Source organism: Lactuca saligna, chromosome 5 (assembly GCF_052625555.1).
Source record: "Lactuca saligna cultivar CGN05327 chromosome 5, ASM5262555v1, whole genome shotgun sequence".
Taxonomy (NCBI): Eukaryota; Viridiplantae; Streptophyta; class Magnoliopsida; order Asterales; family Asteraceae; genus Lactuca; species Lactuca saligna.
Genome location: NC_136421.1, coordinates 230658039 through 230730127, shown reverse-complemented (window position 1 = coordinate 230730127; position 72089 = coordinate 230658039). Strand labels below are relative to the sequence as shown.

Genomic DNA, 72089 nt, shown 5'->3' with positions numbered 1-72089 from the left:
AAGTCTGGTGAGTTATACATAACATACAATACAACATTAATCATACTTTACCCATCCCCCCTCCACCACCAAAAGTTCCACCCCACGACACTTCCACTCCACCACCACACCACACCACGTCCCATCTCTATCCCCCACTCCCACCTATTCTAATGATTCTGATAGCGGTAAAGTGACTCTGAGTGTGATCTAGTGGTCTCAATGGTGGTCCAAGTTCAAATGAGATAGAGAGAAAGAGGATAGCAACCCAAATTTTACTATTGGTAGAGTAGGTGGGGGTGGGGGTGGGAGGTTGGAGCTTTTTATTTGTCAAATTAATAAAAATAATAAGTTTTTTAATAAACTTTTATATCTTCAAGATTTAAGATTAGTGGCTCATATTTGTTCTCGCGTTCTCGATTATATAATTATTCTCATTTGAACCTAATTATGATAATTTTTGTAAAATTTTTTATTATTTAAATTAAAAGAGTTTTTAATAGCTTTAAGCGTCAGATAATATGTATGAATAGGATATGTATGAGACAAATCTACTTAATTTATGCATATTTAACTTATTTTTATACATTTTCATTGTTATATTTAATAATATAAAAAATGATTCATAAACTAGCTTTTCAACAAATGATTGATATTAATTTACAAAGGGATTGGAATTAAAGATTATATGGTTGGTTTCAGAATTTCTATATGTATTCAAACATCTAAGTGTGTAAATGATATTCTAGTCATAAATTAATTATAATTTGTATGTTTAACATGAAAGATTACTTGACCCTAATGTGATTATAAGGATTGTTAACACATTAGATATGAGAGTTTAAAACTTGAATGTAGTGAGAATGGAATTTATAGTTGAATGATGGATTTTACGTAATTATTTGACCAATAGGAGTAGAAGATGTTCACAAATACTTAATTGATACTGAGTGATGAATTAGATGCTAAACATGAAGAATTACTTGATTCATAGGTGATCTCATGAATTCATAAGGGAATTTTAGGAACTATAAATTGAATTGGTAATTCCATAGTTACATTAAGAGCCTATAAAATTTTAGAAGGTGTTTGGGCATGATATTATGCACTTAGAAGCATTCGTTTGGACATTAAATGATTTTAGAAAAATAATATTGATTTTATTATGTTATACGCCAATTTAAGCTCGTAAAATTTCCATTCAAGTTTGAAGAATACTATAAACTTATGATCTTTGATGAGGACTTAATGGAATAAGTTAAATGTTTTCACATGATAAAACATCATCTAAACTTGCTTGAGATTTCACATAATTGGTACAAAATGTTTGGCCATATCATATTTTTGTCCTCATGTCATCTTTGAACAAGAGGGAAGGGAGGATCGAGAAGAAAAAGCCCAAATGAAGTAGAAGGAATGATTGACTTTAGGTTTAGATCTCTATAACATATACATATTTAATACTTGATTATTTCATTCTCAATACATTAACACATACAAATTCGTAGCCTTATATATGGAAATTAAATATCTATATAAATTTACAAGATTTGTAAAACATATAAATTATAATTGACAATTTATATTAATTAGTTACGTATCTATATTTATATGATTAATTTAGTTGCATTATTTACTTTTGTTCAAATTATATATATATATATATATATATATATATATATATATATATATATATATATATATATATATATATATATAATTGTGACCATAAGTTAATGTTCATCAAAGGCTTTTACTATCTTGATTCATTAAGATGCATTTTTTTTTTTCTTGAACAAATGTTTTGTAAGGGTCATGGTTAAGTTAAGCTCAATGTGTCTAAAACTTGATATTTTAGTTCACTCATTGTCATGTTCTTCGTGAACAAGTCATGGATCATTCAGTTGAACCATCAAATCATCCTTATTTTAGGATTTTATTATAAAGTATCTCATAATAACAAACTTTCATATATAATGATCATTAGTTTTAAAATTATAATTTTCTCATTAAAATAGATTACATAACTTTTTGGCATGAATCTGTGAACATTTTATATTTGTTTTAATGATTTTTTTTAATATTACTACTTCGTAGGTTTGAGATTTATCAAATGCGAAATTCTAAAATTGATCCAAATATATCAAAAAATAAACATAAACTGCATTATTGATTCATAAATAGATTCGACCATTGGGCCAAATGGTCAATTTTAGGTCAATGGTTCAACCATTTATTTGGTAAACCTGACCGTTTCAATCTGGTCCGCCTCGTTATTTTGAATTTGTTGAACGAGTTAATCTAAATTTACATAAATGACCCCTATATTTTTTCTTTTATTCACAAATCTTTCAAGTTACAAAAAATAATCACTCTGACTCTTTTTCTTAGAGGAACCATCCTACACTTTTTTTTTTTTTTTTTTTTGCTTTTTAAATTTTTTTTTTTGTGTTTTTACAGCCCATTATCATACAACATTTTCCTATTAATATATATGATTTTGTATTTGGGTGGTTTTAATGTATAATATTCGAAACCCACTAACTTCAAGTTTTTAGGGAAAATAACTCTTGAGTTTAAGGAACTGTTTCGTTTGTTTTCATTTGATCCCTTTCTTTTTTTGGTACTCAATATACCATCGAACTTGTTGTTTGTGTTCACCATAACCCTTTTGACATGTGATAGCCGGTCAAAGGGTTATCGTGAACACAAAAAACAAGTGGTACAAAAAAAAAAGGAAAGGGACCACATGAGAACAAACACAACAGTTGGTTACCCTCCTGAGTCATTTTCCCTAAAAAGTTAATTGAAATTAAAGTTGCAAAATTATCAAAGACTTCAACATTCTTTGGCCATAACTTATATGAAGAACGTTTCGAAAGGGTAACTTTGTTAAAACATGGTCTATGGTATGCTTATTATGGTTAGTTGTCAACACCTCTCTGCAAAAGGATATGACTGTGTATGAGAGGTATACTTATGTTACCTTATCAGCATAAACGTTTACCTCAAGGTATATTATGGTGATGTGTCTGCAAAAGTTGCATGATATTGTACATATTGATGTTATATCTTATCCCATGCATTCGATCTTAAAGCTAAGTAAATTAAAAATCATAGCACTTGCGATTCCACTCATTTGTAGACTTGTCTAGAATCCATGAAACGATAAATCATTTGATTGAAAATGTAACAGTAGTCATGAAATGCACCTGCTTAGACAAGATTTCCCTAATAAATATTCAAGTGCATTAAAAAGTTGTACGTGTATGAATAATGTTCTTTCGTGGGTTATGTTTTGAAGAGAAGCAAGAATGAATCTCATAAAGTCATTAATATCAGCAGGAGATGGTGTGGGCTTTACTGTACATGAGTAAATCGAAAATGAATCAGGAGGGTAACTAAATGTTGCATTTGTTCTCATTTGGTCCCTTTCCTTTTTTTTTGTACTCAATATACCATCGAACTTATTGTTTGTGTTCACCATAACCCTTTGACCGGCTATCACAGGTCAAAGGGTTATGGTGAACTCAAACAACAAGTTCGATGGTATATTAAGTACAAAAAAAGGAAAGGGACCAAATGAGAACAAACGCAACAATTAGTTACCTTTAAGAGTCATTTTCCTAAATCTTTATCCTTTTTTTAGTTTCAGGCCAAAGCACCCGTCCAAAGTTGTCCTAAATCCAAATGTAAACAAACTTTTGTTTTTATAGTTTTTACACAAAGTATTTTGTCAGTGTTTTTTTCTTCAAACACTCACCTTTATTATTATTATTATTATTATTATTATTATTATTATTATTATTATTATTTTCATTATTATTATCAGAAAAACAGCATCATATATTAAAAAAAACCTCTAGCAAGGAGCTAGAGAAAAGAACAAATTAAGGCTGGATTGGATTTGTAACCACATCATCCAGTTAACCCGAGCCTTAGAATTTCAAAACAAAAACCACCGAAAAGAAAGATCCACAACAGAATCAAAGAGCCTATATTTTCTAGGCTTATTACTACTAAAAAGTAAAGAATTACGAAACGTCCGAAGCACTCATATGACCACCATGAACACTGCCTCAACAATCGAGCGCTCCATATGAAGGGTCGATCTAGAATCCACCCAATCCACCACGTCATAGATATATGAAAACACAGGAAAGTCTAACTGAAGTCGCTGCCCAACTCGACTCCAAACCTGATCAGCAACCGAACATTGTTGCAACAAATGGTTCACACTTTCTTGAGAATTATGGCACATGGGACACATTAAGGAATCTATCACCACCCCCTCTTTCCACCAATTTAGTTCTAACCGGAATGTGATCCAAAAGCACACTCCATAAGAAAATGTTAATTTTAATAGGGAGAAAAGGGTTCCACCGAGTAGGCGTACTACCCATAGGAAGCGTCATATCATCTACCCAGTGCCTTGCTGATTTAATAGTAAAAATACCTAATGGGTCAAGCTCCCAATACCACTTATTTGGCATCTCCCCTATACAAATAGGATATAAAATCTCCACAAGATCATCAAATTGGGTCGATTCAACACCTCCTCTAATTCCCTGACGCCAATGAAAATTCCAGCCCCCCGAATCCTAATAGTCACTAACCCGAGCATCTTGATTAAAGGCCAAAGTAAAGAGCATCCCGAACCACTTCTTAAGAGGAATATCCAAGCACCAAACATCCTTCCAGAATCTCGTTTGGGTCCCATTCCCCACCACTCTATGCATGAAATTAGGAGGGATACAACCATTCTCATGAATATGATTAATGGATCTTACAATCTTTTACCAAACACCCCCTCCACTTCCAATTCTCGAATCATCTGAAAAGCCACCACCTTTCCCATGAAAAAATATGACAGTTTTAATTCAAAGAGATCCTTTGTCATTAAGAAACTACCACTTCCATTTATAAAGAAGACCAAGGTTAAAAGCATCCAAAATACCAACCCCAAGACCTCCATGAGAATATGAGTTCATGATCAACTTCCAATTAACCCAATGAATACGATGTTGACAATCATCCACTCCCCAAGAAACCCGAGCCCTTGGAGCCTCTAGAGAGTAACAAACAGTTGTAGGAAGACGAAACAGAGAGAAGAAGTAAATACCCTAACTCCCATGGACCGACTTAATAAGAGTCAGACGGCCTCCAACGGATGATGATAATCTGCCAACCTTTAAGACGAACCATAGATTCTCCAACCGGAATACCAAGATAAACAAACGGAAGAGTTCCAGCTGAACAACCGGTATAAGAAGCTAAAGTAGCAATCTCCACTGGGTTAACCCCTACCCCCATAAAGATTTGATTTATTAAGATTGAGATTAAGGCCCGACACCAAATAAAAGCACCTCAAAAAATGAGTCAAGTTTTGAATATTAGAGACATCCCACTCCCCTAGAAAAATCGTGTCATCTACATAAAACAAATGAGAAATGTGGACCTCATCAGAACCCATAGGAGCACCCCGAAACACCCATTCAACAATCACATCCTCTAAGGCAATATGAAGCCCTTCCATAGCTATGCTAAATAAAAAAGGAGAAAGGGGATCTCCTTGTTTAAGACCTCTAAAAATATGAAACTCATCAGTGTGGCTCCCATTGATCAACACCAAAGATCTAGCATTAGAGCACAAGCCATGAATCCAGGATCTCCATTTCTCACAAAAACCAAGAAACCCCATGACCTTATCTAAATACTCCCAGCTCACAGAATCACAAGCTTTTTCAAAATCAACTTTAAGCATCATAAGATTTTCTTTTTCTTTTTAAACCACCTCACCAGCTCATTAACCATCAACGACCCATCGAGAATTTGATGGGACTTAAGAAAAAGCCGATTGCTCTAACCCAATAATATCATGAAGAACAAGAGCCAACCTATTAGTCAAAATTTTTTATATAATCTTAAATAGCAACCCAATAAGACTAATAGGGTGATAATCCTTGATACAAAGAGGGTTATCGGATTTGGGGATCAAAGTAATAAAGGATGAATTACACCCCTTCGGAAAACCGGTTTGGCAAAAAACTCTTGCACAAAAGCAATAACATTGTCTACAAGGATGTCCCAGAAGTGTCTGAGAAAACAAAATGTAAAACCATCCAGACTAGGGGAATGATCTACACCATAATCCCCAGATTTCATTCTTAATCTCTTCAGCCGTGAACCCCACCTCAATAGAAGAAGCAACCCTAGGATCAAACGACTTGAATCTAGGACTTTGACGATCGAAACTAACACCAAGAAAAGGCTGAAACTTACCTGCATAAAAATCGAAAAAAGCCGTCTTAATACTAGCAGGCTCCGAAATCCACTCCCCGTCAATAGTAACCCCTCTAATCATCAACTGCCTTCTGTTTTTTTTTTCAGTAATGCATGAAAGAACGCATAATTTTCATCTCCCTCGACAACCCAAGTAGATTTAACCTTTTGAGCAACATCCAGAGATCTGACTTTCTCTAAATTCACCAAATTTCCAAGAATTCCTCTTCTTTCACAAATAAGGTCATCACTAGATTGACCATCATCAATAAAGTTGCCAATCTATACTAATTCCCCAATAACTGAGTTGAAGAAAGATGTGCAGCTAATTCCAAGACCGAATCCTATCTTTAATAAACTTAAGCTTGTTTTTTAAAACAACAAACTTACTCTAAGGCGGGTCACTAATAAAATCAGCCACATCTCCCTTAGCCACATCTTCAAAAACCCTCCAAAGAAAGCCAATAATTGAAGAATTTAAAAGGAGAAGGGCCAAAATCAATAGTATTAGAATGAAGTAGGATAGGGCAATGATCGGAGAATTTCCTATCCAACACCGAGACCTGAAGATGATCAAAGTAATCATAAACCACATCTGAGACCAAGAATCGATCAAGCTTGCTAAGTTTAGTACTTATGGAATCAACTCTAGTAGACCGCTTTCCAACCATAGGCACATCAATAAGACCAACATCTTCAATGAACTCGTTAAAGTACTGAGCAAAAGTAGAGCAAAAAACAGAACCAAACCTTTCACTCGCCACCCTAACAACATTAAAATCACCAAAAAAGACATCGTTCCTCCATTCCTTCTCACGAACGCCGAAAGATACCCCCAAAGATGTTATTTTCCCACTACATCGTGAGGAGCATAAATATTAACCACAAAACAGTTAATATTAAATGGAATCCACACGCCTCCCATAATAGCCACATTACTAGTGCAAGTGAAACTGCTTTTAGTAAACACATTCGGGTCCTACATAGAAAAGAATACCAACCGATCAACCCCGAGCACTACTACTAGCAAAATCGAATCTATAAGTACCCCCACATACTTCGGATCTTGAAGAGATCAACTTGCATCATTATCGTTTCTTGCAAACCCAAAAAAGAAACTCCAGACTGCAAACAAAGTGCCTTAACCTAATTTATTTTAAAAAAAGAACGGGTACCACATATATCTAAAGAAAGGCACTTCATTGATCCACCTTGACCACACCAATACTAGATCAAATATTTTTAATCCATTCCTTATTAGTCTCCATATCATACCTGAGGAGGCCATCCATTTAAAAATACTGCTTCAACACTGCAACGCCTGTAGATCCGGGCTAGTCAATTTAGAGACGATAGGCGTCAAAAATGAATTTTTGATGAAATATTATTTAGAATGAATAATCTTAACTAAGTTATACTATATGTTACAAGGTTTCCGTGCATATAAAGAACGTCAAAATCCGAGTTATAACGAAGAAGTTATGACCTGTCGAAGTTTCACGGCAGAACCGGCACGACGCTGAATGACGTAAAAAAATTGAATTTACATTAGAGTGATATTTAGCCTTAGAAATCTAAATGAAAGTCGTAGATTTCGTTAAACCATGAGCGTGCATAAAAAGAACGTCCAAATCTGACTTCGTATGAGGAAGTTATGATTTTTCTAAGTTTCGACTTAGCGGTATGCAGCCCGAATACTCGATTTGAGATCGAGCGGTTTTTAATCGAAACAATCTAAATGAGAATCGAAGATCTCATTAATTTTAGTAAAACGATAAAAAGATAGGCGAAAACGGACGTCAGATGAAGAAGGTATGATTTTATAACGGAGTTTTCTTGTCCCGGCCTACTAAAAATAAATAATAAAAATAAATTCAAAATTAGCCGATGGAGTCTAAACGAAAGTTTTAGAGCGTAGTCTTACCTACGTGGGGATATAAAGAACGTCAAAAACGGAGTTCGTATGAGGAAGATATGAATTTTTGAAGTTTATTAAATATTTTCGATATTTAATTTAAATATAAATTCGGTATTATCCGGAAGGGGGGGGGGGGGGGAGTCAGCGTTCTTATCCCCATTACGCCCAACGTAATTTAGAATTACGCCCAGTGTAATTCGTGTTTCAGCCCCCTATAAAAGGGTGTCGAGGGCAACCGACTTCTTTGCTCATTTCTTCCCTTTTTCTCGCGTTTTTGCATCGTTTTTCGTGCAAGAAATATCCCGAAGCCCCGGTATCATTCCCGAGGCCCCGAAGATCCCGAGAAGTGTGATTCCCGAGCCGAAGCTCTGCCCGCGAGGAGCCCGGTTTTTGTGAAGATTTTCCAGATCTACCGAAGAATACTACTTCTACAAGTCGTAGTGTTGTCCGATCATCTTCTAATCAAGTGAGTGTGTGGTTACTTTCTTCTAACGCATAATTATTAAGTATTTAATATAAAATACGTTTTATGTGTATATTTTGTTGTTACATGCATGAATGTATATTCACTTTCTTCTATCTCATAGATCTGATTTATTCTCTATGAAATACGTGTTATGTGGGTGTGCCTCATCTATTATGTGGAATAGGTATTCAATGAGAATGTTATACAGGTTTTAAACTATGTATAAAAATATATATTTTTATCTACTAATATGTTGGGTAGAACATGGGTAGATAGTTGATGTGTGATAAACAGATGAGAGGCCCCGATGTTGTTGTTGTTGATCTAGTTATTCAGCGGAGTATAGATTAGACCAAGAGGTTAGTTTTAGATCCGGGAGTATGGATCAGGTAAAGAGATAAAACTTGTTATTAGTCCGGGAGTATGGATTAAGACTAAGTTAATTGTCCCTAGTCCGGGAGTATGGATTGGGCACAGTTATTGATTCGGGAGTATGGATCAGATCATGATTAGGGTATAGTTAATTGTCCTTATTCCGGGAGTATGGATTGAGTACAATTATTGATCCGGGAGTATGGATCAGATAAGGAGGTTAGTTTTAGATCCGTGAGTATGGATCAGGTAGTTTTAGATCCGTGAGTATGGATCAGGTGAAAAAGGTTAGTTTTAGATGCGTGAGTAGGGATCATGTGACATCCCCAAAATCACGGCCAGAAAAGACCGATTTTGTTTATGCTTTATAAAAATCAGAGTACTTCATTTTATAAAAAGGTTGCAGAATTTGTTCCCAGGAAAACACGATAAATACGTTATCAAAACATTTTCGAAGAAACGTATTTTTATTCATCTTAAAACGTTTGGGATGTCATCGTTAATACAGAAACATAAGCATAAACAGAACTTACATTTATTTACACTAGTGATCTACATCTCTTTAAATCTCTCAGTGTAAAGTGACTTCATATCAACACCTGTGATATACATAAACTGAGTGGGTCAGGTTGGGAAACCTGGTGAGTACATAGGGTTTTCAACCAACAATAATATAATTGTTATGTTTAATCATCAAACAATTAACCCCATTACCCATCCCCTGTTATCTTCTTTACTCTTAAGGATTTAACCTAAGAGTCGTCTATCCTGCATTTGTTTATTGTTAAGTCCCTTACTTCCAGGGTTATAGGACTGGCACTAAATTCATAGCTGCCGATGTTAGTTCGTAAAGGACTAATTCCATAGCTGCTATATCCTACTCATCGGGTACTAAATCCATAGCTACCAGCGTTCAACAGGTACTAAGTCCATAGCTACCAATTCCTACAGGTACTAAATCCATAGCTACCAGTGTCTAACTAATAGGTACTAAGTCCATAGCTACCAATTTCTAACAGGTACTAAATCCATAGCTACCAACATCTGACATGTACTAAGTCCATAGCTACCGGTGTTTGTCCCATAGGCACTAAGTCTATAGCTGCCAATGTATACTCACGTCATCTTCTATCTCTCATCATCTATCTACCCATCATCATACCCCACATATTCGTATATATAAAATATGTATACAGTTTAAATCCTTTAAAACATGTATAAAATGTTCATCCAACATAGACAGCAAGTATTCAGATAATATGCACACCTAGCACGTAGTTTATATTAAATACTTCATATCTATGTGTAAGATGAAAGGGACTATGCACTCACCTGATTAGGTGGTGATTCCGAACTCAGACAGCACTTCGTTATCTCAAAACAATTTTCCTCGACAAAACCTAGTATCAATACCACTAGGGTTTAGTTTTTAACGTTAACCACGACTAATTAATAGTCTAGCTATTATTACTATTATATAAGCGTTAAATAACACTCAATATAACTCATAATAATAGCCCAAATAATTATTTTAAGGTCCTAATAATGTTACTATAATTAAATAAAATCTATATTAAATATAGTATAGGCGTAGCTCACTTACAGCGAGTTTTTATTAAAAACCGGGCTTCGCTGGAGCAGCGTTTCCAAGCCGAAAGCTTTTCTTCTCGGAGCCGTCGGGCGCTCCAGGGCTTTCTTCTCGTGCTAGGGAGGTTCCGTAGACTTGGGAGGGGTTTAGGGAGGCTAGAGAGAAGTTAGAGAGAGAAAGAGAGGCTTATGGTGTGAAGAAAATATGAGGAGTTCACCCTTGTATTTATAAGAGTTTTATAGTAAAGTAGCCTCCAAGCTTCGTCCGTAACTTTTGCATACGAGCTCCGTTTTTGTCTGTCTTTTTACCGTTGAGATCCTATTAATGAGATCTTCAACTTTCGTTTAGACCTCGTTAGCTAATTCTCATTCTATCTCGGATTTACAAAACTGTATCGAATTCGCCGCGCTCGAAAAGTAAGGACTAAGCTTCGTCCATAACTTTCGCATACGAGCTCCATTTTTGTCTGTCTTTTTACTGTTGAGTTCCTATTAATGAGATCTTCAACTCTCATTTAGACCTCGTTGGCTAATTCTCATTCTATTTCGGATTTACAAAACTGTATCGAATTCGCCGCGCTCGAAAAGTAGCGACTAAGCTTCGTCTATATCTATCTCATACTATCTCCGTTTTAGACGTTCTTTATATCCATGCGTAGGTAAAAATAATATCTACAACTTTCATTTTGGCTCCGTCGGCTAATTCTCGACCGATCATAAATTTAACAGTAGGAGGCGTTTAAACTGTTAAATGACCGCGAAGAATTCGTAACTCTTTCATACGAACTCCGTTTTCGTCCATCTTTTTACTGTTGAGTTCCTATTATTGATATCTTTAACTCTCATTTAGGCCGCGTAAGCCAAAAACCGCTCGAACTAAAATTCGAGTTTCGGGCTGTACACTACTAAGCTGAAACTTTGAAAAATCATAACTTCCTCATACGAAGTCAGATTTGGGCGTTCTTTTTATGGATTTTCTCATTTTAACATACTCTACGACTTTGGTTTAGTCAACTAAGGCTAAAAAGTCTTCTATCATAAATTCACTTTTTACGCTTCCCGGTGCCGTGCCGGTTTTGCCGTAAAACTTCGACGGATCATAACTTCTTCGTTATAACTCAGATTTCGACGTTCTTTATATGTACGGAAACCTTGTGATATATACTATAACTTGGTTAAAATTATTTATTCTAAATAATCTTTTGCCAAAAAGTCGTTTTCGACCCATATTGCCTCTAAATTGACTTGCCCGGATCTACGGGCATTACAGATCAGGTAAAGAGGAAAATTTTAGATACGAGAGTTTAGATCGTGTCGTTGTGAGGATTGATGGGGTGGGATAAGAGTTGCCTTTATATGGTGAAATTGTACAAGTTTGAATGTTCTATATTTATAAATATATGATATAACATTGTGGGATGAAAACCCTATATGCTCACCAGGCTCCCAAGCCTGACCCACTCAGTTTTCTTTGTATCACAGGTATTAATACGAAGACATATTTCATAGAGAGATTTAAAGGAGATATAAATCAATTGTGTAATTAAATGTAAGTTCTGTTTATACTTATATGTCTGTATCGGAACATGACATCCCAAGGTTTTATTATTAAATGAAAATACATTCTCTTCGAGAAATGTTTTGATAAGTTATTATCATATCGTGTTTTGGGAACAAATTCCGCAACTGTTTTCTTTAAAAGAGTACTCTGATTTTAAAAACAAGCATAAACAAATCGGTCTTTTCTGGCCGTGAAATTGGGGATGTCACGGTTGGTATCAGAGCATTAGTTTAAGCGAACTAGGAATTTGTAGGAAATTTCTAGACTTAAACTTAGAATGCTAAGTAATGATTGTGAGCAATGTGGCTAAAATATGTTAGGTAGTACACCTAAATTGACACAAGCACTAGTTTATTTTAGGAATGATGCCTAAAATGCTTTTATGTGCTAAATGTTTTGTGTGATAGCTATATTGGTGCTATTATTTGTTCGGATCTATGGTCTGTTGCCCACCGGATCTGGAAACCTTATGTGTTTAGGATTCTAAGTGTATGTCTACGATATTAGAACTAGCATGTAAATGTTTCGGAGTGATAAGGATGATTTGAATATATATCATGAATAAGGATCTAATTTCACCTTATTCGGTGTATAGATCAAAAATGGTGAGAACAAGAAGTGGAGTTGGAAATGCTGATGAAAACAGGAATCAACCACCAGTGATTGAGCAAATACCTGTCATAGCAGCAGCACCTGAGCCGATAACAATGGCCGGTGTACAATTGATGATTCAGACGATGTTGGATCGTCAGATGGATGAAACAAGACGTCTGCTTCAACAGAATCTTGAAGAACTGTTAATTCAAGTGGAAGAGCCCGAAGTGAATGAAGGGCACTCGGAAGGTGGAAACTTTAGTGGATCTGTTGGTCAAGCCAACCCACCGATAGTTAGGCAAAACAACCAGAATGGAAGGAATGATGGAATGAGATGCAAGTATAAGGATTTTCTGACTTGCAAACCATCGACCTTCACTGGAAAGGAAGATCCGATCGGACTTATGGATTAGATATTGGAAATGGAGCTAGCCTTCATGACTTGTGGCTGCAGAGGCAGGTTACAGACTATCTATGTAGTGCGTCAGTTCCGAGGTGGAGCCGTTCGATGGTGGAACACTCTAGGGAAGATCCTAAGCCCTAACAAGCCATTGCAACTGTCTTGGGTAGAGTTCTTGGTGCAATTCAAGCGCAAGTTCTGCTCGGCCCAAAACCTGCTAGAGTTGGAGAACAAATTTCTGATATTGAAAAAAGGCAGCATGTCAGTGGATGAATACACTAATGCCTTCACAGACAATATGGAGTTTGCTTTGCGCATCATCCTAGACGAACTGACAAAAGTCAACTGGTACGCAAAGGGACTCCCTTGGGAGTATGCGGTGCCAATACGTCAGGCACCTACTCTAGAGGCAGCTATTTGGGCTACCAAGTCTGTTGAGAATATGATCAAGGGGAGGATTGACAGTAAGGTTGAAGTTGGCGAGAAGAGAAAGTTAAAAGGAACTTCAGGTTCTAATGAGAAAAGAAAATTTTCGAAGTCTGATTCGAAGAAGCTCGAAGAAGGAGCACAATGGTGTGACAAGTGCAAAAGGAAGCACATTGGGGAATGCTCTAAAGAAATGACCTGCTTCAAATGCGGGAAGACTGGTCATTACGCCAGCAAATGCCCAAACAAAAGAGAAGCCTGCTTTAAGTGTGGTGAAGAAGGACACTTCAAGCAAAACTGCCCAAGAAGAGAAGAGGCTATAAAGCCAAATGCACCACCAAAGCCAAGAGCATTCCACATGCTCGACGAAGCAGAAAACAAGGCGAGGATTCAAGGATGAAGACTTCATGTCAATATATAAAGTATGTATCAGGAAGTGTAGCCTACTGGAGGAGTAGTATAGGGTGAACTTGAGCCTTTGTGTAATCATTTCAAGGAATTAATATAAACCCTAGTTTCGCTAACTGATGTGTTGAATGATTGTCTGATTTTCTTGTATGGTGACTTGGTCGACTACGGGACAATACTTGGGACGAGTATGAGTAGGTACGAAAGGTAGAAGATGCATATACTACCGGAAGCACAGGACTCGCACTTGGATCAGGGAAAGTCACAAGGTTACCAAGAAGCTAGTAATTGATTCCACTTTATTCTGGTATGTCATTACCATTGTTTCGGTAATGACTAGTAATATGGTTCTTGTTCCGACCCTAGTGGTCATATTTAAATTTGAGTTCGACTACGAGGAGTATGTTACGTGGTCTAGAGGACCAAGTTAGATGTAACATCTGACTTAAGTCAGAAGGTTGAAGTTAATGCGATTGATAGTGTCGCGCTCGTTGTTAAAAGAGGTTTGCAGGTAGAAATGCTACATGCTGAAATAGAGCACGATCGACCCATCGGTTTGTTACAATAGATAAATGAAAGTAATTATCCTGAGAAGAAGAAGGAGTCCACAATAAGGACTTATTTGGTAACTTGAAGGTTACTATTGAAAGTACAACATAGTACGATAAGCAGATGCAAGATTGGGCATCTTCTGCGGTCAAGAAAGCCATAGAGTTAAATACTCTTTCGAGGAAACATAGAAATTACGGTTATTACCTAGGATGAAGAGATAGCGTATAGAATCATTATACAAGTTCTATTTTCGTTGATGATTCTGGGACATAATCATCCTAAGGGGGAGATAATTGTAACGCCCGTAGATCCGGGCTAGTCAATTTAGAGACGATAGGCGTCAAAAATGAATTTTTGATGAAATATTATTTAGAATGAATAATCTATACTACTTATACTATATGTTACAAGGTTTCCGTGCATATAAAGAACGCCAAAATTCGAGTTATAACGAAGAAGTTATGACCTGTCGAAGTTTCACGGCAGAACCGGCACGACGCTGAATGACGTAAAAAAATTGAATTTACATTAGAGTGATATTTAGCCTTAGAAATCTAAATGAAAGTCATAGAGTTCGTTAAACCATGAGCGTGCATAAAAAGAACGTCCAAATCTGACTTCGTATGAAGAAGTTATGATTTTTCTAAGTTTCGACTTAGCGGCATGCAGCCCGAATACTCGATTTAAGATCGAGCGGTTTTTAATCGAAACAATCTAAATGAGAATCGAAGATCTCATTAATTTTAGTAAAACGATAAAAAGATAGGCGAAAACGGACGTCAGATGAAGAAGGTATGATTTTATAACGGAGTTTTCTTGTCCCGGCCTACTAAAAATAAATAATAAAAATAAATTCAAAATTAGCCGACGGAGTCTAAACAAAAGTTGTAGAGCGTAGTCTCACCTACGCGGGGATATAAAGAACGTTGAAAACGGAGTTTGTATGAGGAATATATGAATTTTTGAAGTTTATTAAATATTTTCGATATTTAATTTAAATATAAATTCGATATTATCCGGAAAGGGGGGGTGCAGTCAGCGTTCTTATCCCCATTACGTACAGCATAATTTAGAATTACGCCCAGCGTAATTCGTGTTTCAGCCCCCTATAAAAGGGTGTCGAGGGCAACCGACTTCTTTGCTCATTTCTTCCCTTTTTCTTGCTTTTTTGCATCGTTTTTCGTGCAAGAAATATCCCGAAGCCCCGGTATCATTCCCGAGCCCCAAAGCAAGTCAAGAGACCCCGAAGATCCCGAGAAGTGTGATTCCCGAGTCGAAGCTCTGCCCGCAAGGAGCCCGGTTTTTGTGAAGATCTTCCAAATCTATCGAAGAATACTACTTCTACAAGTCGTAGTGTTGTCTGATCATCTTCTAATCAAGTGAGTGTGTGGTTACTTTCTTCTAACGCATAATTATTAAGTATTTAATATAAAATACGTTTTATGTGTATATTTTGTTGTTACATGCGTGAATGTATATTCACTTTCTTCTATCTCATAGATCTGATTTATTCTCTATGAAATACGTGTTATGTGGGTGTGCCTCATCTATTATGTGGAATAGGTATTCAATGAGAATGCTATACAGGTTTTAAACTATGTATAAAAATATATATTTTTATCTACTAATATGTTGGGTAGAACATGGGTAGATAGTTGATGTGTGATAAACAGATGAGAGGCCCCGATGTTGTTGTTGTTGATCTAGTTATTCAGCGGAGTATAGATTAGACCAAGAGGTTAGTTTTAGATCCGGGAGTATGGATTAGGTAAAGAGATAAAACTTGTTATTAGTCCGGGAGTATGGATTAAGACTAAGTTAACTGTCCCTAGTCCGGGAGTATGGATTGGGCACAGTTATTGATCCGGGAGTATGGATCAGATCATGATTAGGGTATAGTTAATTGTCCTTATTCCGGGAGTATGGATTGGGTAGAATTATTGATTCAGGAGTATGGATCAGATCAGGAGGTTAGTTTTAGATCCGTGAGTATGGATCAGGTAGTTTTAGATCCGTGAGTATGGATCAGGTGAAAAAGGTTAGTTTTAGATCCGTGAGTAGGGATCAGGTAAAGAGGAAAATTTTAGATACGAGAGTTTATATCGTGTCGTTGTGAGGATCGATGGGGTGGGATAAGAGTTGCCTTTATATGGTGAAATTGTACAAGTTTGAATGTTTTATATTTATAAATATATGATATAACATTGTGGGATGAAAACCATATATATGCTCACCAGACTCCCAAGCCTGACACACTCAGTTTTCTTTGTATCACAAGTATTAATACGAAGACATATTTCACAGAGAGATTTAAAGGAGATATAAATCAATTGTGTAATTAAATGTAAGTTCTGTTTATACTTATATGTCTGTATCGGAACATGACATCCCGATGTTTTATTATTAAATGAAAATACATTCTCTTTGAGAAATGTTTTGATAAGTTATTATCATATCTTGTTTTGGGAACAAATTCCGCAACTGTTTTATTTAAAAGAGTACTCTGATTTTAAAAACAAGCATAAACAAATAGGTCTTTTCTGGCTGTGAAATTGGGGATGTCACAAACACATCTTCTATATCATCAACAACTACCGAGACTTTCTTTTTAAAAATCTTAGAAGATCCCTAAGACATATAAGATTGATCTCTTCTATAACCGGGAGGTTGTGATGGTGATTTGGCTGCCCCCTCCCCCTCCATATTAGCTACCAAATGGGTCGAATCACCCTGCAGGTCACAACCATCCTCCATAACTGGAGAAGGCACCACCGAGTTACAATTATTTTCAACGACACCTCTCATGACAACAACATTAGGCATAAAAGACCCCTCATCCATAGCTCCATCACCTTTTGTTTGATCATTTGTTTGGAAAAATCTTCCTTTTCTATCAACAAATCCATCTCCTCTAACACCATTAATAGGTGTATTATCCATGTTAAAATAGTTATCTTGCCTCTCATCAACCTTATCGCCATTCTACATCAATAAAATCATTCACATCGTCCTCGAAACAAGCATCTTCTTCCTCTCCCCCTGACAGGTCTGGAATGTCCGACCCTATTTCTCCATCCTCCATAATATTTGGTTCCCAATTTGAAATTTCATGCACCACCACTCCATACTCAACATCTTGAGCAACCACTTTAATCATATCTTGTATAAAAAAAGGTTCCGCAGCCTTAATACACACACATTTAACCACCAAACGAGCATCACCATCCTCTTCAATAAAACAAACCTCACCCCCACATAAAAGCCAACTTTTTAACCGTAACATCATTCCAAACATAACATGGTAAACCCACCAGCTCCAACCAAATAGCACGTTCTTTAACAAAAAAAACATTAACAACCAGTATAAAAACTGAGAATGAAGCCTTAATTGCCTCAGATTTCTTAGACCGTGTACAAGCAACTTCTGATACAAAAGAAATATAGATCCAACCACTAGCAACATACTTAACGATAATTTCCGGAAAACCTTCTTCTTTCAAGAGAATACACAACTTAGGAATCAATATAATATCCTATAGCTTGCCAAAAACTAATACTTTCAATGACAACTAGTTATCGATCTCATATCCTTGTAAAATACATTCAAGAACTGAGCCTTTATTAGTTTTCACAACCCCCTGACCCTTTAAGACATTTGCATACGAATTAGAATTTCTAACAGCATGTACATTCAGCTTCTTCACCTGCTTAACAGTATTATGCTCAACAGAATTATGAGAGGCAACCTTCTCCTTTTTATTATTTTAATCAAAATTCTAAAAAAAATCTATAATTTTTCCACAACTTTTAACAAAACAACTTTAAAACTTTGTTTTTTTCAAAGTTTTTTTTACAACTTATTGTTTTACAGACCAAGTTTGCCACATATCCAAATCCGACCAAAATTTTGTTTTATTATAATTTTCAGCAAAATATGATTTTTTTTTTTCGTTTTTGTGTACAAACATTCACATTTTCCCCCAATTTAAAAAATTATGATGCTTTTGTCCAAGCTTTATACAAAAGCTTTCTAGAACTTAGTTTTTTTTAATAGGGCTAATGACCTAGGAGGGTAACGAACTTTGGTGTTTGATCACATTTAGGTAACCGTATTTTTTTCGTACATGTTTGACCATAAAACTTGTTTGACTTGTTCAAAATAGGGTAATATAACTGGTAATGTTGGTCATATTACCTTATTATGAACATGGAAAACAAGTTTATTGGCCAAATGTGTACGAAGAAAACATGGTTACCTAAATCGAAACAAAAACCAAAGCTCCTTACCCGTTTTGGTAATATTAGGTTTTTTATGCTAAGTGAAAATAATCATAAGACACACTGATATGACGTGGAATCGAGACATCATGTCTTTAGTGTCAGATCTGGATTGTAGATTTAAAGTAGATGTCGTTAATGAGTTTCCGACTTGATTCCTAGATGTCATTAGAGAACAAAACCATTAGACCACCTCTAGGACTGTAACCCAGGAGCAAGTTTTGACAATCAAGTTAGATCAACGTGTATCAGGAGATGGTCGGATCTTGGGTCAGCTCAGTTAGGCCAACTAGTCAGTGGATAAGTTGTAGGAGCTTAAGGGGCTAGGTTGTATGTGCTTTAAAGGCCTAATATCACCGCCTAGCCCACAACTAGTTGGGCTTGAACTGGGTTGGCCCAAACCTAACCTAATTATCCATTGACCTAGATCTATAACCCACTAACAATATTTTTTTGTACACATTTGACCAGTAAACTTGTTTATTACCCAATTTTGAACAACCAAACAAGTTTAATGGTTATTTACGGAAAAAAAAAAAAAAAAAAAACATGGTTATCTAAATGTGAATAAATACTAAAGTTTTTTACATTCCTAGGTCATCAACCGTTTTTAATACTTCTTACATCTTATTGTTTTATGGTTTTTTAGTTTTTTTTTTTTTATAAATTATATATTACAACCTTTGTATGTTTTCTATTAGCAGATATACCATATAGGCAACAACAATATCACAATCTCACGGCAAACATATACCCTAGTAATAAGGTTAATATACATTAGGGTTTGGGCCAGTAGGGTTAGCCTTTAGGACACCAACAGCCCAAAACCAAAATGCGAATGGATGAGTGATGATGACGATTGACGATATTGACCGCCCCAAAAAGGCGTGGCTGACGGGGCGGCATACTTTTCTATACGGTTATTATAGTAAATTCACACCGAACACCCTTCTCTTCCCAAACAAATACAGTTCATTCATGTCGCATAGGCACTGTAAGGAGTCCACGAGGCTGCAAAAACTAGAAACTTCTTCACCAAATCTCCAAATTCGGTTCCTCGATTAGCAGCCAGGTTTGATTTCTACTGCCTACCTTCATCAATTAAACGCCGATCAATGTTTCAAATATTTTAATTACTCAAATACATAGCATTCGTCTTAATTAGGTTTTGTTTGGTGATGTTTAGATTCTCTTTGACATGATCCGTTGATCTATGATTAAGTTTTCTCTTGGCGTGCTAAAAGTTCAAAATTCAAAAAATTTAAATATGATTATGAAAAGGTGTTTTTCTGATATTGCTTGAACAATCGTTTAACTAGGTTTTTGGTTCATGAAACCCTAATCTTCTGTTTTGCGACTCTGTTTCCACGGCGTTGAGTTGGAATTTAAGCGAAATCGGCTCAAAATTTCAACTTGTTAAGCTCAAAAATCCCAAATTCGAACCTTAAATTCCATGCTTCAAATACGTACAGTTGGAATCACATAAGTTACCTTATTGTACGACTGATTCTGATGTGCAGTTATCGCCGTCTAATTTGTGCGCATGGATTTGTTTTGCAATCATTACTTTTTTCATAAAAGAAAAGAATTGGAATCCGATACCATTCCCAATGAGTTTATGATATTTTTGTATAACCAAATTCATATAATCAGTTACTGATCAGATCAATTACTTACATTTTTTCTCTCTCTCCATTCTTCATAACCAGAAACTCCTAGAAGCTTCAAGATGCCCAAGGATCGAAGATCTTCATCTCTTGATAGGTTTAGAGCATCACCATATCCACCTTGCTACAAGAAAGCTGATAAAACAAAACCCAAATCCCCTTCTCCACCAATTGGAAACGAGAAAGAATGGGAAGAAGCTAGATGCCCTATTTGCATAGATCACCCTCACAATGCAGTCCTTCTTCTTTGTTCTTCTCGTGAAAAAGGATGTCGCCCATACATGTGTGACACAAGCTCACGCCACTCAAACTGCTTTGACCAGTTTCGAAAGTCAACCATGAACATGAACCCTAATTCCTTACAACAACAACAACAATCAAAGCTTGTTTGCCCTCTATGCAGAGGTCAGATCAATGGCTGGATTGTAGTTGACCCTGCACGCCATTTCATGAACAAGAAAACAAGAACTTGTTCATCAGGAACTTGTGATTTCACTGGAAACTATTCAGAATTGAGGAAACACGCGAGGCGTGATCACCCGTGTGTGCGACCCACAGAAGTGGACCCTGATAAGGAACTTGAGTGGAGGATTTTAAGGGAAGATATGGAACATCGTGACATTTTCAATATGCAATTTGAGTTTGATGATAATGAAGAGCCAATTGATCAAGTTTTGGAAGGTTTGAGTGAACTCGCGAGTCCAATGTGGGATATTGATTTGGATTTTATGAGCTTCTTGACTAATTTTGAAACCGAATTTGATAATATTTTTCCTGAAATTGATGGGAATTTGGTGATGGATGATTGGGAGAATATGTTTGGGTTTTTAGCTTCTTCACATGAGCCAGAGATTAGGTCAAGAGGAGGAGGTCAAAACAGGTCAAGGGAGATTGGTTTGACTACTAGAAGAAGAAGCAGTAGAAATGGAAGACAAAGGGCAAATCGGTCAAATCAACGTTCGGATACTCAACAGGCACAGATGATGACTCCTTGGGTTGATTTTCTTGACATCGACTCCAATCTTCCTTAAAATGCTTGCTATTAGTTTCTCATAGTACTTCTTTGGGATATCAGGTTCAATTTCAAAAAAAGATTAAAAAAAAAAAATGGTATTTGGATTATCTGTTTTTTATTTATTACTTTTGGTGTCTATTATATTTGTATTTCTGATTTACGTTATGATCTGTAGAAGTGGTAGTAGTTTATGGATTGATTTTTCTTTTGCTTTATGGAAAGTGTTGAAACTTTGTCCTTTTGTTTTCTTTCTTCCTTCTTCTTGTTGGTGAATTATACTGACTATTAATATGCATCTAACAATGCAAAAGATGTGAATCTCGTCATGAAAAATAGTTTTAGAAAATTTATTCATTCATGTCACTTTATATGCTATTTCTACTCCAATTTTTACATGGTCGTGTAAACTTTCATGAGTAAATTTACTTGGGTTGTGTAATCTTTTGTGTAGTCATTGATCTTTAGAAATACAAATGCGTAAGGCCCGGGAATTGATCTTGGTTTCTTGACTTTCTTCCATGACCTCCAAGCTCTATGAATAAAAACATAATGTCTTTATGATGAAAAGTATAAAGTTCATGATGTCTTTATGTAAAATGGAAAATCTAAAACGAATAAAAACATGCTAAAGGATGTATGAATATGCATCTAACAATTCCGAAAAGGGGGATAAATGTAATTACGGACAAATGAAACTTTCTTCCGCCCAACAAAACTAATGAGTTGGATTATAGACCGAATACCTTCTTTGTTTTGTTTTTATCTGAAAAATATAAATCTAAATATCATCATTTCTAGTTTGAAAATTGGAAAAAATGACAAGTTTGTTGGATTTGAACAAAATTGGACCAAATCACGAACCAATTTGAATCGAAATAAGATTGATTTAGATCAATTTTGTTTTTTTTGGTATAACAACAATCCCCAAATCACATAAGGTATAAACCAATATGCGGTAATGGAGAGATTAGATGTAAATAGTCTTACCTCCCTTGGAAGGGTAGATAAGTTTCCATAGGAGACTTTCAGCAAATAGAAAAAACAAAAGTGAATAAAAAGAGGAGGATTAAAAAAACTATGATGCTAACAATATAACTACAAGTAAAATATGTAATTATAATGTTATAACAAGTCATAAATGTAAAATTAATGCTTACATTAGATCAAATTAGTAAATACTAAATCAGATAATTGAAACTATAATAACAATAAAAATTCAAGTAAAGAAACGAAACCTACCATCGCAACTATCTTTGAGAGGTTAAGACACCGACTTCATGTCAACCAATGTTGATTCAAGTCTAGTCTCATAAGATATGTGTTTTCAGTTCAATTCATTGAACTGTTATCGATGAGAACCATTTGCACCACCAATGAGCCCCCATTCTTCTATACATAGAGGTGATGAAAGTTCTGCCCCTAATCCCCTCCAAACATCGTTGATGAACCCTTCGCCTCTATTTCCGTCACACTAACATTTAGGGACATGTGAGAATATAAAATATCATGTCTATCTGATCTTTTACCGTATTAATTTTAATTTTTTTATTTATTAACTCGCACATATTAATTTAAAAAATCTCATATTTTTTTATTTAACTTGCATTATATAATAATAATAATAATAATAATAATAATAATAATAACAATAATAAATTATAAATTTAGAAAAAAATACATATATTTCATTAAACATCAATGTTTGTTATTTAAAATAGACCAAATTGTAATAAAGTCATTATATTACCACAAAATTTTGATTTTAAGGTTGATTTTTTTAAAATTATATCACTATATTTACTATTTTGCTATAATATCAACCAAATGACTGGTTCTCTGTATTCTCCAGAGAATCACTTTCCCGAATTGCAATAACGTCATTAAGTTTATCAAAATTTCAATTTTGACACCAAATTTTAAATTGCAAGAATGTCATTATATTACCCCTACAAGGTCGTACCAGGAGATGCTTAGTGAGTTTGAACCACTAAATCAACCTTATATGGTCTTCATTTATTTGTTGTACAAATCAAGCTTCTAATCCACAATAACATCTCTTGAAATGGTGACTGTGCTCTTTTGCTGACTTGTAAGTGAGTTTGAACCATTTGACCGATCTTCATTTATTTGTTGTGCAATTCAAGCTTCTAACTCGAGCTTCTAAACCATAATAATATCTCCTAAATCGGTCAGTTGGTTAACATTGCAACAAAATTGTAAATGTAATGACATAATTGAGAAAAGAAAAATTCGATGTCAAAATCGAAATTTTGTGGTAATATAGTGACTTTCTTGAATTTTGAAACTGGGTGTCAATATCGAAATTTTGGTAAACTTAGTAGTTGTATTGCAATTTGGGAAAAGTGGTTACCGAGAAAACAAAGAGAACCGATCATTTTGTTGATATTGCAACAAAATTATAAATATAGTGACATAATTAAGAAAAAAATAGCTTAATGTCAAAATCAAAATTTTATGGCAATATAGTGACTTACTTGCAGTTTGTCCTTTAAAATATTGACATTGTTTAAAATAATTTATTCTCTACGATATATAAAATTTTCATTTAAATTATTTATAGGTTTTTATTTTTTTGTTCAAGTTTTAAATCCAAACATTGAATATTAGTTAACTAATTTCGACTTGTTAATTATCATAGACTTGAGGTGTGTTCGCTAAAAATAACTAGAAGCCAGTAGCTGTAAACTGAAAACTGATAGTTGGTAGCTAAAAGTTGTAGCTTTTATTTGTACAAAAGTATTCGACACAATTAACTGAAAGCTTTTAAAATATATAAAATTACATTAAATGATGTATGGATATACACTAAAATTGAAATATAATGATGATAAAATAATTTTTCTAAACTATACTTATCAAAAGTAAAAAAGAACCATCCAAAATTTAGTACGAAGTGCGTCGATTAAGATTCTCGATAAGTAAAAAAAAATTATCCACATTAGTAAGGTTGTGTTTCGCAAGCAAACTAACTTATTTTTCGAGTTTTTTTAAGTTGTTATTTTGGCAGGCCAAAAGTAGTTTTAGTTTATAAGCTACCTTTATAATAAGTTACTTAGACAAAATTTCAGAGTTTTTTTTTTAAAAATATTTTTCCAAATATAACTTTAATTAGTTATAAAAATCATATTCCTTTAAATGCATTTTTATATTATTTTATATCTTTCAGCTAGCTTATCAACTACTTTTATCAAAAGTTATTTTTTTATCAGTTATCGCCTAATTTTTCATATAGCAACTAGTTTTCTGCTATCAACTAGTCTGTCAGCTAACAATTAATTTTTCAGCTAGTACGTCAAATATAACAAAAATGATGATTGTTTTACAAATAAAATAAACAGGAATTTTCAATTTTATACGAATTCAGACCAAACATTTTTTTTACATATTACAAGTGTTTTGGCGCTCTATAAAAACAATATTATTGTATGATATTAATTTTTGGTTTATAAATTCATATAATAAATATTTATTATTTTGTTAGATGAAGATTAAATAATTATAAAATCCGTTGATATGATTGTTTAGAAAAAGACATCATACTTGCTAAAATATATTTATATTTAGTTATAAGATAATTATCAAATGTAGGGATATGATTTATTTATTTTAAATGGTGTTTAGGACAATTTGTTAAAATATAAAAGACTTTTTTGTTAAATGCTAATTGAAGTAACTTTTGGATTTAAATTTTTTTGTTTAACCCAAAAGTTAAAAGTTCATGCTGTCGTACAAAACCTTTTTTCATGTTTTTTTTTTTAAGGTTAGAAGCTAAAAGCTCCTAGAAGCTATGTGTCACACACGCTCTTATAGCCAATTATAAATTGAAGTCTTAATTCTTAATACTAACCAATTAGAATGTTTAAAAAATAAACATAATAAAATATTTGGATATTAAGATTTTTCCGGACCTAGATAAATATTTAAACCAAAAGGTTTCTAGTTCAGCGGTATCAGGTGTTGTCATTCCTCTTTGAGGTCGAAGGTTCAAGTCCCGTTGTGGATATATATGAAATTAGGTGTTAGTTTAAGATTATATTAGATTTGTCAGTTAAAAAAAAAAGATAAATATTTGAATTATTTTCAACGGTAACATATTAATATTAATGCATAACCGATTAGACTATCATGCCAACATATTTATTTATACAAAACATGTCGGATGATCCGAAGCTATCATCAGCCTGCTTGGTAGTAGACCATTGATCAAATGAGTTTATTTAGTAAACCTTATAATTATTAAACTTATTGTTTGCTAATTCAGTTTTTACTTACTTGGTTAGGTATATTTTCTATCAATGTCTCGATTGTACATTGGTTGTTGGCAAGTTGCATCTAGATAGTTCGAATATCAAGGGGGTTGGGTTAATTTAATAATCTAAAGCCAACATTTGACATCTTATCGTACACTGCTGCTAAGCTACTTGATTCTATACTGTACTTGAGTAAGGAAGCCATTTAAGTTTCAAGTACCTTGTAGATCCAATTCCAGGAGGCTGTAATAACATGAAACCTCATGTAACTTCCCAAAAACCATGACAATTGAAAAAAAGATATTTCATAAGCCATCATATAAGCATATATTGGTTTCAAATCAAATCCATAAAGAAATCAAAGTATCAGACAATCTATCAAACATAAAAAAAAACAGGAAGATGTATACAATCACGCCTTCACCTTGCCCCGATCATCTGAAGTACCTGAAAACATTGAAATCAACAACTCTAAGACAAAAATTACTGAGTTCCCCCAAAATATCCCACACAACAATACATATACAATGCATGCACATCGGACCCACAATAAAACTGGATTGCCCCTGTGCCCATAGTTATCAAACTGGATTTGCCCCCACGCCCACAATCATGAGAATAGATTGTCTCGGTGCCTACAGTACATGGTTGGATTGCCCCGAGTTGTTGGCCTACAATACAAAGTTGTACCGCCTCAACCCAATGGTATTATGCCGACATTGATGGGTTTTGGTCATAAGAACATCCTATGTTCTCATACAAACCCTAATGCTTGGATCTAGGTTTCTCTATTGTACATGCAAGTTATCCAAGACTATAAACCCTAATTCTAGCATACAAGTAATCATATTAACATAAGAATGGGTTTAAGACATTACCTTGATTGTTATGTAGCAATAACAATCCAATTCCTCCTTGTATTGACTTTAGAAAGCTTAGAGTCACAAATGTCACTCCTCTAATGGTTCACAAACACCAAGAGCAAGAGGATGAAGAGGAGAGAGGATGGAGGCTGCCCTAAAACGTGTGAAACCCTAGAAGGATGCTTTTTCCCACATTTTTGAGCCTTAAGGGTTTTATATATAATGAGGCTATTAGGGTTATCTAACAAGGAAACCCTAATTTGGATGCTTAAGCCCTAAGCAACCCATGGACCCCTTTCCATAAGGCCTTGGACGATTTCTCATGGGTTTCCCCATAGAATTCATCCACCCCTTAATATAAGGCAATCCATGGCCCAAATTGCAATTATCTTATAATTACAATTCCAGTCCCTTAAGTTTAATTAATCTCTTTTAGTAACAAAACTAATTACTAATTAATTCTTGACTAATATTAATTAAACAATATGATTTCTCCTTTAATATATTATTCTCATAATATATTAATAAATCATATTTAATCTTTTCTCTCCATAATTCATCCTATCAAGTTGCTTTGGTGAAGGCAACCCAAAAGGACCATGCACCATCGGGTCAAGTACATACCAAAATAGTTATGGACTTAGACATTAATCCAACAGTCTCCCACTTGGATAAGTCTAATAACTATTATGCGTATGACTTCAGATCCTGATCCGCAATCGTAGCTTTCCAAAGCCGTTGTCAACTCTGATCCTATCAGATACGCGTGTCCATTAGATAAGGGATCATATATTCCTCCATTCTAGATATCGTATGAGATGATTTCTAATCATTCTCTTTGTACTGTTTCTCGATCTCCGTTTTATGACGACTGACTAATTGAACAAATCAAATTAGCCCTAGCCCGACCGAGCATTTATGTTTGTCATCACTAAATCATCGAAGGGCCCAAAGATATCGCTTTTATCCTTCTTTGGATAAAAGGAACAGATAAACTTTGATACAATGCTTGCTTGCACTTACTCACCGAATCACACACAACAATATGTTTTATAACACCAAGTTACTAGTACGTTTACATATTATCAATGTGCAACCGATTATCAAGTTACAACTCACACATCTCGGTTTCAAGAATATAAGATGTTATCATCTCACCAATCACTCGTGATACAATTCATAGAGTGATCCAAGTGAGCGTGGGTTTAATCCAATGCTCAAATTCATATTCATAAGCACTCATGAACGTTGCAGCAAACATTTGCTTATGTCTAATACTCTTTTAGACAATCCACACACCAATTCACGACAGTCTTCATTCATACCTACTTCCAACATATGAACGACTGTGGCCCGTTCGAATAATTTGACTGTTCTTAACCAATTAAATTATTCAGGAAGTCAAAACATGCAAAGTGAAACACAAGAATAATACTAATACCATATGGCCTCAAACCTTTGAGTATAAATAAAACTCCTTTTATTTATCACCATATCGATTACTCATTATTTGTTGTTTCGGGTAATCAACTTCTTACTTGAATTATTACACTTGTCCCATGCTCCTAGCATGCAGACAATGTTTACCTATGGTTCTTACTTTGTGAAATAGATCAAATTGAACACATTTCCAATCATTCTCATTTCACAACTCCAAATCCTTTTTCATAAGTGAAAGAATATCAAATTCTTGCTACTTATAGAATATGCTAGATTCTAACATTCTATGCAATGATTCTTTCGTAATGTCACTGCACCAAAGTCACAAAGACTATTGCCAATGATATTACAAAATCTTCTATCGGAGATTGTTACATGACAATTCCTTAGATATGATGTCTCTCACTCAAAGTACATTCCTTTGAACATCCTTTTGCATAAAAGTTTCTAATCTAGACATAGATTTTCAATATTCAATTCCTAATATGGACACGCTTCCATATTTTCCATATGACAACTCATTCTTAATAGAATCTTATCTATTCGTAATGATGTCAATATGGTCCATTCAATATGGAAACATTTCCATAATTTCCATATGACAACTCATTCTTAATAGAATCTTTTCTATTCATAATAATGTCGATATGGTCCATTCAATACCATGCTTCTAACTACTCATAAGCAACCAATCCTCGTCAAACTTGGGTTTGTCCTTTGATAGTTGTTTAATTATTTTAGTCAAAACCGATTCTAGTCCCTTTTCCCTCTAAATGCGCTAGACATTTTGAAAATTTTAGAATGGTCAAATATTAAAGCATTTGCAATCGATTCTATACCCGAAGCGTATGGGATACGATGCATAATGTTTTATTTGCTATGTTCTCAAAATTCAAGTTGTGAAGAGGAATGCCGTAATCATAATCGAAATTTTAAGAAGACACTATGTACCTTTGACTAAATTTATTAACATTTCTCAACCTAAGCCTTTAGATTTGAAATGAAGCATAATATTCTCTCCCTTAATTATAGCAAAACAACTATTCCATCCTTACGACTTTTGCAAAGAATGACTCTCGTTTTCTATAATTAATATTGCCAACTTGCAATACTTGCCTTAATAATCATACAATCATAACATTTATGCTCCCACTATCATGATCATTATTATAAACATAACACTTATGCTCCCACTAGCTTTGACATGTATTCATAAACATCTTAACTTTCAGGTTAACAATACCTATTGAATTTCTTAAGTCCATGTTTCTAATACTTAATGCTTTGATAATCTTTTATCAAGGCTTCTCGAACTTATACACCTTTGCCTTAGATAGTTCATATGTGTGTCTAAACACTTAAGACTAATTGTCAAACCTCACAATTCAAATTATGGAAAGGGATACCGTAACCATAATCGAATTCGAGAATGCAATTTACAATCACTATCTTCTTAAAATCTTTCTTAGTGAAAGCATTTCCTCACAATCATTTTCATGAAGGTGGAAATCTTATGACACTTAGATTTAAACGAAGTATTTGTTCCTATCCATGTGAATTTGTCAAAACCAAAGTTTACGACAAATTCAAACTCATATGGATCGAACTTTCTTAATCTTGATTTCTTGCCTTATGGTGGCACAGCTGCCCACCATGTCTTCCAAGTAGTTAAGCAGCTCACCCTTTCCTATCAATGTACCTTTCATTGATTAAGGTGCCTTGCCTTTTATGCGTTCAAAATGAGAACTCAAAGAACTCTCATGCATAATTAACTCAATTGGAATAGCACAGAAACAAAATAACGTCAACACGATAGGTTGTAAACCTTAACTCGTGTGCTAGTGATGAATGATAAGGTTTATTTGATTTGTTCTTGAAACCTTTCAAGAACATTAAGACTCCCACTGACTCCTTGACATATAAGATTCTCTTGTCAATAACCATTTCTTGACAAACAACTATTCAAGAGTTAGTGTAGCTTATATCAAAACACTTCATAAATAGGTCCTAGTTGGTCTTTATCTTATCCAAGACATCACAACTTTCCACATTTGATGAATGTTATAAACCTTATTAATATTTTTTTCACTCGGCGTCACAATCTTAACTTTAAGACTTGTTATTGGAACGAAGTACGATTGACCTTTTGATTTAACCATTTCTTCAATTCTTGATTCCTCTTCTTAGACATACAATTGTGCTAAGACTCACTTAGAGGATCAATTAAGATATGGTTCTTAATCATTAAGACCTATCATAAAGCATAAAAGCTACTCTCCCTTCTTCTTAGAATAGAGAAACTTTTATCTTTCTGCCTACTTGATTCTTCTTATTCGTTTTGCTATTGATTTAAACCTTTTTAATCAATTCCGAATTACACTTAATCTTATAAGTATAATCATATTTACTAAACTTTTAGTAAATCATGATGAATGTCTTGTTACTATTATGGTGGACTTTGACCATCACACAACTTTGTGTACTCGATCTCCTAGTCCTTCACTTGACACTTTGTCAACGAATTAGTCTAATTTCCAAATATGAAATTTCTCATTCATCATGCAACCAAGTTGCGTGATTCCAAATTTCTGTCCAATTGAAACATGGGCAATGAGAAACTCTCCCTATTTGGTAAATTCTCAACTTTTTCCATAAACACCATAAATAAGAATCATATCCATTTGTTGTAGAAATATTCAAACATCAATTTTCATAACGATTTCATTGCAAGGAAGTAAACAAATAAATAAATAAGTCAAACCAAAATTTATTTTATTTATAAAAGCAGCGGAAAACATTTGTCCTTACAATGCAAAATCCATTGAAAACTATGTATTTCAAAAAGATAATTTCTAACAACTCTATTATAACTATCTAAGCTCAAAATCTAATCTTCAAGTTCATGCGATCGAGATCCATTTCTTTGTGATTAGACTCATCTTGCTCTTTCATCAAGCTTCCTTTCTTTTCACCGATCCTACAAAACATTCAAATGCAATCTTATCACATCATGTATTAAGAATCAACGAATAGGAACTTAATTTAGATAATGGATTTTACCTGAAGCACAGACATACTCTTTGACTCTCCTATCTTTGAAATCTTCAGGCTCTTGGGGCAGATTTCTATCCAACGCCCTTTCTTTTGGCAGCAAACGCAGGTTGGTTCTCTTAGAACGTCCTTGGAAGCATGGTCGGTTGACTTTCCCAACAAATACGCTCCATTGCTTCACCAAATCATTTCTAATTCAGCAGCAATGAGCATGTAAGTTAGGTCAATGAGGTTGTCGTCATGATCCATCATATAATACTTTCTTTTGAACTCATTATATGATTCAGGAAGTGACTGCAAAACCCAATTCACAGCTAACTCATCCGCGAATGACATACCCAACATTATCAACCTATCAATGTGTGATTTCATTCCTAGAACGTGGGCACACACGGGTTTACCATCTTCATGTTTCATTTCCAATAGGGCTTTAGTGATATTGAACCTTTCAATTCTTCGATCTTGTGGGTTAGGGAGAACAATTGGAGGAGGAGGAGGAAGTGAAGCATGATTTCTTGTTCCTTGATCGAATCGTGGAATATCATCTTCATGTGGAATGCTTGTTCCACGGGATTTGGGAAGACCATAGTTGTCGAAGTTTGACATCTACAAAACGGGAGAAACAAATTCATGTTAGTTGATTGATTGAGTCCTTAGTAAATCACCCAAATGAGATACTAAGTCTAGGACCCAACACAATACGCTACAACCTAGAAAAGGAATGTCATAATCTAGTTGCAGAATATTTGAAGGTAAGTGAATGACGATTCACTAATTTCCACCATGAAAAACAAAAAGAAATCTAATTTTTAAATCTATGAAAACTCCTAGATCCTTTGAGATTCATTGAACATTTCAATGGCATGTTTAAATCTCGATATGCCCCTCTTGTTTGTGATTGGGATGCCGAGGATCACAAAGCGGGTGTGAATAACCATGCAAACTTACATGGTGCCCTCACATGTTACAGTCACCTATTCGATGTGCCGGTAAACCACACACGCTCCACCGAACTATGACAAACATTGAGTCACCCTTTGCTACCTTTGCTTAGAACCATTTAGTGTGCCGGTAAACCACACACGCTCCACTAACGTCTTCGCAAGGGCACAAAGTGTAATTTTATGGAATTGCATCAATTCACTTTTGCCTAAGTAACTAAGATTGGGAATTTGAAAAACATTTAGTTACTTTGTATTTCATTATACTTATAATGGAAGGTTTCGTCCTATCCTACCCGTTCGGCTAACGACCCTGCACTAGTCAAGAGTGCGATGAGTAAGAGTGGATACCCATTCAATCGTCATTTTATACGCAATTTCCTTAAACACCCCTTATAGAACAGCTTCGTGAATGAGGCCTACTAACGGTAAGACTGACTTTTACTCATACATATATATATATAATGTTAGACTTTTAATGTTATATATATAGTATAGGGTGTATTTTACACTTTTAAAATACTAGGTGGTCAAATTTAATAATTATACTTTTAGTTCAATTAAATTGCAAACCAAAACTTTTATGGATTTATTAAACCTCTTTTAATTATACACCTTAATTAATTAATAAAACCATAAGGGTGTGAATTAAACTTTTCAAAACATTACTAGGGTTTTAGAATTTAACATTCCTAATTAAACTTTTAATCAACTTTTAAATTCCAAAACTTGAGGGCAAGTTTTGAAACATTTCAAAACATTAGGGTTTAGAATTTAAATATACATCAAATTAAATTTTTTTTATGAAAATTTAAATTCTAAAACTTAAGGGCAAGTTTTGAAACCTTTTTCAAAACATTAGGGTTTCAACCATTTAAATTTCAAAACAACAAAACTTTTGGGTTCAAATTTAAACTATAAAACCTAAAGGGGAAAATATGAAACTTTTCATAACAACAAGGTCAAATAACAAATAATCTAAATTAACATCTAATCAGATAATTATCCATATTTGATTTATTTAACGATTTCTTGTAAAACAATTTACCAATTTAATTAAAATAATTAATCGATTATCACATAATGAAACAAATATTTTATTAATTGATAAATATCTTCAATTAGATCAAGAATATAGTCAAATATATTAGGGGTGTTGAACGGGTCATTTTTTCGGGTTTCGGGTAATTCGGGTTTTTCATGTTAGAAAAATTACCCGTTACCCTACCCAAACTAAATTCGGGTAATTCGGGTTTGGGTAATTCGGGTATCGGGTCGGGTTTGGGTAATTCGGGTATTACCCGAAATATATAATTTTTTTTTGAATTTCACCTGAAAATAAATTTAATAAAATAAATATACCGTGCTTTATTAGTCTTGTTTATATAAACAAACGAGACATAAACGAAGTTACTCAAGCTTTGAACATTGAGATTTTTTAGTCAATAAATCATGAGATATCAAATAATTTTTTAACAACTTAATCTAATCTAATAAGATGTTAAAAAAACAAATACCTAAAGATCTTAATTTAAAAGTTTAAAATGTTTAAGATAAATGTAGCCATAAGTTTTGCCATGTTCTGAAGTTTCGTCAAGATAATGAGTTTGTTAGTTGCAATAAAAACTATAATCAAGAAAACAGTTAAGTTTTAAAGAACGTGATGATATTTAAAAATTACTTTTAATATTGTTAGTGTCGTATTGTCATAATAAATATATTTATGTTTTACAATCATGATATAGTTTAAGCGTGAACAAATATCTGTTATATCGTACAAGCTCTACAAAAAAAAAAGGAATTTTTAAAATAATTCGGGTAATTCGGGTATACCCGAAACCCAAAAAATGTACCCTTTACCCTACCCGAAAAAAAATCGGGTAACCCGATTACCCGGAAAAATTTACCCGTTACCCTATACCCGAAAAAATCGGGCGGGTAATTCGGGTAACGGGTATTTTCGACAGGGCTAAAATATATCATAAAATCGGATTTATATTGATCTAATATGATAAGGCAACTATCCTTAAGCAAAAACAGCAAGAAATCCCGAAGTTTGCTCCATCTGACGAGTTGACTCGTCGAGTCAGCATGGACTCGGCGAGTTCAGCTATGGACTCGGCGAGTCCAGCCCCCAGAAACACAAAAAACGAATTTTTCAAACATACAAGGCATCAATACAATAGAAACCAATCTAGGCTCTGATACCACTAATGCGTTTTGGTCATAAGAACATCCTATGTGCTCATACAAACCCTAATGCTTGGATCTAGGTTTCTCTATTGTACATGCAAGTTATCCAAGACTATAAACCCTAATTCTAGCATACAAGTAATCATATTAACATAAGAATGGGTTTAAGACATTACCTTGATTGTTATGTAGCAATAACAATCCAATTCTTCCTTGTATTGACTTTAGAAAGCTTAGAGTCACAAATGTCACTCCTCTAATGGTTCACAAACACCAAGAGCAAGAGGGTGAAGAGGAGAGAGGATGGCGGCTGCCCTAAAATGTGTGAAACCCTAGAAGGATGCTTTTTCCTACGTTTTTGATCCTTAAGGGTTCTATATATAATGAGGCTATTAGGGTTATCTAACAAGGAAACCCTAATTTGGATGCTTAAGCCCTAAGCAACCCATGGACCCCTTTCCTTAAGGCCTTGGACGATTTCTCATGGGTTTCCCCATAGAATTTGTCCACCCCTTAATATAAGGCAATCCATGGCCCAAATTGCAATTATCTTATAATTACAATTCCAGTCCCTTAAGTTTAATTAATCTCTTTTAGTCACAAAACTAATTACTAATTAATTCTTGACTAATATTAATTAAACAATATGATTTCTCCTTTATTATATTATTCTCATAATATATTAATAAATCATATTTAATCCTTTCTCTCCATAATTCATCCTATCAAGTTGCTTTGGTGAAGGCAACCCAAAAGGACCATGTACCATCGGGTCAAGTACATACCAAAATAGTTATGGACTTAGACACTAATCCAACAGACATATGTAATGATACAGATTTACCAATCTACGAATCACTACAGTATACTAACATCCTACACACAAGAACGCATACTTCACTACAGTACAAAGTAGAGTCAGAAAACTTACCTTGCAGCCTAGAAGAAAACAACACTGATCACGGATCCAATAATCAGTCCTACAGGTCACGTATACGACAAATAGAGACCAAAACTCAACTACAACCCAAAGCCCTTAATTTGACCTAAATTCAAACTAGGTTAACCAGTCAACGATCAAGGTCAAGGTCAACATTCAAAGGTCTCTATAGTCGCTCGCTACGTCGTGACCATCCTTTAGTCACATCATGGCAGAGAGAGGAAAAAATAATCGCAAATCAGACCATCATCATGATTTGGAAACCAACCTTTTATGTAATAGGATTCGCTCTATATAGCTTAATTCTTTAAGCTCTTAATCTTTCCAGCCAAGCAACCAAATTTTCTAGAAGACCTTCCCCATATCAAAATACCATAAAAATCATTACTTTTTAGACATTCATGTCGAAATCATGTCTTAAACACTAAGTAGGTCAAAATGAAGGGAAAATGAGATCAAATCCCATGCATGGAACCCAAATCTCACTAATAATACATATCTGGGACATAGGAGTATAAAGGAATCTCAAGAACTCATAAAGTTGCGAATTTTATGATATTCCAACACCCAAACTTCCAAAAATGATGAGAAAAGTGGACCAAACTCTAAATATAATGTTCTTCAGCTAAAAAGGAAGGAACTTAAGGACTTACAAGAGTCCTAATGCAGCTCAAGATGATAAGGGGGTAGCTTGCTAGTTGGGATGATGCACCAAATGTCTTTTCTTTTTCTTCAAGGCTTAAGATCACCAAAAAGGAGCTCAAATATCAATAATGGATGATTAGGGTTTTCTTGAGGGTGAAGGGATGTGATGGAGGATAAAGGTGTGCAAACCCTAACCCACACATCCCTTAAATAGGAGCATAATCCATGAAATTGGGGTCTTGCTCACAAGGGTTATCATGTCATGACCAACTTAGTGACATGTCGTGACACCCAACAGAATATGCATTCTTCCCTAGCCACTACCGTGTCGTGACACACACATGGTCATGTCTTATCCAAGTATTTATCCATTAATATTTAATTGATAATTAGAAGCGATGCTTACATGGAACTAGGTGTTATACCTCAGTCCAATCATATATGTATAACATGTATGTTACATGTGCATATAATATTTAGGGGTTGCCTGATTTCTTGATGACCGGGTCCGGTCAGTGTGTTTGATACCATCTATTTTGTATCTTACTTAGTCCATAGTCAGTCAATGGTGCTCTAATTCGATCCGCTAAAAAAAGAGACTGACTGGAAAAATGGACACGCTTTTCCCTTGACGCATGCTCTCCATCTCCTTCAATTGATCCATGCATCTTTTCCTTCGACCACCACCGGTCCTCTCCCACATTAACAGTACTCATAAAATCTATGTTTCTTGTAACATCCCAAAAGTAAGGATCAATTAATATAATGACTTTGAATCACTAACTCAAATTCTAAATTAATCATTAACTCAAAGTCTACTTCATGATCTATCAAGTAAGGATCAGCTAGATAGAACATTTGGGAGGCAGGACCATTTCGGCATATAGCATTTATGAAATCCAACAACCAAGTCAACGTGACCGTTCTAGACACATCTCCTGTAAGTAGATCAATCAATAAAACGACTTTGAATCACTGATAAATGTTGTTTATAAGTTCATAATAACGATAATGAACTTAAACATAAGTTATACTTAAAGTATGGTAAACATAACTCACTTACAAGAGGATTAGCGAGGAATCGAGCTCTACGCGCGCAGAACTTTTGAGCTGAAAGCTCTTCTCTTCAAGGCCTTCTGGCGCTCTGGGACTCACTACTAACACCTACAGGAACGCCCATCGTACGTACCCAACTCCCAAAATTACGAAAATGCCATTTTGGTATAATTTTGCAAATAATTCACATCCATAGTCTAAAATGAAATAAATTCTCATACTTAGGGTTTAAAATGAAAATACCTCAATATCAAGATGTTACATTGAGTAATTATTTAAAATAAATGAATACTAATAAGTCATAAAAAAAGCCCCCATTTGAGATGCCCTTAGTCCCAACTCCCACATAAGCCGAATATCGGATAAATCTCATTTTGTGGTAGAGTGTGAGATTAGAACGGAGTGTAGTAGTCCTCCTCTTTTTGGATGAACATAAATGGTGGGTCTAAATCATCTAACTAGCAAGTATGTTTAGGTTATCGACCAGAGTAGATGACAATACTTAACTATTATAGGCGGGCCAGTAAATTACGTTGCTAGTGTGGATTTATAACCTACAAACACAGATACAATGGGATACCAAATTTATCAAATACTTTGTACATTGGTTGCCTTAATATGACTTACACGAGCCAAGGACTCCCCTAGTTGTGTAGTCAAATAGTTGCTCAGACGATTCATCGGGTAAGGTGATTCTTCCTGATGATCATTGAGTTAGGATTTGTGATAATTGATTGGGCATGATAGGTGGTTTTACATCAAATTATATACACCTATAATGTTTGTTTGTATGAATGTTATTATGATTTATAACTATTAAAATATTATGTGCTTAAAAACCTTATGCATCTCTTCAGGTTTCTCAATATAAGGGGCTTAGAGGGAGGGCAAAGTGGGCAGCTGCACAGGGCTTAATTTTTTTGATTATATATTTTTATTTAAAAATACAAAATTATAATAAAGATAAGGGCCCTTTTTTTCTTGTTCGTCCTGGGCCTTTAAGAATATTTCATTTTTCAGGACCGACCTTGTTTCTCAAACCTGACTCACTCAATTTATATGCATCATAGGTAGTGGAATTAAGACTATTGGAAACTAATTAGGCTACCGAGTGAAATAAGAAATGAGTCTGTAATATTATTTAAGAACGACAGGACCTTTTAAGTATTTACTTAGTAATATATGTTTGGATATTAATGGTGGCATCCATAGAATTTTAATATAATGAAATAACTTATGTTATCTCAAGTTGTTTTAATTAGACTGAGATTTTCCATAACAATAACTTAAAACATAAAGAAAAAAATTCAATTGGTTATGAAAATATGGGATGTGACGGTTCAAATTCTTTAAAGATTTACAAGTTAAAAGGCTAACGAAACCTAAGTACTTTATTCTTCTTCGTTCCAAAAGCATAAATCTTAGAGGTTAAGAAGGATTAGAGTTGCTAAACAAGGGGAGTATGTTATATGCTTTACTGGGATACATATATGCTATATAAATGATTTATGTGTGAAAGAAAATTTTATGATAATTTATTGCCATGTTTTCTTTCATAAAGTAATGTTATGATTATGTTTTTCTATATGGCAAATATGTAGATGTTATGACATGATATTAGCATGACATTTACATTTACATGTTACACATAGAAATCATTTGTTTACATGATAAGTAAAGCCATACATATATATATATATATATATATATATATATATATATATATATATATATATATATATATATATATATATATATATATATATATGTTCATGTGTTTAAAGTAAATATTGTATTATTGTATGCATAAATGTGGGCCAATCAAAATTTAAAATAAAAATAAATAAATAAATAAGGGTAAATAGGTAATTTGATAATTACTTTCCATAAATAATATTCTATTATTAAGGTAACAATTGACTTAGTTTTCTCCACCCGTCGTCTTTTAAAACCGTAACCCTAATCAGCCCTTTTTGACAACGACCCCATGGACACTCGCTGGAATGCTCTTACTTGAAGTGCTAGAACAAGCGGCAAGGACAGAAACCTTAGCAACTGAATCGATGCACACCTCCGACCGATCCCATCAGGTGAAATTGAATTTTATTTGTGTCCGCAACCAGTACACCGCTGCACAAAATCCATAATAATTTAGTATTCAATTGGTTGCATAAATCCATGATTCCAAGAAGGTACCAAATCTTCTTCTATATTCTTGTCGTATTTTATTTCAACATTTAATTTTCATTTTACAATTACTGTGATATGAAGTTCCTTTAAGAATGAGATTATCTCATGTTAAAGAATGAAATTTTGTTTTTGAGTCAATTAAAACCGTGTACTAGAAAAAAGAATAAATTTTGTTTTCCAAAATTTGCCAGCACATTTAGTTAAAATCCAATTCCTTATTGATGTTTGATTAAAAAAGGCCCAAACCTATTGTTGCATTCTTGACTCCTAAATCCAAATTTCATAATCTTTTAATGTATAATGACATATTATGCAAAGATTATTAAAAGTTTACAAACTCATTGGAATACTTACCTCGTGATAAGCATATTCTACACTTCTAGTAGGTAAGTATCAAATTACCCTTTTGTTCTTAATTACTAAACAATAATTTGGACATATATGAATCAGATGATTTTGTTCAACTTATTTATACCTGATTTCAAGTAATCTCTTAGTGATTTGTGTATTTTTTACAGTTCCATTTCTGTTGAAATGGAATGACGAATTTCAATTCTGTTGGAATTACAGAAGTTGATGTTTGAAAAACGGACCACAAAATTGAAACAGACAACATTATTCTTTAAGAATGTATTAGTCGTTGTTAGAATTTGATGTATTCTTTCCGATTTTGATTGTTTTTTAGTTTTATTCTTTAACGATAATTGTAATTATTAACAATTTTTACCCGCATTTATAAGAAATAATGTATTTTTGTTTTTACTCTTCTGGTGATTGTTCAAGATTTTTGTTATTCTACAAGAAGTTTTTATATTCATGATCAATTCAAGAATATTTCTATTATTTATGGTTCAAGAATATTTTTAATTTTGAATATACTCATAAACATATTCTGACAGAATGTCCGAATTAAAATAATTATAATTCTTAAAATCGGATTTTTAAAATTAATAGAATCTATGATCCCTTAAAAAATGCAATTTTCTTTTATTAAGTCTATATTAATTGACTGAATTATCCTTATAATTAATTAAGATGATATTTTTCAATTATATTTAATTTACTAATATATATTAATCACTTTCTTAAAATATATAAATTTGATTGACTCATATTTATGCATACAATAACACAATAGATACTCTAAACAAAATAACCTAAGTCTATATATATAATATGTGCAGGGTTAAGCCACATCATCAATAATCAATAGACATCGACTACTACAAGTTATGGTCCTTTTTTTATAGTTAAATATAGAGTTTACGCCATAAAACTATATATATATATATATATATATATATATATATATATATATATATATATATATATATATATATATATATATATATATATATATACACATTATGGCGTAAACTCTATATTTAACTGTAAAAAAAGGACCATAACTTGTTGTAGTCGGTGTCTATTGATTATTGATGATGTGGATTAATCTTGCACATATGTCCATTTTATTGATTTTTTATTTTTTAAAGTTTGACCTGATCAAAACAGAAGGACTTTCTTTTGTGCGTGTGTGGACTGCGATAGAAAGAAAGAACAGGGAAACAGAGAACACAGAAAATGAGATTACAGCCAGGAAAAAAGAAAGAAGGTGAATCCGAGAAGACAACGATCATTTCTATGCATCTGTTTTGTTTTTCACAAAGGGTCGAAGCAGGGAACACGATGATCTGAAACATTTTTGTTTTTTTTTCATTAGAGGACCTCACCTGATAAGGAAAACCTTTAGTTTTTTCCGTGTGTGTTTGTGTTTGGTTCAAGAACAGCGGGGGACGAAGAACAACAAAGATTTGGATTGGTTTTTAGATTTCATACATTTTGATTTTGTGATGTTCATCTTTAGGAGATCTGGTAACAAAGATGTGAAGACAATCTGTGTAATGTTGGTTCTGTGATGTTCATCTTCAACAAAGCTGGAAGATGATTTGGTGATGTTCATCTTAGTCTCCTGATTTCGATTACTGCGTGAGTGATTTTTTATTCATAGTTTCTAGATTTCAATCCTTAGATGGTTAAAAGATTTGTTTAAAGTTGGTTTTGAACGATGATAAATACAAAATGATTGGTATCTGATATCACATTGATCGATTTTTGGATGTTTCATCTTGTCTCGAGATTCTGATTTTGGGTTTGTTTTTTTTAGCATTTCTTGTGTGATCAATGATGGTTGTTGGAGATAGATGATGGATGGTGGTATATGGTGGTTGTCAACGTTGGTGTATAGTAGTAATGGTTGAATATTCATCAAAAAACAAGAAGACGTTGAATGTCTTCATGCTTCACATGAACAAAGGATGAAAACCGGTAGTACGTTAAAGTTAAAAAGAAACACAAAATACCAAAAAAAAAAAAAAAAACATTTGGACCAATTCAGCTGACAAAAGAGCAAACAAGGATGTAACTTGCTTACCCTTTCACATCTAAATAAATGGTGTTTTTGATAACTCAACAATGTAACAATGTAACGTAAGAGAATATATAAAGGAGCATCTTGCAAACGAACCTTTTAGGCAGCCTTAATGTTGACCCAAGATTAAAGAATCTCAAAGAAATATTTTATTTATATTACCCTTTGATAAAATATTGAAAATTTTGTTTATGTATCTCAGGAAACAAGTAATAAGGACCACTGAAATAACATTATCTTACTAAACTAGATGTTTTGTTTTTATACCATTTTCCAACTACGGCTTTATGTAAAATCTCACCGGTTTAAGTTATGATGAAATAAAAGTTTTTATACCATGTTTTGTTTTTAATCACTTGTATTAAAGGCAAGCTAATTTTGAGTTGAGTTTTGTGCTTACATACTCTAAACCAAGGGTTCAAGTAAAAGGTTTATTTAGGCAGACAGATTGACACAACACGACACAATGCGAAAATTAAACAAATAAGTTGTAAAAACCCATTTAATTTTCAACTTGACATGGTTGCCAAAGATTAGATATATACTCCCAAATCAAATGGATGAATCTCTACAAGCCTAAGCTTTAAGCCATTAATTATTTCAATGCATTCAAGCAATATGATGGCATTCACAATTCCAATGAAGAAAGCATGCCCCAAAATCCACAAAGAAAAATCAAATCGTATGCATGCTCGCTCTGATTCTCGACCAAAAACCAACACGTTTAAAAGTAAATCATATGAAACAAACATAACATAACATAACAAAACAAAACAAAAGAACAGGACCTGTTAAATCCTGATGCTGCAGTAATCTCACCAGATTTTTATTCCGGCATTTTTTTTTAAAGGTGGAAAATTCAATCAGTGATGATGATGTTCATCCTCATCTAGTCCATCTGGAAGTCCTCCGGGACCCACTACTTCCAACTGCAAAAAACATTCAATGTATGATTAATTAAACATGCAACAATCTAATCAAATGTCACAATGTTTTTATAAAGAATTAATTTGCACTCACCTTGAAATATTGTGAGCAGACTGGGCATTCATGTGTTTCTCCTTTCTTTAGCCAAAACCAAACAACATCATGCTCATCCTCTTTATCAAAAAAAAATTACATAAAATGAGATATTTATATGATACAACTACAGTCTCCAAAACTACAGAAAAACAAAAACTCACCCCCTTCTGCACCAGGGCAACCAACAATTCTTTGGTCATAGTAAGATTTCACAATAGCAGGAGCTTCCTACAGCCAAACACAAAACAAAACAAAACATGAGATCACAGCTTCACCAAAACTTCTGATATAGGGCTTTCATGATACCTTCATACATGTTAGGGTTATGAATAGTGATATGTTAGGGTTAGGAAAGATATGGTAGAGCAAGAATACAATTCATAGCACGTTTATTAAAGTAAAGTATCTCAAAAACAGCTAATTCATAAACTAATTTTCATGTATATGTTGCAAAGTGCTAAAATTACTTCTTAGATACCTGGCATTCAAAGCAGTATCAGTATCCATAGAATAAACATAAATCTTTATGTGTACTGACATTATATATTGATGATATTAGGGATAGGTAACAAAAAGCTATAGTTCAACACAAGGTGTTGACATTGTTTTGATGCTTAGAGCAATTCAAAAAAATAGCAGATAGCTAAATTTCTGCAGTTATCTTTCTAATCAATATTATTGAAGCGTATCATTATCATAAAAGTTAGGAGTATCTGTATCCAATGAAAACAATTTCGCCTCTTTTGAGAAAAGAAAAATATCATTTGAAATAGAGTATAGATGTACTTTACCTTGGTACCGAATGGACCTTCAGGAAAATTGATATCAAGAATATCCCGTCCCTAATTACACAAAATAAACAATCAAGATTAATCACAATGACTGAAATTTAACAAAAAGCTCGACAAATCGAGCACAGAAAACTGACCTCGAGCTCGGCTTCAAGCTCCTCACGCTCGTGACCAGTCGCAATAGGCATCACATCTTCGACTTTCTTAGAAACGCTTCCTACAATGAACAATCAACGCACATCAAAACCACAAATCTCGAAACAATTGCATCCGCAACCAATAGACAGAGCTGTTAAACAAGAATTAAATTCAGATCTAAACGAAGACGATAGAAGCAAAAAAAAATACCTGAATAGTGACGAGCGATAACAGTGGCGGATGGCCGAAGAGTCGCCGGGGATAGTGAAGAGGTAACGATACGATTAGGTCTGGCAACAGATCGGAGTGCTAAGATCTTAGCAGACGCTCGTCTCCACATGGTTTCACCTTCACCGGAACCCTAGGTTTTCGGCTGTTGATCTGAATGGGCGACGGGAACTTTTCTTTTTCAACACTACGTAGGAGGAAAATTTTGGTAGAGGGTGAAAATGAAATATAAAATTGGGTGTGAAAGAATACCTTTATGCGAGGAGTGTGGGATGATCCTCTACCCGAGGGTGCAGGGAGCTAGCTGCTTCCTTATAATCAGTTGTCCTACATGCATACATACTTGTACATATCCCTCTAATTTAGCGAAGTCAACTTTTCGTATTTTACAACCTAATTGGGCCTTCTCTTATAAAATTTAAATCTGCCTATTTGTCTGAAAAGAACCCAATTGAATATTAAAATAAAAATATGTGAAGGGCCCAATTAATAGTCCTGATTAGCCTAGACCCGATTTTATTCCTGTCGGTTTTTTTTTTTTTTTTAGATTATGTAAAACTGCTTTAAAAAATATTAAATTAGAAATCACTTAAATAATATAATAAAAATTATAACATGAGTTTTATTTCTGCAATATGTCAATACTAAAATATAATATGAAATAAAATTATGATCTAACTAAAAGCATTGTTCTTTAAATAGAATTTTTCAATGTGTCATTGTGTACTTATGTCATACATAGGTAAGTTTAATCCCTCAGACATTTTCAATGATCAACTTCTTAAACGTTTATTATTTTTTAATTTTCAATGATCAACTTCTCATATGTTATATGAAGTCCGCGTATAAAATTTACAAATTTTTAATTATGTTATATTTCAAAAAAAAAAAAAAAAAAAAAAAAAAACCATTAATTTACATTTATATTTAATTAAATAAAAACAATAAAGTATTATATGGTTATAACGTTTTTTAATATTTGGTATTTGTTTTGTTTATAAAGTTTGGACACATGATAAATATCTATAAAATATATTTATTTTTATTTTGTATATTTTAACTATATATAGGGTGTAAAATTCAATTTCATTAGTTATAGGATTAAGTATAGAAAACATAAAAACAATACATTACGCGAATAACGCGATTGAAGTTTACATGTGTTGATTTCAAAAACATCCACGTTCCAATGGTAAAAAATATACAATGACTTATTCAAATAGTAATAAGTTTTATAAAATCTACATAGGAGATGATCTTATCAATTTCTGGTTTCCAAATTTGAATTATAAAATAAACTGATAAATACAAACATCTTAAAATAAATAAATTAACTAAAGATGATTGTTATAAGAATTACCTAATGTATCGAGTTTTTTCTTCAACTTCATTTGCATATATGTTTCTCCTTGAATTGCTTCTATTCCCTTTGTCGTTGGTCGAGCCTTACAAGCACACCTATACCAAATGTTTTTCCTCTTTCTTTTAGTTTTAAGGGAGCTATTTTCAATCGTACTACCCAACACACTTGTACTACTTTCCCAAACATTTGTACTAGCTTATCCATTTTTAGAGAAAATTGTAAAATTAACAAAATATGTTAATTACTTTGTGGAAAATAGTAAAAAAAAAAAATCAAAATTACATTTTTAGCCTTCAAAATCACAGATGGATTAAACTCATTTGCGATTTTGACAACTTATTTGTGAACGTACAAATCGCTAAAACACAATCGTGCTTTAACGACTTGTACGTTCGCAGACGGACTCTGTGAACTAGGGATGAGCAAATGGATCGGGGAACCGGCCGGAACCGGTACCGGAACCGGAACCGGCACCGGAACCGGAACCCGATGGAACCGGTCGGGCCGGGACCGGGATGTTATTTTTGTAGATTTTTGGAACCGAGAACCGGAACCGATATAACCGGAACCGGTAGAACCGGCAAAAACCGGAACCGTATGATGCTATTTTTCAAGGACCGGTTCCAACATTTGAAGACACGACAAGAACCGGTAGGAACCGGGAACCGGTAGAACCGGACCGATAGAACCGCCGGGCCGGTTCGGTTCTTGATTTTGGCCGAAGCCGGTTCCCGGTTCCAGTCCGGTTCGGGCCGGTTCCGGCCGATTCGGTCCTTTTGCTCATCCCTACTGTGAACATAGAAACTCATCTGTAAACATAGTTGAGCCAAATATAAAAAAACGTTAAAAAAAAATTCTTTACTTTTTTACTCTTTTTGTTGAAAAACTCTCTCTGGTAACGATATTCTTAGCCCATCTATGATTATGGACGATTTAGTAGTTAAATCTTATCAATTTTGGTAATCAAAATTTATAAAAAAAAAAAATAATAATAATAATAATAATAATAATAATAATCCCAAGTCATAGCTCGAATGAAAGGAAATCATAGATGGGTTTATTCCATCTGCGATTTTAAGCATGCAAATGTATTTATACATCAAAAATAAAAAATAAAAATAAAAATAAAAATCATCTGCAAACGTACATGTCGTTAAAACACGATTATGCTTTAACAACTAGTACGTTCGCAGATGACTTGCTAAAATCGAAGATGGGCTTTGCTTAGTCCATCTGCGATTTTAATTTTGGTGGCTTAAAATATAATTTGGATATTTTTGGCTAATTTCCATAAAGTAATTAACAATATTTGACTAAATTTGTAATTAACATATTTTACTAAATTTGTAATTTTCTCATTTTTTTTTTAATCATTCATCGTTATTAATTATTATTAAATATAACTTAGAGCCCAATATTAATCTCTAGATTATTATTTTCTTAATGGATCGATATGGACAGCAATATTTCTTGCTTTCATTGTTAAGATTTTTTTCAATATCCTCTTGTGTATTGACTTGATTTTCACAACAAGATATTTGTCCTTTTCTAATTAACTTTAAAAGGTAATAAAGTTTCAAAAATGTACAAAAAATATCATTATTTTATTTTTAGTACTCAAAATACCATTAAAGTATATTTTTTATACACAAAATACCAATGAAGTACATATGTGTTCAAATAAAACCTTGTAGATAACCTACAATAGTCGGTAAAATGGTATTTTGTGTACCAAAAAAACCAATGGTTTTTTTTGTATATTTTTGAAACTTTGTTACCTTTTTAAGTCATTTTTCCTTCTTTGAATGTAATGGAAATTTAGCTATTTTCTATAAAGAACCCTCCACTTCACTTCGGCCACTATTGTTCTTCATCGCCACCCTCCACCACCATGGAAAAACCCTTTTTCTTATTCTTCCTCCTAATCATCTGCCTACTTTCATCAACGCCGGAATCTTGTCGGCCACCTCCGTTTCTCGGTAAATCCCCACGGCTTCTCAAAACCCAAAACATTCTCGTTCAGCTGAAGTACACTTACGAGACACGATACTTTGATCAGACTCTTGATCATTTCAGCTTCAATGATCTTCCCAAGTTCCAACAACGTTATCTCATCAACTCCTATCACTGGGTGGGCCCAGGCCCTAATCGTTTGGGCCCAATCTTCCTTTATTGCGGCAACGAAGGCAACATCGAATGGTTCGCTGCCAACACCGACTTCGTTTGGGAACTCACCCCTCCTTTTGGTGCCATGGTCATCTTCCTCGAAGTAAAAGCCCTAATCACTCTACTCTACATTAATTTCTTCACTTGCGGACCTTTAATAATACAATTTTATCAAAAGTTGCATGATTTGATCTAGCATCGATATTATGGTGAATCGATGCCATATGGAAGCCAGAAAGAGGCATACAAGAACGCTTCTACTTTAGCCTATCTAACAGTCGAACAAGCACTTGCTGATTACGCTCTTCTCATCACCGATTTGAAGAAAAATTTGTCAGCCGAAACGTCACCTGTAATCTTGTTCGGCGGATCATACAGTGGAAGTAAGATATTTTCCAACAATTTCAACAAAAATTAAACAAGCAGTTGTTGATTACACTATTCGCATCCCATTTACCTGAAGCCTGGTTACCACAATGTTGTAGTTGAACACATGTGTATTTTATTGGTATTTTGTGTACAAATAGTAACATTAATGGTATTTTTTGTACTAAAAAAACAACAATGGTATTTTTTGAACATTTGGAAACCGGATAACCTACAATAACCGGTAAAATGGTATTTTGTGTACAAAAAAAACAACAATGGTCTTTTTTGTACGGTTTTGAAACTTCGTTACCTTTTTAAGTCATTTTCCCTATATTGTTCACAAATAAGTTTACAAATAATATTAGGCGTCAAGATTCTTATATACAATATTAACGTTATCATATAAAAGATTAAATTTTATATAGTAACGAGGAGGGTTCAATTGAGAAAAAAAAATTGAGAATATGGGAATCATTCTCAGCAAATCATTTATTTTTGTCGCAAAAGTTTCCATTATACCGATGGAAATGGGAAAGTAATGCACATGTGTTTCCAACAAAACATGTTTCCTTAAATTATGCTAAGCATTACCTTAATATATACAAAAACATAGTTTTTTCGTTTTTTTTTTTAATTTTTAAGAAGCTATTTTTATCGAAAAACGATTTTAAATATATCAAAATTCATGATTTTTTATTCTCTACAAATAGATATCTATATTGATATACTTTTAAGATAAAATAATTTTTTTTTTTATATTTCCAACTATCGTTATTCATAAGTGAATAAAAATAAATCTGGTTTTTACTACAATATATTCGTTATTCACTTATGAATAAAAACTATGATTAATTATTTTTACAATTTAAGTATCATTAATATATGAATATAACATATACTAAACCTAATATATTCATATTTAAATATTAGACGATGAATTTACTTATGAATATTACATAGTATATTCACTTGTGAATGTTAGATGGTATATTCACTTATGAATATTATATGATATTTTTATATGTGAATATTATATAGTATTACATGGTATATCACATGATAATAGTACATAGTATATTCACTTGTGAATATTAGATCGTATATTCACTTATGAATAATAGTTGGTATATTCATATGTGAATATTACACAATATATTCATATATGAATATTACAATGTGTTTTCAGAAATATATATAATTTTTATATGTTATTCACATATGAATAACATACAGATTTGCATATTTGTTTTGTGTTTTAATAATCATATATTGATTCAGGTGAGAAAAGATATTCATATGTGAAATTAACATGGTAATTTAGTTTATGCATTTCATCAAACAGTTAGAGTGCATACAAGTTAACTTTTTTAAACATGTGATAAATATGATACTTTGACTACTTAAATCTTACAAAATAGTAGATTGGTAGAGAAATATATGAAAATTTCAAACAAAAAATGATTTGATCTTTTTCTAACCTTAATTTTGAAGTTTTATTTGATGAACGATGTTGAATGAATAATACAAATTGAATATTTTATTGATTATCGATGATGTTGTTCTAATGATGCTGGGAGTATAATTAATCGTAGATGTTGAAGATATGTTTGTATTCAAATATAATTGAAGGTTGGATTGAAAGAGCAAAAAACGAATGAATTTCAACTGTTCATATTTGTGATTGAAGGCTATTATATCATATTTACAAGTTTGTCATCGTGTCCTTTATGTTTAGAGGCTAATTAAATGAGTGGCTGAGAATGATTCCCCCATTATCAACCTTTTGTATTTTCTCAATTGAACCCACCTCTATATACAATGGGTATTATATATATATATATATATATATATATATATATATATATATATATATATATATATATATATATATATATATATATATATATATATATGGGAAAAGTGAATATACCATTAAGGGTATATAAGCTTAGGTACACAAATCCATCATAATACATCGTTTTGTTTGACATATTCATTATAATATTCTTAAACTTCAATCCCTAACTTGATTTACTTTCAAGATTTTCAAATTTTCATTATTATCTTCATCTTACATCAAATCTTTTTGCTGAACACCTAATAGGCTATATATGTTATAGTAAAAATGAAAATTATTTAAGAGGAAGATAAATGTGAAATTTACAAAAATCTTGAAAGTAAATCAAGTTAAAAGTTGAATTATATGAATATTGGGCAATTACAATATATATATATATATATATATATATATATATATATATATATATATATATCTGATACAAAATGAATAGTATGGTATATTTGGGTACCTAAGCTTATATACCCTTAAAGGTATATTCACTTTTCCATATATATATATATATATATATATATATATATATATATATATATATATATATATATATATATATATATATATATTCTATTACATTAAGCATATTGATTATTTCTTGAAATTTAAGAGGTACAAAAAATAAACCATTAAATACAATGGTTTAATGCTTACCTCCCCCAAAACTAATAAGTAATCCTTAACAAAAATAACAAAAACCCAACATGGAAAGTAGACTAAGAATTGATTTGAAATCTCATATTCCCCTCCTTTATTATGTTTTCTCATCTCTTCGTGCATAGTCACCAAAATTGAGGAAAGGTTTGCAGAGATAATAATGGCTTCGATATCGACATCACATCGGTTGCTTTGTCTTCTCAAATGTAAGCTTCTTCACCGCAAAAACCTATACTTTTGCTTTTGTTGAAGGTTTAGTTTTGATAACATGCAATTTAATTAACATAATTAACAGGTCACTTTGGATTCGATCCCCTCTGTCTATCTAAGTATGATATGAGGTAGGTTTGTTTAAAACAAATAGACCATATTAAGAAACTTGTAAGCACAAACAATCTTGCTTAACGGGGGAAAAAAACTTGAATCTCTAAGATCTTGAGTTTAAGATCAAACCTAGGTTTGTTACCCCGTCTTATCAAACCGGTATTCGTCACCTTCAACATTCATATCAAAAACATGTTTGATTCATTGATATCTCACGTTTCTTCCATAGGACACCGTAACTTCTCTTTCCTCTTAACATGATTGCTTCCTTTTTCTCCAATCTCAAATTTAATTTCTTTCTTTTCTTCATCCACTTTCTCCCTTAAGCCTCCCAACACCATATGAACATTCACATCTACACACCCTTCGGTATTGTGGATTTTGACGACAACAACCAGCACAATTATGTTTCACTTCAGTTAATCAATCGATTCTCTATATTGTTGTAATATTTGTTATAAAATATGAGAGATTTGGGTATTCTGGATGAAAATCCTAAGCCTCAACCTTTACCAATTTGCAGGTATTTTCTCTATGTTCTGAGATTGTTTTTTTTCCTTTCTTACTCTAAATTTTTCTCTTCAAATTTCAGAATTCAATTAAAGAGTCTAAATGATGTGTTCTCAATTTTGGGGTTTTTCGATTTTGGCATTTTCTAACAAGAATATGAACTGGGTTTTTTTATTTTTATTTTCATCTTTATAGATTTTATAGTATGGTGTTTATAGGAACATGAAGGGGGGTATTGCCTCTCTCTCTTTAAACTTCTAATACCCTCTCTTTTAGTGTATGTTTAACAGTGTGTTAGTGGGACTCATATTCAAAGCGTTGTTGCTAATTTATCTCTCTCTCTTTTTCTCTCTCTCTCTCTCTCTCTCTGACATCCCCATTTTCACGACCAGAAAAGACCGATTTTGTTTATGCTTTATGAAAATTAGAGTACCTCTTTTAATAAAAATGTTACGAAATTTATTCCCAGTAAAACATGATAAATACGTTATCATATCATTTCCGAAGAGAAGTTTTTTTATTCATTTTAAAACATTTGGGATGCCATCGTCAATACAGAAACATAAGCATAAACAGAACTTACATTCATTATCACTAGTAATTTATATCTCCTTCATCTCTCAGTGTAATGTGACTTTATAACACCCGTGATATAAATAAACTGAGTGGGTCAGGTTGGGAAACCTGGTGAGTACATAGGGTTTTCAACCCATAATAATATAATTATTATGTTTAAACAAATAAGACATCAACCCAATTACCCATCCTCATTATCTTCTTTATTCTTAAGGATCTACCCTAAGAATCAGCTATTCCTCGTTCATTTATTCCTAAGGATCATCCTAAGGAATCGACACGAAGTCCATCGTTGCCACAGTTTACACAAAATGCACTAAGTCTGCATAGTCGCCAGGGGTTAGGCATCAAGTCTGCATGATCGCCAAGGTTTACACAACGGACACTAAGTCTACATAGTCGCCAGGGTTTAGGCATCAAGTCTGCATGATCGCCAAGGTTTAGGCACTGTTAGATGCCATTTTATGCATCTTATAAGGTAGTTTTCATTATCATTTTAGCATCATAATTTGTACATTTTCATGTCATTTAGATAAATAATGTTCAGCTCATGTATTTCGTTAGAATTCCCGTACTGCTCATGTTTTATGTTGATTTCAGATAGTTCGAGTGGACCAGTGCTTTGGGAGCAGTTAGATGCACGTTTGGAGCTTAAAATGGAGCTTGATACTTATGGATTATGTTGAGGAATGTTTGGAAGATGCTTTGGTCAATAAACATTCAATTGAACTGATCACACGAAGATAGAATATACAATATCAAAGTTAAAGGATGTTGTTGGCAGCTTTGACCCCCCTGTCAGTATTTTGACCATATCTTGAGAACCGTAACTCCGATTGATGCGATTCATAATGATCTGAAAATTAAAGAAAATTTCGGGTGTCATAGGTACAACCTACGATCACAGGTTGTCTCCTTGCGATCGAAGGTGACCTTTTTCGATCGCAAGTTTGGTTGCAGGTTGCCTTCGAGGTTCTTGTGTGCCCAAAATTTATTCGGAAGTGAAAACTCAAAACCTGTGATCGCAGGTTGGCCAAAAAGTGTCAAAATAGCATCCTACTTCATTAAAACGGCATCAGATGCATTTATTTCAAAACATGCGATCGCAGGTTGTCCCTTTGCGATCGCAGGAGCGTCGTTTTTGCTGCTGGACGTATAAAAAGACCCTGATAGCCTTCTTGTAACCTAAGTTGGTGATTCCAGAGGTACCAGATGACGAAAATACAATTTTGGAGGTATTCTTCTCTAATTTCATTAATTTCTGAAGATCTAAAGACTGTGGATCATCTCCTTCAAGTAGATTCGTAAGATTAGTTGTTTGATGTCTCTTTTCATCTATTTTTATCAGATTTTGGCCATGTCTGGCTAAACCCTAGTTTTCAGTTTTGCATAAGATAAGTATTTTTCATGTGATTGATCATTAGATTTGGTTTTTGATTTGTGTTTCTATCTAGATTCTTCAGTTTTGAGCTTAATGAATGTTTGATTTTGATTCTTGTTAGTTTGATCACCTAGCTAGGGTTTTTATCATTCCAACTAATTAGTTATAGAATACGTAATTGTTCTAATTAATTGGTAAAAGTAACAAGTATCAGATTTGTTCCGTTTTGGGATTTAAATCTAGTATAAGCTATAAAAATCATATCTTTACGCTTGCGATCCTGTGAGAAGTATTGGATATTGCTGAGAATTTTACATAGATTATAATGCAACTTTTCTAATTTAATTAAGAGCTTGTTTGATTAGACAGTAAAAGTTAGGGTTAATTGAAGAGCTTGTTTTGATTAACTAATTTAGGTAAAAGAGAAATTACTAGAGCTTGTTAGTTTTTCTCAATACCAGCTTAGATAGAACGCATCTCAAATAACCAAGTCAATATTGATTGCATGATTAGGAAAGTCGCAGCAGAGCTGAAATCGTTTTTATTATTGATTTTCATTTAGGTTAATATCACTGTAGTTTTAGTTTTTAGTTTAATTCAAATCCCCCTTTTAATAATTTCTGTCTTGACTAGATTGTGCTTGATTCAAAAAGGCATTAACCATTAGGTTGTGTCCCTGAGGATACGACCCTGCTTCCCTGTGCTATATTTTTAGTGCAAGCTGCAGTGATAATTTATTTGCTTAATACGCGTGCGACGACGTGCTAACAAATTGGCGCCGTTGTCGGGGACACGGTGCTTTCTAATAGTTTTATGCCAATAATTTTTCGTTCAGGTACACCTTTAGTTTTTGATCCATAAATCGAGCGAACTGCAAGGAAACTGAAGAAAGAAGCAGCAAGAAAAAAACAATCAGCTGGTCTCTTTGGTTCATCATCTTCCATACCCCCAGAAACCTCCACACCACAAGGCACTCCCTTGTGGAATGAACCAGATCCATTTTTTCCAAAAGTACTCCCATCTTCTCCTCAAAACAGCCTATTTAAAACTTACTCCCCACCCCTCTTCCATTAAAATTGAAACCACAGACTCTTCAGAAACCTAATATGAAGACTTAGTTACGAGTGGAGACAAAGCAGAAAAGACCCTTAGAGAGTGGGCCACTCAAGAGGTCAACCAACAACCCCTTTGCATTATGTTTCCAGGAGCCCAGAACTTCGAACTTAAATCTGGGCTGATTCATCTTCTTCCCACTTTCAGAGGATTGGAAAATGAAGACCCACATAAACTCCTTAAGGAATTTCATGTGGTTTGTTCAGGAATGAAGCCTCATGCTGTCATAGAAGACTAGATAAAGTTAAGAGCATTCCCCTTTTCGCTTCAAGATTCTACAAAAGAATGGTTGTATGAACTCCCATCAGGTTCCATCACCACTTGGAGAGAACTCGCAAAGCTGTTTTTAGAGAAATACTTTCTAGAAACGAGAGTCTCCAGTCTCAGAAGAGAAATCCTTGGTATCAAACAAGGAAAAAAAAAAAGAAGCTTTACATACCCACTGGGAGAGATTCAAGATGTTGTTGGTCTGTTGCCCCCAACATGGAATTAGTGATTACCAGCTCTATAATTGTTTTTGTGAAGGTCTAACACCCATGGAAATACAACGTATAAAAGCTTTCGGTGTTGGTTCTTTGGGTGACATGACCCCAACTGAAATCACAGAGCTGATTGAGAAGCTGGTGATCGAGTTTAAGCATTCCAGGAATGAAGACGAGTGGTATCTAGATCAGCCAAGAGGGGTCAAGGAAGTCAACAATGTTCATCTGGAAGCTCAGATATATGAATTAACAAAAGTTGTTCTGCTCTTGACTAAAGAAAAAGCAGCTGCAAAGAAACAATGTGGGATTTTCTTAATTACTGATCACCGTATAGATATGTGCCCTATATTGCAAGAGGATACAGTTGCAGTCAAAGCTGTCGGGGGCTACCAACAGAATTTTCACAATAATTATCAGCAGAAACAACCATTTCAGCCTCCACCTGGATTTCAGCAGCAGCGAAATTTTCAGCAGCCAGGCTTTTAGCAAAATTTTCAGCAGTAAAATTTCCAGAATCAGAACACACATCAGCAACCCAGTAGTTCCAGCATGGCCTTGAAAGATATAGTGAAGAGTCATGCCACGAGCACCCAGGCATTCCAGACCAAAACTAGAGCTAGTATCAAGAATCTGAAGCAACATGTGTCTCAACTTGCCACTTCTGTGGGTCGTATGGAGTCTCAAGGAAAGTTACCAGGGCATACAGAAAATAATCCAAAGTACAATGTGAGTGCTATTTCCTTGAGAAGCAGAAATACATATGAAGGCCCAAGCTCATCTAAACCAGAAAACAAAGATGAAGAAGAGTTTGAAGAGGTTCCGATAGAAGAAGGAGATGTGGAAGGGATAGAAAAAGAATCTAAAGCTGAAGAGTTTGAAGAGGTGATGGTTGAAGAAGAATTTGAAAAGTTGGAAGAAAAAGAAACTCCAACACTACCCAAGCCAATTCTAAAGGAGTACACCCAAGCCAATTCTAAAGGAGTACAAGCCATTACCTCCATTCCCATCAGGACCGAAGAGTGCGAAGCGTGAAAGAGATGATGAAGATATTATGGAAATTCTTCACAAGGTTGAGGTAAATATCCCACTGTTAGATGTTATAAAGCACATCCCTCGCTATGCTAAATTTCTAAAAAAATTATGTGTTTCTAAGAAAAAAAATGAAATTTAATGAGATTGTAAAAGCTGGTGAAAATATCTCATCTATTTTACAAAAAGGTTTGCCTCCAAAGTGCAAGGATCTGGGGATTTTCTCAGTTCCTTGTAAATTGGGGAACCTTGATTTTCCAAAAGTCATGCTTGATTTAGGAGCTTCAGTCAATGTTCTTCTTTATTCTGTTTTTAAAAAATTAAAAATGGGAACTTTAAAAAAGACCGGGATAATTATACAGTTGGCTGACCACTCAACAGTACACCCAGAAGGTGTACTGGAAGATGTTCTTGTTCAAGTGGATAATTTGATTTTTCCCGCTGATTTTTACATTTTGGACATGGGAAACTTAGACACTTCAGATGCAAACTCAATTATTTTGGGAAGACCTTTTTTGAAAACTTCTAAAACCAAGATTGATGTTTTTGTTGGTACTCTTTCTATGGAGTTTGATGGTGATATTGTGCACTTTAAAATAAATGATGCTGAAATTCCAATTGATAAATTTTTTATTAATTATCTGGGTATCAGCAGTCCTTTTTCTGAGGACTGTTGTGATTTTTCTAATGGTTTTGTGCAAGATTTATTTTTAGACAGGAAACTAGATAATTATAAATTAAAGGAGTTGAACATAGATAAGCTTGGGGAGATGAAAGATCATGTAAATTCCTGTTGGAGGAACTGGTACAAAGCTGATGGAAAAAGCTAAGCTTGGGGAAAATGAGAAAAGGGTGATTTATGACATGAAGCTAAAAAAGAAAAAAGAAGTTAAAGAAGAAGTTGGCTGCTGTCAAAAAGAATGGAAAAAGAAAACGACTCAAAAATCTAAAATTTGAGTCATTTGATAAAAATTTGGAGTTTTTCCCGATTGTTGAACAAGTCCCAGATCCACCCATATTGCCATATTTGAAGGGATCTGGAGTTACAAGGAAAAGAGTTGAGCTTCAAGGAAGTCCCAACCACACGGGTTCATAAATCTGGTTGGACAAAGTCGAGCCAACGACTTTAACAAGGGCAACTTTCCGAGAGGCAACCCGATGTTTAATTTTTATATTTTTCCACTTTCAATAAAGAGATGGTCGCAGTCCCAAGCAAACTTGGGAAAATCAGAGGATCTTTAAAGTTGTTGCATTTCTGATTTTTCGCCACATTGTCGTCAAAATCAGATTTCTACCAACTTATCAGGTACATTGTTTCCTGGCTGCAAATTTTTGTTTATTTTCTCTATTGAGTTGTTCATTCCTCTCTAAGCATTGAGGATAATGCATCATTTTAAGCTTGGGGAGGGGGTTAATGTAAAATTTTACATTTTTGTTCAAAATTTTAATTTTTTAGTTTTTTTTAGTTAAATTTTTCAAAATTTTCTTTTTTTTTTTCATTTTATTTTCTGCATTGCATTTGCATACTAAAAATTCAGAAATCCAAAAAACTATTTTATTTTCTGTTTTTATCTTTTCTGCATTAATAAAAAAACCCAAAAATATTTTATTTCTAGTTATTTTTATTTTTATTTTCTGCATTCCAAAAAAAAATCTTAAAAAAAACTAAAAAATGATTTACATGAGATGAGGATATTTTTTTATATTCGATAACTCTGTTAAGATGAAGTGTGATAGTTACCGAAAATAATAGCCTCATTACAATCAATTAAGAATTATTCTTTTCATGTGCTTTCGATGTTTTCAATATGAACCAAAATAAGAATCAGATAATTTTTACAATGGAAGTGTGGGATGGAAAAAACGAACAGTGTTTTGAAAATAATTTCCTTGAATGCCTTAAAAAGAACCTAGATTGGATAACCCTTATCATTTCTTGAAGTACTGAACCCTATAGTTTCTACGCCTTTTGAGGTTAGGAGGGAACTCTCATTGTACCCACAAAATAGTTATCATTTTTGAAGTATTGAAGATATAGAGGGCCTCAAAGTATAATTCGCGCCCAGTCAATGTATATATGTTAGAAATGGTATATCAAGAAACTTGAAGAAATCTGCAATTCAAAGTCAAATCCAAGTCAAGTTCAAGTCGAAATCAAGAAGCAAACAAGTTAAATCTGAATAGTTGATCAAGACAAAGAAGACATGTGGTATAATAAGATTGATCCCTCGATAGTGGAATCATAGGGGTAAGCTTGGATTTTCTTTCGATAATGGAGCTTATCGCGTTTACTGGACGAGTTCGGAAAAAAAGAGGGGTTGGTCAAGCTAAGTTGGCCAGAGAGTCATGGGGAGCACTGAAGTGTTGCTTAAGACGACCGAGAGGATCCAGCAGGTTCGAAGCAGGCTTCAGACTGCTCAGAGTCGACAGAAAAGTTACGTCGACAAGCGTCGCTCCGACTTGGAGTTCCAAGTCGGGGACATGGTTCTCCTGAAGATGTCGCCCTGGAAAGGCGTCATTCGATTCAGGAAGCAGGGCAAGTTGTGCCCGAGATTCATCGGACTGTTCAGGGTTGTAGCCCGGGTGGGCAAGGTGGCGTATAGGCTGGATCTGCCAGTCGAGCTCAGCCAGATCCACAACACTTTCCATGTCTCTTAGTTGCGGAAGTGCTTAGTGGATGATTTAGCAGTGGTGCCGTTGGAGGATATTCAGGTTGATGGCAGCCTGAATTACATTGAGCGCCCAGTCGCAATCCTCGACAGGAAGTCGAAGGATTTGAGGAACAAGAGGGTGGAACTAGTGAAGGTGCAATGGCAGCACCGCAAGGGTTCGGAGTGGACTTGGGAGCCGGTGGAAGAGATGATGGAGCATTCCCCCGAGCTGTTTCAGGATCGAGCAACAGACTTCGAGGACGAAGTCTAAAATAAGTGGGGGAGATTTGTAGCACCTGGTTCCTGGTATTTAAATCTTATTTGAGTGTTTTCCATTTTTAGCCTTGGACTCGGCGAGTCATAGGTCCGACTTGCCGAGTAGAGCCGGGACCCGGGACACGTTATAAGTTGGCGACTCGGCGAGTCCATATCCTGGACTCGGCTAGTCACCGTTGTTGGATGAAACCCTAAGTTTCAAGGGTTTGCACCCTATTTAAACTCTCATTCTGTCCCAATCTCGCCCCGATTCACCCTCAGAGCTCTATACCTTGTTCAAGAGTTGTTTCCTTGTGAGTTTGAAGCATTTGGTGTGCTCTCTTGAAGTTTTGGAGTGGGAGAAAGAGTAGATCAAGAAGAAGAGGAGGAGGTCAAGCATCTTTGAGCTTTCTCAGTGTGTTCCCTAAGGTATGACTCGATTTTCCCCTTACTTTCATGCTTATAGTCTCTTATAGCTCCATTAAAGTCTTTCTTGAACCATTTCCAAGCTTGTGTATGTGTGGGGGTTCGTAATAAGCTGAGTAACCTCTAGATCTAGGCATGTTTGAGCTCCAGGAGCTCAGATCTACTGCCTTTATGGACCCATGTTGCATGAAGACCTTAGATCTACTCTTTTGGTGCATTTTGAACCCTAAAACCCTCATGGATGAAAATCTACACGTAAAGTTGGAAACTTTACGTGTTATTCATGCCCTAGGAACCCAAATCTATGAATGGCATGGACTAGTTTCGAGTAAAATCGCGTATATGGCTCTTGCATGAAGCAGACTCGGTGAGTCGCTCATCTGACTCGGCGAGTTTGATCGTGAGTCTCCGAGATTGTCCCCTTTTAGCTGTGTCGAGTAGTGTGGTGAGTCTAGGTGGACTCGGTGAAATGGAAGCCAAAACTCACCCATAATAGAACTCGGCGAGTCGATGCCCAGACTCGGCGAGTTCAAGGCAATCTCCTTAGATCAAGATCAGACTCGGCGAGTTGTTCATACAACTCGACGAGTCGCAGCATAAGTGTTCATCGGATGAAGATGAACTCGCCGAGTTTTCATACAACTAGGCGAGTAGGATGAAGGACTTGAACATCAGTTTGGATGGAGAACTCGTCGAGTCAACGCCTAACTCGACGAGTAGAAACAGAATCCAGGTCAGTCGTTTGGACATGGACTCGACGAGTTGGAGAGCCAACTCGGCGAGTCGGGTCAACTGGAAGTTGACTCTGACTTTGACTTAGGGCATGATCAGGGGTAAAATGGTAATTTTACCCAAAGGACAGTTAGCAGTTTTTGACTAAGTGTTTGGTGGGAATTACAACCAGAGTATTTCCGGAGCAGCAACAGCAGACAGATAGACTATTCTGTAACAACGCAAATTTTCAAACAAAATTTTCATTTAAAATAAAGTGATTTATTTCAACCAATATAATTATTCCAAATTTCATATCAAAATACAATCATAAAATCCCCAAGATCTCGAAACATCAACAGTGTGTACGCGTCATGCCGGCGCCTTCCCACGGTCCTCGCTAGTTCCTGAAACACATATATAACAACTGTAAGCATAAATGCTTAGTGAGTTCCCCAGTATACTACTTACGCATATACGCCTTTCCAGGCCCTGACCTTCCGGTCTACAACGCAACGCCTTCCGGCCCATAACGTATTCGCCTTCCGGCCCATAACATGTTGCCTTCCGGCCCATAACATATTGCCTTCCAGCCCATGAAACATACACAACACATAATACGTTTAACTTACCACATATAGCACATATATCATATAACAAATCTGACCTTTCGGTTATATAACATATTGCCTTCCAGCCCATATAAACATACATAGCATGCATAGCAATTACCTTTCCATTTATAGCACTTATAACACATATCATACCCGACCTTCCGGTCACACAGTCAAACCCTTCCGGGTACAGTATAGTGAGAAGACTCACCTCGTGGGTAATGAAAGCTAGCGACTCCTGAAATCACTCGCACTCGATCCGCCGAGCTACAGACTCCCTGAATAATATCATATATCCCTTATTAATACTTTTATCTTTCAAGACAACTGACCCTAAGAAATCACATGTAGGTCAACTCTGGTCAACGGTCAACGGTCAACTTGACCGGACTCGGCGAGTCTAGACGCCCTCACCAAATCCTGATGTTCCCTTTCTACTCGTCGAGTATCCCTCTTGACTCGACGAGTTCCTCGTGGAAGAATCGCGGGGCCACCCCGACTCCACTCGCCGAGTCTGAAGAACAACTCGACGAGTCCCAGTTAATCTCCAAGCTACTCGCCGAGTCTGTTCATCGGACTCGGCGAGTCCATGCCATGCAGTCGATCAAACTGCTTCCTGAGATCAGTATTGTCCCGACCATTCATAGGTCTGGTCCTCCTAAGCTGGTACAACACGTAAGACCTTCATTTAGGTTCTCATGCTACACCCCAAGACTTGTAATTTACCTTTTGACTTAAGGCATAAGGATTCCAATCCAAAACCTCTCTTAATTCCCGAAATACACAGGCATGGGACATTCTGGACCTCTAAAGGTCCTAATACAGGGTTATAATCGTTTGGGGAACAAGGGTAATAATCAATCTAGTCACAAAAGGGTTCCATAAACCCTAAATCCATGCACACATCAACATAGCAGAATATGATCCGAAATATTACCTGAATAATGCACTCCCTGTGTCCCCAATCCTCAGAACTTGATTCCCTTGCTGTTCCTTTAGCCAAACTCTTCTCTTCCTTGCACAATAACTTCTTCAAGATCACTAATGGCCTTCAATCCTTGCTCTAGATGCCCACAACCGATTTAGGGTTCTTCTCAGTCGCTAAAGACGGACAATGACGGCCTATAAGTCCGTTATATACGTTCCAAAACCGAACGGCTAGGGTTTCCGCTGAACAGCGCAGACTCGTCGAGTCCAGTCGCGAACCCGCGACCAAGTCTGTGGTCCTACTTGGCGAGTCTGGCTCCAACTCGCCGAGTCCCCTCCTAAAACACCCCAAAAATAATATTATAACAATACCTGAAATTTCGGGCTGTTACATATTCCCACACAAATTAGCAGCTACTCTGAGGTGAGTTTTCCTACCAGTAGGAACGGGTCTAAGGCACCAAGGCCGGCCCGTATAGACGAGATGTTAGTATTAGAGTGTGGGCCGAGCCCGTATCTCTTGGTTGAGTTGATTATGCTATATGCCAGTATGATAGAGTTGTTTATACTTGTTGTCTGTGTGATACTTGTATATTATGGGATAGCGGTTGAGTGTGGGCAAGGCCCGTATCTCTCCGAGAGTGGAGTGTGGGCTAGGCCCGTATCTCCCAGGTATTAGTGTGTGGGCGAGGCCCGTATCTTCTGGCTAGCAAAGTGTGGGTAGGGCCCGTATCTTCATGAGTGTGGGCGAGGCCCGTAACTCCTAGTTGAATGGTGTATGTTATATGCTTGCATGGTATGAGGTATTATGGGGGAGCTCACTAAGCTTCGTGCTTACAGTTTTCAGTTTTGGTTTCAGGTACCTCTTCAGCTAAGGGAAAAAAGTCGGCGCGGTAGCAGCATATCACACATACGCTTTTGTTTTTCCGCACTATGGATTTTCTGGGATGTACTCTGAATTCTTATTATGATGTCACCGGTTTTCAGACATGGATTATTATCATGAATGTTTTGTAATGATGTTTTATGTTTTAACCTAAATTAAAAATGAAATTTTTAACCGGTAATTTTGGGGTGTTACATGGCGATTCCAGAGATACCAGACGACGAAAATACGATTTTGGAGGTGTTCTTCTCTAATTTCATCAATTTCTGAAGATCTGAAGACTGTGGATCATCTCCTTCAAGTAGATTAGTAAGATTAGTTGTTTGATGTATCTTTTCATCTATTTTTATCAGATTTTGGCCATGTCTGGCTAAACCCTAGTTTTCAGTTTTGCATAAGACAAGTACTTTTCAAGTGATTGATCATTAGATTTGGTTTTTGATTTGTGTTTCTATCTAGATTCTTCAGTTTTGAGCTTAATGAATGTTTGATTTTGATTCTTGTTAGTTTGATCACCTAGCTAGGGTTTTTATCATTCCAGTTAATCAGTTATAGAATATGTAATTGTTCTAATTAATTGGTAAAAGTAAAAAGTATCAAATTGGTTCTGTTTTGGGATTTAACTTTGGTATAAACTGTAAAAATCATATATTTACACTTCCGATCATGTGAGAAGTATTGGATATTGCTGGGAATTTTACATAGATTATAATGCAACTTTTATGGTTTAATTAAGAGCTTGTTTGATTAGACAGTAAAAGTTAAGGTTAATTGAAGAGCTTGTTTTGATTAACTAATTTAGGTAAAAGAGAAATTACTAGAGCTTGTTAGTTTTTCTTAGTACCAGCTTAGATAGAACACATCTCAAATAACCAAGTCAATATTGATTGCATGATTAGGAAAGTCACAACAGAGTTGAAATCGTTTTTATTATTGATTTTCATTTAGTTTAATATCACTGCAATTTTAGTTTTTAGTTTAATTCAAATCCCCCTTTTAATCATTTATGTCTTGACTAGATTGTGTCTGATGCAAAAAGGCATTGACCATTAGGCTGTGTCCCTGAGGATTCGACCCTGCTTCCCTATGCTATATTTTTAGTGCAAGAAACAGTGATAATTTATTTGCTTAATACGCGTGCGATGGCGTGCTAACAGGCACCAAGTCTGTATGGTCACCAAGGTTTAGAGTACACCGGGTGAACACATCGTTCACAACACCTACAGGTTGCGAGCTTGCTTGTGTTCCACTGGACTGTCTAGAATAGTCTGTGGTTGTCATCCATACTCTGCTGAATGATGGGACCATCGTTTGGGAAAAGGCTTCTCACATCGTCCACCTCTCACCCTCACCTAGTGGTCTATAACACCTCTCAACTCATCATCAAGCTCATATTCCATCTATTACATCTACCTATGTTTTACCTTAACATTATCATAGATATAAAATACATATACAGTTTAAATAATTTAAAACATGTATAAAATTGTTCATCCGACATAGACAACAAGTTTTTAGATAATATACACACATAACCCGTAATTTATATAATATACTTCATATCTATGTATAAGATGAATGTAACTATGCACTCACCTGAGAAGGTGGTGACTCGGTACTCGGACAACGCTTCGTTTACTATAAAATAATTTCCTTCGATGAAACCTAGTATTATTACCACTAGATTTTAGTCTAATATTTATCGTGACTTATTATTATTATTATTATTATTATTATTATTATTATTATTATTATTATTATTATTATATAAGCATTTAAACAATACTTTCCAACCACTATGTACAGACAGGGGCCAGACATAGAACACCGGAGGGCAGGACCATTTTGGCATATAGCACTTCTGAAATCCAACAACCCTATGCAGCCTTTAAACCAGATTCCCCGTATCGCAAGTAGTTAAAAATATATTATAACGACACTTATATAAGTTATAATAATAGCTCAAATATTTATTATAATTTCATAATAACAATATTAATTTTAAATATAAGCTATATTAAAATATTGTAAGCATAACTTACTTACAAGTGGATTTTAGCTAGGAGTCGGGCTCTGCAGGGGCAGAACTTCGTCTGTCTTTTTATCGTTACGCTAATAATAACGAGATCTTCAATTCTCGTTTAGGTTGTGTCGGCTAAAAACCGATCGATCTAATACTCAAACTTCGGGTTGTACACCGCTAAGCCGAAACTTTGATAAATCATAACTTCCTCATAAGAAGTCAGATTTGGGCGTTCTTTTTATGGACGCTCTCAGGTTAACATATTCTACGACTTTCATTTATATTACTAAGGCTAAAAGAAGCACTATCATAAATTCACTATTTACGTCTTCGCGGTGTCGTGCCGGTTCCATCGCTAAACTTCGACGGGTCATAACTTCTTCGTTATAACTCGGATTTTGGCGCTCTTTATATGTACGGAACCCTTGAGACATATTCTTAAACTTGGTTAATATTATTTTTTCTAAATAATCTTTTGTTGAAAAGTCATTTTCAACTCCTATTATCTCTAAATTGTCTAGCCCGGATCTACGGGCGTTACACACACACACACACACTCTCTCTCTCTCTCTCTATATATATATATATATATATATATATATATATATATATATATATAAGGTTTTGAGTGGTGGTGGAAAACACCATTGACGGTTATACCATCTAAAACCAATATTAACAAAGCAGGTTTAGCTTTTGTTTCCTTCTCTATATCCCTCTCTGTTTTATCTGTACTTTCCTATATTGATAAAAGAAAGGAAAGGATGATAAGTGCGTAATATTCTTGCGAAGAGAAGCATGATTTGTTTATCAAATGGTAAGTTTGTAATATTTTTTATTTATAGTTTGAACTTAACATTAGTTTGCCATCCTAACCTCACAGGTTTTAAATAAAAAAAATATAATAAACTTACCACTTGGAGAGCAACTGGTAAGTTTACTGTGTGATTTCTTGGATTGATTCATACGATTGAATGGTGGGTTGGCTTATGACAGGGAAAAAGTATACATGTGTCGCCTGTTTGAAACCTTTTGAGAACAAAGGTAGTCATGTGACAACCCGGAATTTTTTTCTTTATAATACAGTCAAACGAAAGTCTGACTTGCTTCTGCTATCATTTAGCACTGAGTGTTTTAAGATTAGTACAGTCAAGGAATGAGTGTTAGGAAGTACCTGATAGATTCACTGTGCAACATTCAAGCCCTAAACTCCAATGTGGAGTTTATGGCCCTAAACATGGAGTTTATGGTCGTAAACTCAAACAGGGCTGAAAACTCTAGCCTATAAGTATGAAGCTTGGGCTATTTTCTTCATTTTTCCATTCCTTTGCCAAAATCTCTCCATTCTCTCTCAAGTATCATCGGGATTTTCATTCCCTATCTTCCCAAAGTAAGTGATTCTTCCCTCTAGTTGTTGTTATCCTTCTTATTCTTGAATCACTCTTTGATTTCATCTATGGAAATCAACTTTTGATTAGATCTTCAACTTTCACCAAGAACACACACTTGTTCTTGGTGGCCGAAAACTCATCAAAGGCCCTCCAAAGTGTGAGTAATCCATCTATCATCTAGTAGTGCATGTTAAACACTAGATCATAGCCTTAAAACTTCATCAAACTCATTATCAAAGAGAGTTTACAGCCAGGAGTTTACACCTTGGCCGTAAACCCTTATAATGGTGCCATTTTGGCCATAAACCCTCCTAAAAGCAAAGCTTGTGACCTAGAACACTTCCTTGATGCAAATAGGACCTTAAACCACCCTATTATACATGTTTGACAATGAGTTTATGGCCGTAAACCCACGGCCGTAAACTCCTCTTTGTGGCTATACACTCCCCTTTGATCAATCACATGTGATTTCAACACTTAGTCCAAGTCCCTAAGGGTGTTTCTTAGCATATTGGTTGCTTATAAACACTATTTTCATGCAAATACTTGCCATATATGTCATTTAGGACCCGTTTGTGTCTCAGGAGTTCATTTTATGGAGCTTCTCATCCTTACACGCATATTCGTTTGAATCACCCACATCAGGTGAGTTCATACCCCGTAATGAATCTTTTAATTGTTTTAAATGCTTTTGGGGGGGGGGGGGGATACAAGTTTAACACAATGATAATTGTGTAAATGTTTGTTATAAACATCTTTCAAAATATTGCTTATGTCTTTTATAAGTGATCAAAATATTTCAAAAACGCTTTTAAAGTTATGTTACTTTTAGTTTAACAAAACTCCATTTTTAAAGTACAAGCATAACTTAGTAGTAAAATGAGTCTTTTCAATATTAGTTCAAGTAAAACATTAGTAAAATATAAGGGGTATAGTTTAGAGGTTCAGTTCATACTAGATACAATACAAGATAACAGGAAGAAGATACTGAGATACTATAACAGAACGAACATACTAAGTTGCTATAGCATGGAACAACTACATGATCTAATTATACCAATGAATCACTAACTCATTTCTCTAAACAAAAGGTGATAGTTAAATTGGGTATACATGATCATATAACTTTAATGTGGATTACACGACCTAGCAACTGGTTTGCTGAAGTCGCGTTTGGTTCCCATAATCTTTTGACACGCAGAACGTATAGTATGGGAACTAGCCTTCGCATTATGACCTTAATAAAACAAACATGCTTTAAGGTAATCAGTACTTCATGATGTCAATTTAAAAGTAAACTGAGCACTTATATTTTCCCATTACTTTCATAAAGTGACATTTCCACTTGAAAGTTAATGCAAACTATTTTCGAGTCAAGATAGTTATAAACTAGGGAAAACTTACATTTTACAAATGACAAACAGAACAGTCGGGTCTAGTACATTCAGTAGAAAGGGACCTATAATGCTAACCTTATGATTCCTTAATGTATACATCAAGGGATATATATTAATAGGATCCGATATGTAATAGGATGCGTGCTTTCCGCTTCATTTCCTGTTCCTTGTTTGGTTGTGGGCTTAGAGCAAACTCACCCAACCTATTATCCATTCGATCTTGGTTATATATATATATATATATATATATATATATATATATATATATATATATATATATATATATGTTCCGTATACATTATGTCATCATAAGGGGTACCAGGTATGGGTCAGGTTATAGGACACAAAATCAATGCACATTTTTCTAGTACAAAACATACTTTTCAGATCAGAACTTTTGGTATACAGAACTAGAAACTTTCAAGTAAAGGGTTTAATCCATTTTATTAAATCAGTATAACTTAAAGGACATTAGGTAATTAATTCTATAATACCTTAGTTTATACATCAGGGTTATATATAATTAATACCCGACAAATATTTAGATGTGTGTCTTCCGCCTCATTTCCCGTTCCTTGTCTGGTTGTGGGCTTAGGCCAGATTCATACAATGAACTATCTATTCGATATTAGATTATATATAGTTAGTATAAACTAAGTGATTATAGAAGGAACCATTGTGGTTACTGTTTTTATTATAAGAAATAAGGGTTTTCTTAAAGGATCTTTTCATCAAATATAAAGGAACTATTACAGTAAACTACATGAGTACCAAGTGATTACACCAGGGTTATATACAACAAGGATCTAATAACCAATGGGATGTGTGCCATCCGCCTTATTCCATGTTCATTGTTTGGTTGTGGGCTTAGGTCAGATACACACAGTCGATTGTTTGTTTACTCTGAGTTAGATCGCGAGTTCGAGATTATCTGATTCATGGAACTCAACGAGTTGATGGACCAACTCGGCGAGTTGAGTCAACCAGATGTTGAATTTGACCAAAGGTTGATTTTAACTTTGACTAGGGTATTGACCATGACTTTGACTTTGACCAGAAATGACCCTTATATGGTTTTTGAATATGAAAGAATAATTAAAGGAGATTGTTATGTGTAGGATTTTGAGTGGAGTTGATCCCAACACCGAGGACAGTTCAACAACTTCACGACATTAAGTTGAATTACCTTCTAGTAGAAGTGGGTGTAAGGCACCAATGTCGGCCCACTAGTAGATTGGTTATAGTAGAGATTATTTGTCTTTGTGATAATTGTATGGTATGCCACTATACGTTATGCTATTTGAGTTAGAATGCTATAATGTCATGTGATAGTGGTAAGAGGGAACTAGTCCCCGGACCCGGTTGAGATATACCGGCAGGGTAGGTCGGGCACCCAGATATATCTAACAATATGACATGTTATGTTATTATGTGGTAGTGGTAGGGGTAAAAATAATCCCCATAGCCGGTTGAAATAAATCGGAGGGTAGGTTGGGCACCCAGATATGTCTGGCAGGGTAGGTCAAGCACCCATATATGCTTGACAAGGGGTAGGTCGGGCACCCCGGTATGCCTGACAAGGGTAGGTTGAGCACCCAGATATGCTCAGCAGGGTAGGACGGGGACCCACATATGCCTAACATTATTTGTATTGTATGGTATGTGGTATGATAGGGGACCCACTAAGCTTTGTGCTTACAGTTTCAATTTTTGTTTCAGGTCCTTTTTCTTCGAAAGGAAAGGAGTCGGTACGGTAGCAACGCATCACACACACACACATGATTTCCGCATATGAGATTCTTGGGATTCGTACTCTGACATTGTTAATATGTGATGACATGATTTGGAGACTCATGATCTATGGCTTTTTATGAAATGAAATAACTTGATGATGTTTTCTATAAATTATTTTATAAATTGCTATATCAAAAAATGAAACTTTTGGTCCGTATTTTTTAGGATGTTACACCAAAAGCTTAGAATAGTAGATCTTGATGTTTTTTAGGTTCCTTGTTCATAAAAATAGCATCTTGATGGCTTTAACTCAACCATGCAAGAGTTGATGTTCATAATATGGAGTTAAAAGGTTAAAAATTAGTTTTGGGCCTCTTTGAGCCATGCAAAGGCATCAAGTAGACCACTTTATCATTTAAGACATTCCCAAGAACAGGATATATATGTGTTGGACGTTTGGTCTTAAATAATTAAGTGCTTAAAAGTCAATTTTAAGCTCCTAAGGTGTACGCCAAGCGTACCTTCATGGTATGCGGGGCGTAACGGGTTTGGCCTAATTTCCCTCTCGAACGTAGCCTAGTACGCTGGGCGTAAGGGTGGTACAGACGATGTACTCACCTGAAATCATTTTGGGCCATTTTAGGCCATTTGGGCCTTGGGGTTAGGTTGGGCCATTTTGGGTTTGGATTAGCTTGGGCAATTGTGGGCCATGGCTTGTTGGGCCTAAAGTAGGAAGGGTAAAAGGGTCTTTTACCCTTTGTGAGAAGGATTATGATTTGTACATTTAGTTGGAGTTATTACCCTAAATAATGATTAGGGTTGGTTTGAATGCGTTCTGTTTGAGGAGTCGTTGTAGCAACAACTTTCGTGTGTCTGCTTATCATCAGATTGAGGTGAGTCTTCTCACAGTGTTTGGCGGGTCGAAGACGCCAATACTGTCCCATTGATTAATGTTTATAGAATGCTAGATATCTGTATGAATCTTGCATGTATTGTATGTGTTTTTATGTATACCGGGCAGGGCTGATGTTAGGCAAGGCCTGATGAATGTGTTGGGTGAGGCCCATTGCATGTTACTGACAGATCTGTGATGGGCGAGGCCCATTGTATGTATGGTATGCGGTTTTTTGGGAAAACTTACTAAGCTTTGTGCTTACAGTTAATGTTTATGTTTCAGATACTTCCAGCTCGAAGAGGAAGGGTCCGGTCTAATCGCAGGGTATCCACCCATGTTTAGCGTATTTATGATTTTGGGATTGAACTCCGATAACTATTTTCACATTGACATACTTTTAATGGTTGATATGAATATTTGATGGATTTTTGTTGACTTAAAAATGAAATTTTTTATTCATGATTTTTGGGATGTTACAGTATTAACTAGAAATAGTTAATATTAATTAAGAATTAAATTTAAGTTAATTAAGATTAACTAAAATGTGCAAGGCTTGAATCGTAGTTGTTCAATAGTTGAACAAAGATGGCAATTCTAGAATCCTTTAGCATATGGATGGTTTTGAGAGGTTTTGAAAGGGTTCTGGAAGCCTCCTAAAATCAAATAAGGAAACAATATTTGAATAAGAATAAAATAATATTATTTTATTATTCAAATTTAGAGTTTCAGGAATCAGGATTATCTAGTAGCTATATAAAAGGTCCTAACCCTAAGCAAAAACTTAATCCCTCATCCTCACTTAGAGAATTCGAAATTCTCCTCTCCCCTCTCTTTAATTTCGATCCTAGGGTTTGGGTGTGACAAATTAGAGGCTTCCACACTATTGAGGCTAGCATTCAAAGAAGGGTTCTTCAAAGCACATTGCTATTTACGGTAATAGTAATAAGGTATGTAATCAAACCTTGTGATTTTCGATTATAGTTAGGGTTATTTAGTTTTTCAAAGTATGTTACTATTACGAGAAAAACCAAAGTACATTGCTATTCTCCTCTCCCCTTTCTTATTTCTAGGTTGCATGTGTCCATAATTGTTATGTAAAATTCTGCAAGTACATAGAAGTAACCTAAAAAACTCAACATGATATGAGTGCCAAAACGCACAATTTTACCTAAACCACATAAATCATTTCAATAATCTACTCTATATTTTAAAAGTTTGTTTACCAAATAAAATCATATTTACTAAGAAGTCAATCAAGTCATTAATTCAATTGTTATTTCAATAGGTAACGAAACATTAGCTTTAGGCATACTTTAATTATGTAAACTATGTTTTTAGCTTTAGGCATACTTTAATTGTGTATACTAAGTTTTCAATGTACAATTTTATATATATATATATATTATGTATTGTAAAGTTTGATGATTTCATCACAAGTATTGGAATAAAAGTTATCTCTACTCTTATTTCTTTCTTTACTTTATAATTTATATTGTTATTTGATCGTATTTTATAACACGTTATCAGCACGACTCTACCATAGAGCTCTAACTCCTTATTGTTCTTGTCATTTTCAGGTATGTATTTTTTTTATAATTTTACATGTACAATGCTTACAACTTATTTTATGGAATTTCTTAACTAACAATTCCTTAACATACAAGTCTTTATTTCGATTTCTATTTTCATTATGGAAAACCATGCTAGAGAAAACTTTATCTAGTTTTCATACTACTAACATGCTCCTGCAGTAGCAATATCATGAGAAAGGTTTAAAATGAATATGAATTAATCTCATGTCTTCTTGTGGCTAAACAAAACAATGAGTTATTGATGAAAAATCACAAATCAATCCCGACCGGTTCTAGTGCATTCCCTGAAGTGAATGCAACATCATATAATCATAATAGTCATGGGTCTAATTGAGGTCGTGGAGGTTATCATACTTATCATAAAAATAAAAAGATTACAAGTAACCACTAGAAGTTGGAAAATAGCAAAAATCTACATCCTACTGATAAAAGTGGTCAAGGCAAAAAAAAAGGGGTTGAAAATGTTTGTCACTAATGTGGAATGACCGATCATTGGTCTTGTACATGTCGCTTACCAAAGCATTTTGTTGATCTTTATCAAGATTCTCTAAAATATAAAGAAAAATGTCAAAACAAATTTTATTCAAAGTGATATTCATGAAGATCAACCAGAAATGATATATTTGGATGTTGCCGATTTTTTTGTCTACCCAGAAGGGACAATTGGTGATATGGATGGTGATCGATCAGAATAATGTGTATTTTACTTCATGACATTTATTATGATTTTATGTCATATTCGTTTCATGAGAAATGATATCGTCACAATCTTCCCAAATTAATAAAATATGAATTTATTTCTCTAAGTCGAACGTTTCTTATGTTTTATTTATTTATTGAAAAGAAATATGGATATTCGCAAAAGAAATAATGAAGATATATTTCTTGCAGACAATGCAATAACACATAGCATTTTTAATAATGAAAAATATTTTGCTTACTTATCAATTGGAGAAGCAAATGTTAATACAATAACAGGTAGTGCAAAAATGATTGAAGACTCCGGAAGAGCGAATATCATATTACCACATGGGACAATAATTACAATTGGAGATGCAT

General features: G+C 34.4%; 3 protein-coding genes across 3 annotated transcripts; 2 read left to right on the top strand and 1 right to left on the bottom strand.

Moving 5' to 3' along the window:
- The first annotated feature begins 19750 nt into the window (after positions 1–19750).
- LOC145045957 (uncharacterized) lies at positions 19751–21753 on the top strand. Its single transcript, XM_078994247.1, has 2 exons — positions 19751–19895; positions 20533–21753. Exon 2 carries the CDS (start codon positions 20553–20555, stop codon positions 21519–21521), a length of 969 nt encoding a protein of 322 aa, XP_078850373.1. The 5' UTR covers positions 19751–19895; positions 20533–20552; the 3' UTR covers positions 21522–21753.
- Positions 21754–42108: 20355 nt separating this feature from the next.
- Positions 42109–45188, bottom strand: LOC145045956 (cytochrome c oxidase subunit 5b-1, mitochondrial-like). The gene is made up of 8 exons (XM_078994246.1): positions 45067–45188; positions 43959–44142; positions 43689–43859; positions 43478–43557; positions 43341–43391; positions 42711–42777; positions 42547–42626; positions 42109–42455 (listed from the first exon to the last, which is right to left on the bottom strand). Exons 3-8 carry the CDS (start codon positions 43816–43818, stop codon positions 42390–42392), a joined length of 474 nt encoding a protein of 157 aa, XP_078850372.1. The 5' UTR covers positions 43819–43859; positions 43959–44142; positions 45067–45188; the 3' UTR covers positions 42109–42389.
- A 1772-nt stretch (positions 45189–46960) lies between these two features.
- LOC145046345 (uncharacterized) lies at positions 46961–47653 on the top strand. Its single transcript, XM_078994628.1, has 2 exons — positions 46961–47338; positions 47432–47653. The coding sequence occupies exons 1-2, from the start codon at positions 46961–46963 to the stop codon at positions 47651–47653; spliced, it is 600 nt and encodes a 199-aa protein (XP_078850754.1).
- Positions 47654–72089: the final 24436 nt, after the last annotated feature.

Bases quoted from the DNA above. Each gene is read 5' to 3' on its own strand.
- LOC145045957 (XM_078994247.1), top strand. From the start codon at position 20,553: ATGCCCAAGGATCGAAGATCTTCATCTCTTGATAGGTTTAGAGCATCA.
- LOC145045956 (XM_078994246.1), bottom strand. From the start codon at position 43,818: ATGTGGAGACGAGCGTCTGCTAAGATCTTAGCACTCCGATCTGTTGCC. The intron at 43,392-43,477 runs GTCAGTTTTCTG...TTGTGTAATTAG, and splicing joins AGCTTGAAGCCGAGCTCGAG to GGACGGGATATTCTTGATAT. The intron at 42,456-42,546 runs GTGAGTGCAAAT...TGTTTTTTGCAG, and splicing joins TCTGCTCACAATATTTCAAG to TTGGAAGTAGTGGGTCCCGG.
- LOC145046345 (XM_078994628.1), top strand. From the start codon at position 46,961: ATGGAAAAACCCTTTTTCTTATTCTTCCTCCTAATCATCTGCCTACTT. The intron at 47,339-47,431 runs GTAAAAGCCCTA...GATTTGATCTAG, and splicing joins CCATGGTCATCTTCCTCGAA to CATCGATATTATGGTGAATC.